The sequence below is a fragment of the Kogia breviceps genome, chromosome 8 (genome assembly GCF_026419965.1).
Source record: "Kogia breviceps isolate mKogBre1 chromosome 8, mKogBre1 haplotype 1, whole genome shotgun sequence".
Taxonomy (NCBI): domain Eukaryota; kingdom Metazoa; phylum Chordata; class Mammalia; order Artiodactyla; family Physeteridae; genus Kogia; species Kogia breviceps.
The window spans coordinates 101,133,076-101,203,916 of NC_081317.1; the positions used below are offsets into that span (position 1 = coordinate 101,133,076).

General features: G+C 49.7%; 1 protein-coding gene across 5 annotated transcripts; it reads right to left on the reverse strand.

Moving 5' to 3' along the window:
- Nucleotides 1-1,659: 1,659 nt before the first annotated feature.
- On the reverse strand, nt 1,660-51,841 carry LZTS1 (leucine zipper tumor suppressor 1). 5 transcript variants are annotated; one of them, XM_067039825.1, is made up of 5 exons: nt 51,610-51,841; nt 11,493-11,619; nt 9,080-9,542; nt 7,074-7,865; nt 1,660-5,413 (listed from the first exon to the last, which is right to left on the reverse strand). In XM_067039825.1, exons 3-5 carry the CDS (start codon nt 9,422-9,424, stop codon nt 4,760-4,762), a joined length of 1,791 nt encoding a protein of 596 aa, XP_066895926.1. In that variant the 5' UTR covers nt 9,425-9,542; nt 11,493-11,619; nt 51,610-51,841; the 3' UTR covers nt 1,660-4,759. The 5 variants fall into 5 exon arrangements, with proteins under 5 accessions (XP_066895926.1, XP_066895928.1, XP_058927279.1 ...); XM_067039827.1 differs by lacking the exon at nt 51,610-51,841 and adding an exon at nt 16,098-16,375; XM_059071296.2 differs by lacking the exon at nt 11,493-11,619.
- Between the last annotated feature and the right edge of the window lie 19,000 nt (nt 51,842-70,841).

Consider the following 70,841-nt stretch of genomic DNA (forward strand, 5'->3'; position numbering starts at 1 on the left):
AGAGCAAGTGGGGTGGGGAAAGCCTTTGCCCCCCACTTTGCTGCGCTTCCTGCAGCTGGAGCAGTCTTCCCATGACCCCATCCCTTTCCAGGCACCCCGCTTTTCTGTTACCCCAAGCCCTACGGATGGAGAGAGGTTTGTTGGTGTGGCAAGTAAGGGGATTGCCAGAGGGCATTTGGGTTATCTTTTCCTATGTCACGTAATAAATCACCCTGGGTTTATTAGGTGGCTTAAAAACACTGCCATTTAATGCGGTCTGGTCAAGATTCTGGAAGGGCCAAACCGGGGGAAGCAAATCTCTGCTCCATGGAGGTTGGCTGGATCCTGGTCACTAAGCTGGAGCCTCGGTGGGAACACAGGACCCCTCCAGCGCCCTGGGGTCACCCCAGCAGACCGGAGGGGCTTCTTACATGGCAGCTCGGGGCCCCTAAGAGTATAAAAGGGGAAGCTGCCAAACTTAGGCTGCCCTCTAAGCTTCGGCTAGAACTGGCAGAGCATCACTTCTGCTGACTTTGATTGGTTTGGGTGAGTCCCAGGGCCTGCCTGGTCTAAAGGGGAGAGGGCTGTGCCGCGTGATCCGTGGGAGGCATATTCCAGTGGGCGTCACCAATGAAGCGGCCTGCCAGACTCGGGCCAGGGCCAGGAGAAGGGGAAGTGTCACCCCAGGCCTGCTGACATGACCCCTTTGCCCCCATGCTAAGGCCTTGGGATTAAGACAGATATGTGCTCCTGTCCAGGCTTGGTCAGCTAGCTGCCTGACCTTCCTTGGCTTTGACGGCTCACTGTACCCTGATCCCGCATGTCACCGGCCTCCTGTGCTGCCCTGTCACCTGCAGACAGGCAGGGAGACCAAGGCCGTGTGAACGCCTGCTCTGGAATACATTTCTTCTTTCCTCTCCTCCCCACCCCTTTTATGTCCCACCCTTGCTGCCAAGGCCCGCCGCCTGCACACCACCTTCCTGGAGACCCTGATATTTCCCACCCAGAGGCACTGTGTCATGCACTCTTTGTGTGCTCCACAGGCTGCCCCGTGTTTTTAACTCCCTCTTTACACAACCCTTCTGTCTCCTGCCACCCGAGTAGAAAAGCCCTCTGAGCCTCGGATATGGGCCCAGAGCAGTAGGGAATGCTTGTCGGGGTGAACAAGGCAGGCTGGCACCGAGAAGCTTGGACAGATGGCCACTGTGGTGACTGCACCTTCCCAGCTGGGAGGCCCTGGGGTGGTGGTAACAATAGCCAGCCTGGTCTCCTGCCAAAGAGGCCATACGCAATAGGCCAAGGAGTTGGCTGGTAAGGTGAACAGCTGGACGAGAGAGGCAGGGGGGCCTGAGTTTGGGGCTGGGGTTAGGGGGCCTCTGTTGGAGAACTCTCGGCCTTTGCAGGGGATCACGGCCCTTGGTCTTCTTTCTCCCCCCTCCCCAGGGTCTGCCCAGGGCCTGGTCACAGATAAGGTCACAGGGTTGGTGAGGGGTAGGGACCAGCTGGAGGTCTATCTGACACCAAGGCCCCTGCCTTCCTACCAGCCAACACAGCCCCCATCAAGGCTGTCCCCCTGACCCCCCTCCTTCACTGATGGGAAGGGACATCACCTTTCTTATTCCAAGTGCAAAGGCCCCGCGGAGCTGCCGCACCACAGCCAGGGGAAGGAGGGCAGTTGGGGAGGGCATGAGAAATGGCACTCTTTATTCATAAATAAAAACATAAAATTACCAGAAATAGTTTACATGGCCAAAAGGGGGCATCAAAAATAAAATAACTCAAAGCTGTGAGAAGCAGAGCAAACCAAACAAGACCCGACCAGGAGAAAAATAACTCTATGCCTATTCTTCCAAATGCCAGTCCACCCACAGCCAGCCCGGGCCGGGGTTCCACGGAAGAGGTGAGGAGGGCAGCGCATCCAAGTGCACAGGTGCACGGCCTCCTGCCACAGCAGCTGCCCTTCCAACAGCCCAGCCTGCCTTCTCCCTGGGATCCCTCTCTCCCAAGAGATGGCCCAGCCTGGGCCGGGACCAGAGCAGGGGCAGAGGCTCAGCAGGTGCTTCTGAGGAGAGAGAGGCATCCCCCTCCCAGTCCGCAAGGGAGCTCAGTGCCCTTGGGGGTGGGGCGTGCTCAGCAGGAGTTACCCGAATACAGAGGCCAGAGGAGAAACCCGGGGTGGGCGCTGCACTGAGAGTCTGGTCACTCGGAGGCCCAGAGGCAGAGTCCCCTCTTGGTGAGGTGGTGCCAGTGTTGCTGTCTTGCTGCAGACAGCGGAGCATTTCATCATCCTGTGGGGAGCAACAGGGGTGACCCCGCGGCTCTGGCTCTGCGAGCAGGTGTGTCAGCAGCCGTGCTCAGAGGGAGGGGTGGTGAGCTCCCACTGGCCCCGGGCCAGGCCACAGGGTTGGCTTTCCCAGTCCCGGCTCAGCCCTCAGAGCCTCCTTCCAGAGAGGCTAGGTGGGGCAAGGTCCAGAAATAGCGGGGAGGTTTTTGCACAGGGAAGGGAAGGGAAACCACGCTGCAGTGAGGTCGCGATATTACGCAACACTCGCGCTCTGGCGCAACTGGTGCCACCGTGGACCATCCTGGGGTCTTGGGCTGGTGGCAGCCCAGGGAGGGCTCTGCGAGTTGGCCTGGGGCGGGGATGCGGGGTGCAGGGCACGGTCACACCGCAGTGGAGCCCCTTGGCCCCCTTCCCCGGGCTTAGCACCCACCTCCTCACAGCGTGGTCTTGAGGGCACAGCGACGGGCTTTTGGCTGCTCTTTGTGGGGCAGCGGCCCCTTTCTCTATCCCGTGGGGCAGTCTCACTGCCCTTGAAGAGGGACTCAAACAAGGCACAGGCTGGTGGAGATGGAGGGACCAAGGGCCGTGGCACAGGGGGAGGGACATCTTTGACTTGGGGGTTTGCATGTGCCCAGTGGAGGGGACTGGCCCCCAGGCAGGGAGAGGGCTCTTGGCCTGTCGATTCCAGGTTTAAATCTAGCCTAAGACTAAGAGTAACGGCTTGAGATTCCAGAAAACCTCCTCTGTTACCTGAAGGCAGGACACGCACGGCTTAACGCGGGGATTGGAAGGCAGAGCAAGCAGCAGGGAAGGTGGCCCTGCCCTCAGCCCAGACTCAGGAGAGGAATGGTGGCCCTGGAAGGATGGGGGGGGGGGGGCGGGGCGGGAGGAGAAGCAGCTTCCCACTCCCACCCCGGGGCTGGTAGGGCCAGGAGTCGGGGACAGAACTGGGGGCACAGGTCTGGGACTGCCGACTACCCAGACATTCTGGTCCCTCCTACCTCAGTGAACCCGTCTCAGCATGCTGGAGGGAGGCCCAGGAATCCAGCAACGGCCGGCTGTCCCAAGAACAGCAGCTGCGGCTAGAGGCAAAAATAGAACGTGGAACAGCCTGGCTGCCTGCGAGATCGGGCTCGCTTCCGAAAAGACAAGAAAGGAAAAAGAAGAAAAGAAAATTCCCTGAACCAAGCAACTGAGGAACCACCTTTTCTCTGCACATCTTCAGAAGAGAAGCCCAGCCTCCTGCAGGGCCTGGGGCCTTGACTACTGGGCTCAGGTAGGGGACTGCAGGTGGAGAGGGCCAGCTGGTACCCCCGGGGCTGTTCAGAGGCTGTGTTGGCACTCTGGGGCCCCTCCCTGACCTGTACAGACTGTCTGCACTTAGCCCTGGAGGTGAGAAGTGGAATGGCAAGACAGGATGGAGCTGCAGGTGAAGGAGGGAATGCCCAGCCCACACGGCCCTGCGCCATCTCAGGGCACACAGGTTATTCCGGATCCAAGCAAAGGCTTGGTTCTTGGGAAAGAAAAGCAGCTCAGGTAGCTGCTGGCCAACTTGAAGCAAGTGGGGGAGTCCCTGCCTCTGGTCCCATGATGAAAGATCTGGAGGCTCCCCTGGGAACAGCTTGAAGTCACACCCTCCCTGTGTGAGGGACAGGGACGTCCTCAATCTTTCCCTCTGAGCATCCACCCCAGGGCCTCGGGTCTACGGCTTTAAGAAGAGTGGTCACAGAGGTCAAAGGCCGCCAGCCCTCCAGAGGCTGCTCATTTCTGGTCAGCAGGGCCAACAGGATCTGGCCATTACCACCTAGCTTCTCTCTCTGACCCACTCTGGGTCTTGCTGAGTCTAGATAATCCTGGGCTGGCCCAGCTCTCCCCTCCTTTCTGTGGCCTGCCAGGGTCGGGAAGCTCTGATGTTTCTAAGTTACGTTCTCCACACCTCACTCCAACCCCTACCCCTCCGTGGCCAGAGGAAGATAGCTCAGGTTATGACCAGGTCAGATTCCCAAGCTTCTGGTCTCCGGTGCTTGTGTTCTATTCCCAAGGCATCCCAATGTGCTGGGGGCCAGGGGGCCAGGGGGGTGGTTCGGGGAGGGGGAGCGAGAAAAGCAGTTGTGGGAAGAGAGGTGGAAGGGAGCTTCCATCCTGGGGAGACCACTGGCCTTCTTGGTAGTAACCACCCTCGCTGGGAGAGGGTATCTCTAAGTTATTTTGAACAAAGGCCAAGGTTTAGGGAGCCCTTAACCAAATGATGGAGATCCGGGGACTCATCGCTTGGCAAAGCTAGAGGTCTGGCAGGCTGCAGGGATGCTAAGCACTGGAACGTGGGAAAGGCGGGGAGAGGCCGTGTAGCAGCCTCTCCCCTCCCCTCCCCTCCCATCGAGGTCTGTGCTTCTCTCAGAGGCCTGAGCAGGGGAGGTGGGGAGGGGACCCCCCACTGACGGGCTCAGCACCCCTGCCTCCCAATGCCAGGTCCCCGGCTCCCTCCCAGGAGGCCCCTCAGATCTCGGTGGCGATAATGTCCTCATAAGGGATGTCAGCCCCTTCGAGGTCAATCTCAAAGGGCTCCCCTGCACCATCCCCGCGGGCCAGCTGCTGCAGCGTCTTTTCCAGGCGCTGGTTCCGCTGGTACATGGCCAGGTAGCTCTGCTGCAGCTGCTTCTGGTACTGGATCACCTTCTCCTTCTCCTCCTTCCACACCAGCCGCTCATGATGGAAGCCCGAGGACATCTGGTCGTGGCCCTGCCGCTCCTCCCTGAGCTCGGCCCGCAGCCGTTCCAGCTCCCGCTGCAGGGCGGGCACGTCGTCGGCAGAGGAAGGCCCCAGGGCGGCCGCGTCCCGGCCCCGCGGCAGGACGGCCTGGGCCTGAAGCTGCAGCAGCTCCTGCTCCAGCAGGTTCACCTTCTCCCGCAGGAGCTCCGCCTCGTTCTTCTTGCGCTGCAGCTCGTTCTCGCAGACCTCCAGCTCCAGGCCCTTGGTGTGCAGCGCGCTCTCCAGGTCCTGCATCTTCAGCTCCAGGCCCTCCAGCCTGCCCCGCGTATCCTTCAGCTGTGCCTTCAGGTTGAGGATCTCGCTGGCCTTAGCGTTGATCTCCGTCTGGGACTCCTTCAGCTGCTGCTTCAGGAGAGAGATCTCGCCAGACTTCTGGCACACCTGCCGCGGGGCGGGGACAAGAGACAGAGCCAAGGGGTGAGAGGCGGCACCTGGCTGTGCTGTCCTTACTTGTAAACTGAGGATTAGTAATTGTACCTATTCCTTAGGGTTGTTGTAAAGATGAAATGAAAGAACCCAGGGCCTGGCATTAATAACCACTCTATGAATTATTATTATAAATATGTTTGCAATGTTTCTGTGTTACTGTGAATGTCTAATTTATCTTATTTTTTTTAATTTTTTTATTTTTTTTTGCATACGCGGGCCTCTCACTGTTGTGGCCTCTCCCGTTGAGGAGCACAGGCTCCGGACGCGCAGGCTCAGCGTGCACGGCTCACGGGCCCAGCCGCTCTGCGGCACGTGGGATCTTCCCGGACCGGGGCACGAACCCGTGTCCCCTGCATCGGCAGGCGGACTCTCAATCGCTGCGCCACCAGGGAAGCCCTATTTTATTTAATTTATTGTTTTACTATACAGCCTGACTGGATAACCTGGGAATGAGGTCACAGCAATGGCCAGCTTGGTTCCGGATTAGACAAACAAGGATGGATGCGTTGTGATGCCGGCACTGGCTTATGCCTCTGACATGCCCTGAAGTGTCCCAAGTCCTGGCTGAGAAACCGTGGCTCCGGAAGGGTCTGCTGTGCCAACACTGATGGGAAAGAGGAGAGGGAGTGGCTCCATGGCTAAGGTCCTGTCCTCTTCGGGAAACCCGGCAAACAGAAAGTGACCCTCCCTTCCGTCTGGTGCCTCCATCCGTCACTTCCACCGAAAGGATCCTTTCCCTCTACCCCCGATAACACCTGTTGCTCTAATTTCCAGGATGAGTACAGGCAACTCAGTGCAAACAGATGGCTGTTGGCCGAGGGTGTGTCACCTTGACCTGGGGCTGGTGTGGGGGGGTGATGCTGGTCTAACCAGACCCAAGGAGCCCTCAGCCCCTTCCCAGGGCAGGAGTCTTTGGGGTGAATGCCATGCACACCTCCTCCCGGTCCCCTGCACCACCTCTCAGGTGAGAACAGAGAGCAGGATGAGGGGTTAGGCTGTTCTCCAGCGAGGCCAGGCCCAGGCGCTTCACTTCCAGGTGTGCCGGAGGGGGTGCATGTGTATGTGAGCCCCTTTCTTCCTGTTCTACGTTTCCATCTCAGCCCACCGAACAGAAGCCCCACTCGCACTTCTGTGAGGAATTCTGTCCCTGAGACCTGCACAGATGCGGCCGCTGCTACCAGTGGGCGGAGTCTCTTCCCTCAAAGGTCGCACATGATAACTAAGCCCTCTCGTGGCTCTGGGGCCAGCATGAATCCAGGATGATCTGCGGTCCCCCTGAGCCTCTGTGAGCAGGTGCAGTGAGTTGGCCCTCAGACAGCCCGGCTGGGACTCGGCTCTCTCACTCCAGCTTCTCAGCCGACGACTCAGGTAGTAAGTTCAATTCTGGCCATGAGGCACTGGGGTGGGGACAGGAGGAAGCCCAGACTAAGAGTACCCCTAACTTGGTTTACCATGGAGCCCCTTATTTGGGTCACGAAACTGGTCCTTCAGCCCAGTTTTCCCGGTCAGCTGTGTTTCCCCCCCCATTGCCTAGAGCCTGGAGGAGACCTGGAGAAGGCTGGGGGTGGGGGGCGCACTGGCACTGAACCCCCGCCCCCGCCTGCATCCTCACCTCCCACTGTGTCTCCTCCAGCGCGGGGACGAAGCTGGTCTTCTCCTTCTCATAGGCCCTGAGCTTGCTCTCCAGCACGTCCTGCTCCTTCATGAGGCTCTCGAGCTCCTGCTGTAGCTGCCGCTTCTCCTGCTGGAGGTGCAGCACCTGCAGGTGCAGCACCTGCTGGGCGCGCTGGCTCTTCTGTGCCGCGGGCTTCAGCTGGCCCTGGGGCTCCAGCCCCTCTGGCTCGTCCTTGCAGCGCCGCGGTCGCTCCTCGTAGGCCTGGCCGGCAGCCAGCTCCTTCTCCTCAAAGCTGCAGTGCAGCTTCTGGAGCCCACCCTCCCTCTCCAGCAGTTTCTGCCCCAGCTCCTGGATGGTGCACTGGTCCGTGGAGATGGGGGAGCGGATGGAGCCCTTGTCCGCCTTGCTCGGGTGGGCCAGCTTGCTGCCCCCGTCGGAGAAAGACAGGGCCTTCAGGCTCATCATGTTGCTGTCCTGGAGGGTGAGGCCCTGAGTGATGTTGTGGGCTGAGCCCCCCAAGCGGCTGGCGGGCCCCACCGGTGTGACCAGCGGGTCCAGCTGGTAGCTGCTGGCGGTGCTGTGAGTCGGCAGGCTGGACATGGAGTTCCGGCCGGAGTCAGACAGCGCCCCGGAGCACAGGCCGGGCTTCAGCTCCTGTTCCTTGGGCTTGTCTGGAGGCGCGGGGTGCAGCTGGTGGCTGGCGCTCTCGGGGGACGAGTGGAGGATGGCGCCCGACCGTGGCAGCACCGGCTTGAAGGCCGTGGGTCTCACAGCACCCTTCTCCAAGTCCTGGGGAGAAAAACAGGCATATGGAGCCCGTGTCTTCCCCGGAGGCACCCCCAGCCGGGTATGCGTGCCGGCCACGTGGCACCTTCCTGGTCGGGAGCCATAGGTGACCTCACCTGTTGCTCTGAAGGAGCCAAAGGTGGTGAATCTCTCCCGAGGAGGAGAAATTCCTCTGGGCCTGGGGACGTCCTTAAGGATCCTGAGGCACTCTTGACCCAACTTCCACCCCAAGATACCAAATGACTCTTAGATTCACTGGCTGACACCCACGTGCCAGGGCTCTGGGGCTCTGTGTGGTGCAGGTAAGGACACTGGACGTGTGTCCTTGAAGAAGTCCGTCCCTGCTTCACCTCCACTGCCCCTTGCAGTCAGCCAGGAGCTGGAACACTGACCGTGGCCTGCCCCGGAGGCTGGGGGAATCGCTTGAAATAATAATCCTTTCCCTAAAGCCGTCATTTTCATTATTAGAGGGCTTCACAGTTCACAGGCTCTTTACTTTGAAAAGCTTAAAGCTCTATGCAAACATATGGGGCCATTTCCTAGCACATCAACACCACAGATTCATCTTCCCAGGTGAGGCCAGGGCACTGAATAGGAACGATGTTTTCAGTGTCCACTGGTGGGACCCATGAGAGCTTGAGCCAGCGTGAGGGCTGGACTTCTGAGTACGTGGGACTCTTCGCCCTCATCCCTGCTAGACCGTTGATGAGAACAAACTCACAGGCCTTAACCAGTCAAAGATGCTTTGGAGCCAGCTTGAACAGGAGCTGCTGCCCAACCAGAGCAGAAAAGGAGGGAAAAGCCCACCTCCATGACCCCTCTAAGGAGAGAAGCTGCCAGCTCTCTCCAAGTGCCCTCTCTCTCTACCTGTTCTTCCAAACGGTAAGCGAGCCCCCTGTCTTTCCCATGCGCTTGAAAACGCTGTCTGTCCTACCTTGGAATTCTTGAGTTACAGCCCAGCAGAGCTCAGGAAGGCTTTCATTTCCCCTTTGTTCTCCACTGAAAGCTCACCCAGGACTTCTGCATCAGAGCACTGACCAACGGGCCCATTCCTTTGTCCAATCTTGCTCTCTGCTGTGGCTGAGCACCCCTGCCCTCTCTGCATCACTCAGCCTCTTGGAGATGTATGCGTTTAGGCCTCCACCGCCACCCCTCCCGTCCCCAGGCCTCTCTCCTGCCCTTCCAACCCAGCCACCCACACCAGAGACCCCGCTTACCATTTCTAGCTGGTTGGAGAAGGGCATGAGCTTAGGTGGGGTGGATGGGCCGAAGTCCACTCCAGCCTGGCCCCCTAGGTCCCCACTGGACAGTGCAGTGTAATCGGGGCGGTGGGAGCCCCGGGCCTTCTGGCTGACCTTGATATAGAAGAAGTCTTCACTCTTGCCCATTTTGGAGCTGGACTTGCCATGACCCGAGTCCTGTGAGAAGCCAAATCTCAGCAGCCCGTCTGAATACCGATTGAGTTTCTTGAGGTGGGAGGACTTGCGCAGCTTGTACTGGGAGGCCCGGCAGTGCTTGCTGTGGAAGCCATGGCCGGAGATGAGGCTGCTGACGCTGCCCATGGTGACGCGGGGCCGGGGACAGGCAGGGCAGAGGGGGGGACCTGGCTGTGGCAGTCCTGGCTCCGCGAAGAGGCTGCGGTCATAGCAGAAGCCTCACAGAGCCCGGGAGAGCTGAGACCTGGAAGGAGACACAAGCAGGAATCAGCCTGGGATGGGGCCGGTCAGTGCACAGTCCCCGCCGGTGACTTACAGAGGAGGCAATCTGACCGTGAGATCTGGGCAACAGAGCAATGCATGTTTCTCCTAATAGAAGCTCAGCCCTGTCTCTGTTACTGGGCTCCCCTCTCATTCTTCCTTTGTCCTCTACTTCAGCAAACATCCATTGGGAGTCCACATCGGGATGGCCCTGTTCTCAGCACTGGGATGCTGGGGTGACTAGAACAGTCCCAGTCTCTGCACTCATGGGGCTTGTGTGTAGCATAGTGTGGACTGGCCACAAACAGATCAATGTGTCCGACCTCAAGTGATCTAGGTGCTACAGGGAAAATAAAGCGGAGTGAATGGGATGGCATTCTGGGAGGTGGTTATTTTATGTGGAGAGTACGAGGGAGGCCTCTCTGTTGAGTAGCATTTGGAGACACCTCAAGAAAACGAGGGAGCAAGGCACATGGAGGTCTTGGGGGGAGAAGGAAGAAGCTCAGGGGCAGCCCCAAGGGCAAAGCCCTGAGTTCCCGTGTGGAGTATGCCGGGCATTTGTGAGATCAGCAAGGAGACCAGTCTGGCTGGAGGGTGGTTAGCAAGGGGGGCGCAGGGGATGTAGACGTCAGAGAGCTAGCGGGTGTCAGGCAACAGAGAACCTGGATGGCCACAAGGGCTTTGGCTTTTAGTCCGATGAGATGAGGAGCCCCCAGATGGCTTTAAGCAGCTGACAGCCTGATCTGACTTAGGCTGTGGAGGGTCACCCTGGCTGCTGAGTGGAGAAGAGGCCATTGAAGGGACTGGGTGGGAAGTGGTGGGCCAGTTAGGGCAGATGAGGGACTCACATGGCTGGGTCAAGGGCGGTAGTCATGGATTCAATTTTAGATGTAATTTTAAGCTTGAGCTGATAGGATTAGTTCAAAGATTGGCTGCAGGGAGTGAAAGAGTGGAGTCTAGGATGACTCCAATAATTTTGTCTAAGCAACTAGAAAAAGTAAGTTGCCATTCATTGAGATGCAAAAGACCACAAAAGGAGCCAGTATGGGATGAAGTCGGGGTGGAAAATAAGAGTTTGGTTTTAAGACATTAAGTTTGCAAAGCCGATTAGACATCCAAGGAGTGATGTGGAGTAGGGAATAGGATGGCTGTGGAGCGGGGGAAGCTGCAGATTTCCACGTACAAGGTGTTTGTGCAGAGAAGCCAGGTTTGAGACTAGATGAAAAAGCAAAGGCAGGAAGACATGAGAAATGTGAGGACTGGTTCACGGAGGCCAAGAAGGTGAGGGAGAATGAGGCCTCCTTTCACGGAGGCCAGGAAAGGCAAGGATGGGGAGGATGGTGTCAAGTGCTGCTGAAGTAAGATGGTGACAAGAGAATCGGTCGATGGATTTGGCCACGTGCAGGCACCAGTGACCTTGACAAGAGCAGTTTCGGTGGAGTGGCGGGAAGAAAGGACTGACTGGAGAGCGTTCAGGAGCAAAAGAGGGGAGAAATAATTGTATCCTTGACACTGAAAGGTACATGATAGACTTGCCTTGCATTTCCAGCTATGCTCCCTGCCAGCTATGACTCAGGAGGTAAACACTTTCACATCTTTAACCTTCAGTTCCACAGACACTTAAAAAATTCTTTTAAAGTAATAGGACTGCATCTTATAGTCAATGCTGAAAACGGTAACAACGACCTTGCCAGTCACGAGACAGAGGAATGCCCTGGAAGGCAATGCGGGCACTCTCGCAGACACAGGCAAATCGCTACGCATAGGTCACGTGATTTTCAGAGCTCGGAAAGGCTGTGGTTGTCATGCATTGGGAAGGGGTAGTTCTCAGTCAGTCAAAAGACAGATGATCCAACTAAACGGGGGGACTACAAGTTTAATAAAATAGGAAATGCAGAAGGAACCCTGCATTCTTTATTACGCTCTAAATTACCCTGTCAATCCGAAAGGGGCGAGAGACAGCCCAGGTGGGTGATGAGGGTGTACGGGCACAGCTGAGGGAGCCAGAAGACTCTTCGGACTCTGAAGGTGAAGGCTCAGATTCAAACGTGCATTGTCATCTTGAAGAATAAAGTGGTAATGTTATGAATAAATACATTCTATATTCCAATCCTAAAAGTACAAGGCAACAAAACAGCATTGTGTAAGCGGAATGTGTTTTTTCCTACGAAAAGCTTTTAGTAAACCGATGGCCTCTTAGAATCAGGCAACCACGGTGATGCCTCGTGGGGTCATTATGAGCAGTTTATTGGATCCCATTAGGAGCTAATAGGTCTGGTACATTTATTGAAAGCCTAGTACATAGTTGACGCTCCATAAATGGGAGGTATTTTCATTCTATGATTTACATAACTATAATTGTTCTCTCCAGCATTCGTCATCACTGTGTTGTCTTCATTGGCCATATCTCACTTTCCAGAACTAGTTCTCTTCCTTCCAAATGCAACTTTCCTGCATTTCCTTCCCTGAGAGCACAATTTAGGAGTATGAAGTTACTCTGCTAGTATAACAGCTGACAGTGACAAAGTGGGTTTCTCATGCCTCAGGTCATCCATCTCTTGCTTCGCTGAGGCCTCCAGGTCCTATGAGGCAAATATTCTATTGCTGTCCATAGGTAGGGAATCTATTTTTGGCCAGAGGACTCACCTGCACTCTGCACATTCTACCAACTGGGCAACGGGTGACTTACTTTTTGTCCGTCCAGTGACACATCTGTGAGCATCTACATGGACAGTGTTGTAGAGATAAGGCCATTGGCTATGGCATCAGACAGATCTGGAGTTGAAAATTAACCTCTCTGGGGTTTCTTTGCTTACAAAATGGAAATAATCATTATTTCACAGGATCCGTATGAGGAAGAAGCAAACTCACGGAAGTCAAGGGCAGTGCTCGGCACATGGTAGGTGCTGTCCAGAGGAGTGTGTGATCAACACAAGCACAGGACTAGGGTGCCATCTAGAAGCATGTAACAGTTGGAACAGAACTATAACACTGGGAAGACATGTAAAATGAATCTGTTTGCAGCTCATGCAGCTCAATAACAAACAAACAACCCAGCTGAAAAATGGGCAGAAGACCTAAATGGACATTTCTCCAAAGAAGACATACAGAGGGCCAATAGGCACACGAAAAGATGCTCACCATCGCTAATTATCAGAGAAACGCAAATCAAAACTACAATGAGGTACTGCCTCACACCAGTCAGAATGGCCATGATTAAAAACTCTACAAATAACAAATGCTGGAGAGGGTGTGGAGAAAAGGGAACCCTCTTGCACTGTTGGTGGGAATGTAAATTGGTGCAGCCACTATGGAGAACAGTATGGAGGTTCCTCAAAAATCTAAAAATAGAGTTGCCATATGATCCAGCAATCCCATTCATGGGCATATATCCAGATAAAACTATAATTCCAAAAGATACATGCACCCCTATGTTCATAGCAGCACTATTTACAATAGCCAAGATTGACAGACGAATGGATAAAGAAGTTGTGGTGTGTGTGTGTATTGTGTGTGTGTGTGTGTACACACACACACAATACACACACACACTGGAATACTACTCAGCCATAAAAAGGAATGAAATAATGCCATTTGCAGCAACATGGATGGACCTAGAGATTATCATACTAAGTGAAGTAAGCCTGACAGAGAAAGACGAATACCATATAAATACCACTTATATGTGGAATCTAAAATATGATACAAATGAACATGTCTACGAAACAGACTCACAGACATAGAGGACAGACTTGTGGCTGCCAAGGTTGGGGGGAATGGGGGAGTGATGGATTGGAAGTGTGGGATTAGCAGATGCAAACTATGATATATATAGGATGGATAAACAACAAGGTCCTACTGTATAGCATAGGGAACTACATTCAATAACCTGTGATGAACCATAATGGAAAAAAATGAAAAAGAATACGTATAGGTATAACTGAATCACTTTGCTGTACAGCAGAAATTGGCACAACATTGTAAGTCAACTATACCTAAATAAAATTTAAAAAAATAAAACATATCTGTTTGCAGCTCTCCTGCTGCACCGCCAGCTCCTCTCACGTGGGCCTTGAGACGGCCTCCAAATGTGTCTTTTCCCAATCTTCTCATCCTAAGCATCTGGAGTGTCACAGTCCTCAAGCTCCCTGCTGAAAACCTTTCAAGGTTTCCTATTGTTCTTAGAGTGAAGCAGACCCTTCACAAGTCCTGCAGGCCCCGGCAGGCCCCGGTTTTGCCCACCACTCCAGCCTCCTCACTGCAATTACAGCCACACTCATTTCTTTCTGCTGGTGGAACACACCAAACCTTTTTCCAGAGAGGAGCTTTTGTGCTTGCTGTAGTCTCTGCCGACAATTCTCTTCCCCTAGCTCTTCCTCTTTGCAGATTTCCCTTTCTCACTCTTTAGTTTTCAACTCAAATATCACCTCTGCCAGGTGGTTTTCTCTGGTTACCCTTGGAAAAATCCATCTCCCTCATTCCTCTCTGTTAAGCCAACCTGTTTATTTCCTTCGTAACACTTGCTTTAACCTATAATAACCTTATTTGTAAATGTGTTTATGGTGTGTATCTCCCCCAGAATTTCAGCTCTATGAGAGCAGGGACTTTGTCTCTCGAGTCCTAGGACAAAAATGAGGAAAACGAGGCGAAAACTCAGAGATGTTAGATGACTTGACCCTTGTCATTCAACTGGCCAGTGACCAAGGTGGGATTTGAACCCAGACGCAAATTCCATGATCTCCATGTGATAGCAGATTGCTAAGGACTGTAGGTAAGGCTCAGAGATATTTGGGGTCCTGTCCTGGAAACCAGGCCAGTTTCAATGGTTGGCAGAGAAAAAGCCTAGAGGGGAAATCAAGCTGTGACCTCCAGCCATAGCTTCATTATTTCTCCTTTGGGCAGATGACAAGGTCTTAGGTACAGGTGAGCTCCTTAGCACAAGTACTGTGCTGAGCCCTAGGGGACTGAGAGGAAGAAGACAAATGATGCTCGGGAGCAAAGGTGAGGAGTGGGTGAAGGATGCTGGCTGTGATCCTGAGTGCATTCCTGTCCCTTAGCCCTGGATCCCCTGCTCTCCACGCCCCAGGTCTTAACACACAGAGGCGCTTTGAAGTCTGAGATTATCCCCAGATACACGTGAAGCTAAACTAATTACCTTTAAGTGTCTAGACTTGTTTGGTTTTCAACTTGGAGAGAGCATCACAGAAAACCTGGCTGTGATCCATCCTAGCTCCCAAACACTGGGTCTTTCCACCCGCCCCCACCGGACTTGCTGTCTCTGCCCTCAGACACAAAGGGAAAGGCACATTTTTATTCTTGGAAAAGAAATCCCCACTGGCCAGGAGGGCGTACCTGGGGTGAAAGTGAGCAACCACGCTGATCTTGGAGATTCAGGAAGGGGAAAGGGAGGAGGAAGAAGGACTGGAGAGGAAAAAGTAAAGGAGCCACCGCACCTCAAGCGAAGCACGTCTCAGTAACCTTCTGCCTGGCCTCTGACGGATATTACAGAAGAAATCCAGCAATAATTAGACTTAAGGTCTCAAGACAAGAGAGGAAAGAGAAGAACAGCCAAAAACAGCTGGTGGAGGGACTTCCCTGGAGGTCCAGTGGTTAAGGCACCGCACTTCCAATGCAGGGGGTGCGGGTTCGACCCCTGGTCGGGGAACTAAGATCCCACATGCCTCACGGTGCAGCCAAAAAAAACCCCCACCATCACCAACAAAAAAAAAAAACAGTTGGTGAAAAGGACCCCCTAGGCTACACGTCTCAGAATCTGGCCCCAAGGAAGTCAGGAGACTTGCCCCCAGAACCAGTGCCAGCCTCCCCCTTCCCCACATGACTTATCCCACTGAGTGTGGCTCCTGAACCAAGACAGGCAAGGACCACGGAAGCCTGGGGAGCCCTCGGCTGTGAGCTGCTGCCACTCCCATGGCAGCCGCCCCCTCCCCATCCATCCTGCACTCTCCTTCCCAAAGGGAACAAGGGCTCACACCAGGGTGACACATTCCTCTGATGTCCCTTTCTGGAATATGGAGATTAGAAGCATGGAGTTGAAAAGGGATCTGTCTGGACTCAGGAAGGTGAGAAATACTACTACTCACCCTCCCATCACACGCTGGAGGGGAAGCAGCTATGGCCTTGCCCACATCAAACCCCAAACCCACACTTCCGGGCTGGGGAGAGCCAGGATCCATAGCTGCCCTCCTGTCCACCCTCCCCGTCTGGAAAGGTCACCCACAAGATCAGGATGCTAGCCTCTATGGGACTTCCCTGGCAGTCCAGTGGTTAAGACCCCACGCTTTCAGTGCAGGGGGCACGGGTTCGATCCCCGGCCAGGGAACGAAGATCCCACATGCTGCATGGTGAGACCAAAAAAAAACAAAAAAGGAGGCTAGCCTCTAGCCTTCATGCCTCCCTCCCCCGCTTGGATCATTTCCCCTCCTGCACTGGCTCCCTACCTTCTCTCCTTCCTTTACGCCCTCCCCACCACCACCCAGGCCAGGCTGGGGGGCAGCTCTATGCTCTGCCTGGTACTCACCTGCCAGGGGCCTCCACCCACGGCACCCACTGGGCATGGGCGGTGGTGCTGCCAGTGGAGCAGTGGGAGGCCTTACTCGCACACTGAGGGAGCCTCCTCCAGCACCCAGGGCTAGGCGGGCTGGTGCGGCCCACCCTAGAACACACCCAGCGAGGTGCGTCCTCTAAAAGTGCTGAGTAATGTCACCTGCAGGCTGAGCAGAGCCGATGAGGCTGCAGTAGTCGGGGTTCATTTGGTCATTTATTCAACGAATATCTCTTCCGCATCTGCCAAGTACCCTGCAAAGTGCAGGTGGAGGGGCAAAGAGGAAGGAGAGGAGTTAAGTGCATAGAAGAAAAAAAAGAGAAGCCAGACATTTTAAATATGCTTAAGTGTCTCTCACTACTTATTACACACCATTGCTTTGTGTGTGTGTGTTGTACAGTAGTTAAATTTCTGTGCAGAAAAATAAATGTCCTGAATTCTTACATTGCTCTTCTTTATTGGTTAATGAATATCATGCATGTAATTTATTTAGAAATGCAGAACATTCTATTAAATGTATATGCATGTTGTTAGGGTTATACCAAGGTTTCTTTCATTAGAAGCAGATTGTTTTGGCATAACTGTAACTTATGAATGAATGTTAAATAAAATACACAGATTCATTTTCTTCATTATAAAAAAGAAAAGAAAAGCCAGAGATAAAAGGGCCAGGTGTGTGTGTGTGTGTGTGTGTGTGTGTGTGTGTGTGTGTGTGTGTGTGTGTCCCCACTACTTCAGCCACGGTGTCCAGGCAAGGCCTCTGAGAAGGCAGCTTTCAAGAAGAGCCAGCCTGATGAAGTTTTTTGGTAGAATGGTCCCCTGAGGGAGAACCACAGGTGCAGAGGACCTGAGGTAGGAATGCGCTTGGGCTCGGGGGTTTAGAGCAGGGGGTCTCCAGTGGGGTGGTCTGGCAATATCTGGAGATAAGGCATCTTTGACTGTCATGATCGGGGGGTGCCACTGTCATCTGGTAGCTGGAGCACAGGACAGCTCCCACGACAAATAATTATCTGACCTTAACTGTCAATAGTGCTGAAGTTGAGAAACCTGGCTTTAGAGGAACAGAAAGAAAACATGAGGGCTTCCCTGGTGGCGCAGTGGTTGAGAGTCCGCCTGCCGATGCAGGGGACACGGGTTCGTGCCCCGGTCCGGGAGGATCCCACATGCCGCGGAGCGGCTGGGCCCGTGAGCCATGGCCGCTGAGCCTGCGCGTCTGGAGCCTGTGCTCCGCAACGGGAGAGGCCACAACAGTGAGAGGCCCATGTACCTCAAAAAAAAAAAAAAAAGAAAAGAAAAGAAAACATGAGTTTAGAGCCTCAGTTCTGCCATTGAGTGTGGCTTTGAGTAATTGATTTGAGCTCTGTGCCTCTGTTTCCTCACTTGTGAAATGGACGTAACCACACTTGCCCTGTCACAGGACTTTATTATGAACACAAAAAGAAGTGAGAGCGTAGAATATACTGGAAAAAATTACCAACGCTGGTTATTGTATTATGTCTCATTGTTCTCCAGGACAACTCTCTGAGATATTCGATTATACAAAAGGGTTTATTTGAGAAGAGAAGCACCCCGGGGCTGCACCCCCAGAACAGACCCTGGCCTGGCCACAGAGGTCTCAGCGTGAATGCTTGTCCCCATTACACCCGTGAACTTGGGAGCGGGCACAGACCGGGCTGCAAGATGTAATCCTCCCCGCTGTTTGTGCAAAGCCGTGAGCCCTCCCTGGGCTCAGTTTCCAACCACAGCATGAGGGGCTAGATTCATTTCAGCTCCTTTTTGAGACCTCCTAAGAATTTAATGAGAGTCGTCGATCCCTTCTTCCCAAAAATGTACCCCGGCTACCCTGCTCCAACTTTTTGGCTATAACTTCTTAGCATTCCTTGACCCCCCCGAATACCCTTCGATGGACCCAGTTTAAAAAGAGATTAATACATCCTGCTCTGGGGGGTCAAATGTGAGCTTTGGGGTTCTGGGGAGGAACGAATAATTTGGCCTTAGATTACTGACTTAACTAATGACTCCCTGCTTCCCTTCAGGGACCAGGGAGGTGGAAGCAAGGGGAGGAAGTGAACTAAAGAAATTGTGTGACACCTCAGTGCAGCCCTACCTCCCACGCTCAGACCCCAGGATCCTGCAGCCTATTTCCCAAGACTTGGACAGACCTCGGACCTACTTCAAAGGGAGTCAGAAGGTGGAAGGCTGGTCAGAGGAGGCAGCTACCTACCCTGGGATGAACCAGGCTCCCTCGGGCAAGGTTTTCACCAAAGCTCACCCCAGTTCCTGACGGGCCACTATTAGAGATTTCTTCTATTTAATCCTAATTTTAATCGATTTTTAAAATACCGAAATCCTATAAAAATCACCTAAGTAACTCGTGCAGAAGTGACAACTGTTAAAATGTTGCCATATTTTTTTCGGAAATAAAACATCTCCAAGTGGAAATCCCCTTCCCTACTCCTTTTTCCTGCCCCACCTCTCCCTCCCCAAGGGGAATCCCGATCATGAATTTTGTGGGTATATTCGTTTATCATTAAATGTATTTTTAACATATAAGGATACTCTACGTATTGCTTTGGTTTTTACTTTATAGAAATGGTATCCTGTTTTGTGTATCACTCTGCGACCTTGATTGCTTTATTCAACACTGTATATTCGGGGTCTATTCATGTCCCTTCTTTGCCTGCAGGGTCAGTGATCTGCTCCTCACATTTCCTTCACCAGTCCCTACTCAGATGTTCCCATTTCATTGCAAGAACCCTCTGGTAGATGATTACTTCTCCACATACCTGTGAGTTGAGTTTTTTCTAAGATTTATTTTGAGTCTTGGAAGATGTCTAGTTTTTAGAGCACCCCCCCACCCCCTTAAGCTGAAAACCCTGAGGAGAGGAGGCATCTGAGTCCCCTATAGACCAGTACATCAGAGGGCACAGGGTGGGAGGAGAGGCCCCCAATCACACTTCACTATATCACCTGGGGGTGGGGGAGCCTTGGCCAGAGAGGTCATCCAGCTGCAGGTGATGGAGGACTTCCTTGCTCTGAGGCAGCCTGGATGCTGAGGACAGCATCTTCCATGGCCGAATCCCAAACTCTGGAGCCATGCAGGACCTCAGAGATCCTTTACCCCAATTCCTTCCCTGCACAGAGGCGACACGGAGGTCCAGAGCAAGGAAGGGACTTGACCAGGTCACGTCACAACTTCTGGACCCGAAACTAGTATCCTTTCCATTTTATCAACAGCACAGGAACAATTGGGTTCCATTTTCCAGATTGGAGGGCTGGGGGCAGTTCCTGGCTCCGTGTGGGGCATGTGTGTGAGGACGGGATGTGGGGAGCGTGTGTAAGGCTGCCTGATACAAATGGGATTCCAGCCTGTGGGCGGGCGGCACTGCTCCATTCAGAGATGCTCAGCCGTGGGTGTGGTGCCTGAGAAGACAGAAGAAGCTGCCGCAGGCTCTGAGTGGGCCCCAGCCATGGGTGGCGGAGCTGGCCGGCCTCCAGGAATGGCTGGTGGCTGCTGGGCTGGGACTGGAGCTCTGATCTGATTGCATCACTAGTCCAGGACAACTTCTAATCTTGGCCATGGCAACCACACCTTTGCGTTCTCATGTTCAGTTCCATCTGTGGGACTTGGAGAACTTGTTATTCATCCACACGGTCCTCAGGGTAGACCACGTGCAAACATCAGGTGGCAAGAAGGAGAGGGGCAAGTCCACTCACAAAGAACCTGAACGCGGACCTCAGCTTCCTTTTTTTTCTTTTTGGCTGGGCCGCACATCATGCAGGATCTTAGTTCCCTGACCAGGGATCAAACACGTGCCTCCTGCAGTGGAAGCTCGGAGTCTTAACCACTGGACGGCCAGGAAATTCCCTCAGCTTCCTTTTTTTAAAAAAAAATTTTATTGGAGTACAGTTGATATACAATATTGTGACCCTCAGCTTCCTAAAGGAAGAAAATGACCCTCTTCCAGACCTGCTCTTGTCTCCCTACTGAGGGAAGCCCCACCTACCATGGGAAACCCCTTCCTCTGGGCCCACAGTTGCTACCCAGCTCACTTGGCACTCAGCCAGCACAGTCTGCAGACAGCTCTCTTGCATTACTGAGTTTTTCAGAAGCGAAAGTGTTATCTCTCCAACGATCTTTAAACCTCCCTGAAGGCCAGGATGGGGCCAAAGCTTCCTAGTATCTGACACCGTATTGAACGTAGTGCTAAGAACATAATCGGGGCTAAATAGATGTTTTTAATAAAATCAGCTCACAGGGAGCTCAGGCGTTACTGGCCAAGCTCGTGGAAAGGAGGACATGTGACTTCAACTGGGGTCCCACACATGTGGATTGGAAGCCAAGTTTACAAAACTAGATTCCAAATCTGGTTTCAACCCAAACTTTCACCTCTTGGACTTCATTTGAGTCAACTGGTCACCTTGGGAAGAAGGAAATTTACCCTCTCCTTGACCTCCTAGTCCTTTTCAAAGTTTTGGGCCAAGACAAAGAAATATCAGGCAGGGTCTCTGTTTTCAGTGGGTTGGTTGAAAGACAAGGCAGATAGATACACTTTAAAAGAGTTTAAAAGGCAGCACCAGTATAACTAAAGATGCAAGATGAACTAGCAAGACTGTGCTGGATTAGAGCCAGCTCTCTGCCTCCAGCACGTGATAAGTTTTTAATTTTTTCTCTTGTATAAAAGTGAGGTAAAGATTCTCACTCTACTTTCTGCCTGTTATGGACTAAATGTTTGTGGCCCCCCAAAATTCATATGTTGAAGCCCTAACCCCCAATGTGATGGTGTTAGGAGGTAATTAGTTTTAGATGAAGCTGTGGGTGGGGTCCTCATCATGGGATTAGTGCCCGGTATAAGAAGAGACTGGAGAGCTCTTGTCTTCTCTCTCCCTCTCTCCCCGTGCCACTGCCCCCCCATCGTCCCCTCCTTGCTTCCTCCCTCTCCCTCTCCCCTCAGTGGGAGGACAAAGTAAAAAGACAGCCATCTACAAGCCAGGAAGAGAGGTGTCACCAGAGACAGAATCTGAAAGTACCTTGATCTTGGTCTTCCCAACCTCCAGAACTGTGAGAAGTAAATGTCTATTGTTTAAGCCCCCCAGTCTGTGGTACTTTGTTATAGCAGCAGAGCCAACGAGGACACGGGTCCCCCCCACTGCCCAGACACCTGGCAGAAGATGCTTATCTGGGCCGACAGGTCACCTGTTTCTGGCATTTTCCTTTCCTTACATTTGTCCCTCCTGCTTCTCTGTCCACATGGTGCTGATAGCCCCAGAGTGTGCAGATCTGCCATTCTTTGTGGGGAGCTCTATAATGGATGGACACTTGGTGGGAAGTCAGGGACTCAGAGCTCTAATCCTGGTTCTGGGACACCAGCAACCAGTTCTCCTTCTGGCGCCAACTGCTGTGACTTGCCTGCCCCTTCAGGTAAACTCCCTGGGGGCAGGGCCTGTGCCTGCACAGCTGGGGGTCCACAGGAGGGAACCGTCATGTACGATGCATTCATCAGGTCCCATCCATGGAGTGAGCTCTACCTGCGTTATTGCATTAGGCCCTCGACAGACAATCACAGATTGATGGATCTGTCTTGTCAGCTGGCAGAAGAGATAACCTTTCAGCGTCTCAATTTCCTTCTGTGTTAGATAAGCACAGCTGATACCCACCTCACAGAGCAACTGTCAGGATTAAATGAGATCGTGTTTATGAAAATGCTTGACCACTATAAGAAAAACAGTACGGGGGATGGATGAATTTAAACCAAAGTGCTCGTGAAATTATAAAGCAGTATGGAAAGGTGCTAGAACTAGATCCTCCTATATCATGAAGTTAAAAGAGCAGGTCTTTAGGGAAGGACTACACACCCCAGCCCCCACTATCTCCCTGTGGTGGCAGTCTGGGACTTGGCAGCTGCCAGACGGGCCTCTCAGTCTCCAGGAGGGTAGCTGGGGCTTGCAGAGATGTGGGAGCAGTCCCGTGGCATCTGCCAGCTGGGCTTGGGGTGGGGGGTGCTGGCTGCACTAGGCTGGTGGGTAGGCCCCCAGCCAGCTCCCAAGCAGAGGTCTCTCTGGGGCTAAATGGGGCGCGTGCCCAGGATTAATTGACTCCCCTTTCAAGATGCCTCTCCCCCTGCTCCTCTGCCCCTCCCCTCAGCATGTTGCCTGATTCAGCTTTCCTATCTGGAATTCCTGGGCTAGTATTCCCGTCCTTGACCTCTCCTCCCATTTGCTGTTCTAAAGGAGGGTCGGGGCAGGGGTGAGCCTGGGAGCTGGTTAATCATCTCAGCCAAGTCTGCAAACCTCCCAGCGCTTCGCTTGCTAATGCCTGGAGGGCTAGACTTGCAAAGCTCAGTACATTTTTTTTTTTTTTTTTTTTTTTTGAGTGAATGGATGAATGAAAGAGAGGCGAGGATGGAGGAGGGCGAGGGCGGGGAGCGTGGGCAGCGGTAAGGAGAGGCTGAGGGTGAGGCGGGGGAGCAGGGGCCCACGCGGCTCTCAATTAAGTGCACTTGGGTTCCGTGGCAAGGCGGAGAGTGAAAGAAAGGGAAATCGCTGGCAGGCTGAGTCATTCCACTGGGGTGAACAATCGGAAGCAATTCTGCTTCCCACTGCTGGGGAGGAATCAAAAGCCGTTCTGCCCCGCGGCCTTTTGTGTGCAGGCCGCGGTGCTCAGCTGCTGGCGGAGCCTTCCTTCGTCCCGGTGGGCAGCTTGTGCGCTCGCAGCGCTGATTGACAGTTCTCCCCAGGAACACTATTACCCGCCGATCCCAACCTGCCCTTCTCCCTTCCAAAAATAAAGCCACAGTTACATGCAAAGCTCATGCAAATTTACCCCCACAGCTGCTAGAGCAGCGGCTGCTCCCACAGGAGGCAGCAGAAGAGGAGCCTCATGCACATTCATGACTTGGGTACCACCAGGCACCAGGGCCCTGTGAGCTGGGCAGCGCCGGTGAGGGGAGCTGCTTCTCCTTCTAGCGAAGGGGGCAGCATCTAAAGAACCAGATCTTACATGGGGGAGTGGGTGAGACATCCAGGAGGGCTGGAAATCTGGCTGGACTCCTTCCCATCTCCCCTGGTCAGAGATGAGGAACCCAGGACCAGTTAGGACTTTGGAGGCCAGAATGCAGGGGACAGAGGGACCCCCTCTCTGCCAAACCCTTGCCACCCTAGAGTGCAGACTGAGTGGGTACCTTTTGGAAGGGTTAATTTGAAGATATTAGGTCTGCATCAGAACCAACAGGGTCTCGCACAGGGATTCAAACTTAGGTTCGACCTATTTACCATCTTGGTGGCTCCCTAAAGGATTCTGAGTTCAGGTTCAGGTTCAGTAGGGACGAATCTGTATTAAATTAGCCATGTGGGCCCTGGGCTTAGGAAAGGGCAGTGGCGACACACTGTTAGCTATGTGACCTCCCTGGTCCAGGTACCAAAGTTGGTACCTGGTTAGCCTTTGGCAAATCATACGACCCAGCATCTTAAATTCAGTGAGAGATGTCTCAGGTTCCCTCAGGATCTCTGACGCTGTGGAATGCCTTTGTGGCTCCACCTCTACAGAACTCTGACCCTTCCTTCCCCTGACCCAGCTGCACGCTGTGGTCCTCTTCACTCTCCAGACCAGGTTCCTTGGTCTGAGGAAAATCCAGCAGGGGAGCGACCTCACGCTCCATATCATCACAGGAGCCAGGGAGAGGGAGATGCAGGGAGCCTCTCACTAATGCAGTGCCACTTGAGCAGAAAAAGGGCTCTAGACCCCTTCCATGGCAGCACACAGATACCCACCTAATTACTCCACCATGAGGTCTATCCTAAGGGAGCGGGAGCCCCCGGGGAAACTGTAGGATGGGAAACAAGTTGGTACCAGATCACAGGTGGAAAAACAGAATGCAGAAAAGCTTTTAGAGCCCAGAGGTGCTGCTTCAGTGCTCCATGATAAGAGGCTATGAGGCCCAAAGAGGTGGGGTGACTTGTCCAAGGCCACACAGCAAGGCAAGAACAGAGATGGGGCTGGAAGCCTGGTCTCCTGGCTTCCTAGCCAGCTTTCTTCCCACTTACAACTTTCTTTAACAAGAGAGAAGGAAGGGCTGGAGTGAAAATATCATTCTATGCTGCGCGGTACTGCTTTAAAAATACTCAAATCAAAGGATCTAGACCAAAGATGAAATGAAGTCTCCCACCCCGCATCCCAGCAACCTGTGATGTGTTAGCATCAGCCATAAACAGGGGCTGAGGGCAGGTGAGAAATGGTATCTTTCCATGAAAAACCAATGGCAAACTGGAGCTCATAAGTTTGGTTGGTGCAGGGGCATGGCAAGGGACAGAGGTAGCAAAACAGAGTAGAAAGAAGCAGGTAGAGTAGAAAGCCCTCAACTACCTACACACCCCTGGGAGAGCTCTGCTTCAGGAATAGAAGAGGGGGATCTTGCAGCAGAAGGCAGAGTCTTCTAGAAGGCAGGTAGGTGTGGGGGAAGGATGGAGGGTGGGTGGAGGAGGGGAGTGCTTGTCCTAAAGAAGCTCCCTTTCCCTCCTCACTTCTCCCCTCATCCCCACCACAGACTGGCTTTTATACCCACTGAGCGTATTCAGTACGTGTGAATGTGTACATGGGGCGCAGTGGAAGGGGGTGGGCGGAGTACCTGGTAGGTTTCAGAACTCAGGAAGGGATTGGAATTGGGGAAGCCCTTGCTCTGGATGCTGGAAATGACCTAGAATAGCTTGAAGAGTTTAAACTGGTCCCTTAGGGAGTGTGGCCTTTGGTATTTGGAGCTGTCCATGTGCACCTGAGTGTGTTTTGTGTGCTCAAAGGCATGGCCTGTCTGTTGAGATCTCTGTGCACAGCAGGGGAACGCGGCCCCCTCCCCAACGCCGGCCGCCACCATTCCTGATGAGTCTCGACATGTCCCAAGTCAATCCTCTCTTGATGCATCTGATGTGTCTAGTTGGGGAATTTTGACTTCTGTGTCACCTCTGCCCTGATTTCTCAGCCTCCTGCTTCCTCCTCCAGGGCGTGCTCCTGGCGGTGAACTGGAAGCCTCACATCCAGCAAAGCAGCCTCTGGTGAGCATCAAGCAGCCCCACTACCTTCCTGGAGCCTGCGGCCCCCACTGGCCCTGACAGTGAGATAATTAACCTCTCTTCAAAGCCCAGGGATCCCACAGGGCTGGCGCATGGCTGCCCCTAAGTCCTCACCACGGTCCACTCCACACCTGTGACACTTTACCTGTTAGGGGTACTACCTGACAGAGCCACAGGTGTGTAGAGGCTCTGAAGTGCCACGTGGAGACGCTGGGCCTTGGACGTCCCTCCAGCTGCGCTCCTATCCCTCTTTGCCCTTCACGTTCCAGTGATGCTGAAGAGCTCCTGGTTCCCCAACCTAACTCTCAGTGCTTTCGATCACACACCTCCGTCTGCCAGGATGACCTCCCTGACCTTGGCTGCTTCGCGGGGAAAGATGGACAAGTACCCTTCCTCCCCCGTTGCCTTCTTCAATGTGTCTGAAGGAAGCAAGGCCAGCTCTACACCCTGCTAGCAAATCAAATCCAAGACCACAAATACCCACTCCCTGCACTCTGGGGGAGGAAGAGGGCTGGGCACATGGCAGCTGCTGCTGGAGATCTCAGAGCAGACGCTGAGATCTGGGCAGGAGGAGGGCACCTCCACCTGGGGGTTCTTAAAGAACCCTCTGCAACATCTCCCGTGCTGTCGTTTTGAGCTGGTGTACCACATTGGGCCACCCAATCTCCCGATGTCTCTATGGACAAAAACCATATCTATTTCATTGGATTTCTATGAGGATTAAATGAGCAATGTCAGTAAAACCCTACACTCAGCACCCAGTACATCGTAAGCACTCAATAGTTGTTAGCTATCGTTGTTCAGTATCTCAAACACTATTCATCTTTCAAAGCCCACCTCAGATGCCACCTCCTTCCCAGATGAATTCAAGGCGCGTCAATCTCCAGATTCTTTTGGACAATGGTTCTCAAAGTGTGGTCCCCAGACCAGTAGCAGCAGCTTCACCAAGGACCTTGTTAGAAATGCACATTCTCAGGCCCACCCAACTCAGACTGCTGAGACCCAATAAACTGCGTTTTAATGGCCCCTCCAGAGGATTTGGAGGCAGGCTAAAGTTTGAGAACCACTGTTCTGGTATTTTCTTTATTCTATCGTCATACTGATTATAGCCTGTCTTGAATACAATAAGCTCCTCGAGGGTAGGTATCATGTCTTATAGTCCAAGGAAGCTGGAGAAGTCCTTGTATTTTGAGTTCCATGAGCATTTTAATTAGATTTTACCTGAGTAATTCCTAACCTTGCATCTCCTCCCCATCTGCTCAAACTTCCTATCCACCCGAGGCCCTGGGGAAAATATTACTCCACTCAGTAAAAGACTATCTCCCTCCCTTCCTCCCTTCCTCCCTCCCTCCCTCTCTTCCATCTTCCCAGGCGACCACTTGGGGCTCATAAAATTGACAGTGAATAGAGAGTAGGGGTAGAGCACACTTCTGGAGTGTCAGGAAACTCCAGATATTTCAGAGTTTGGACCAGGGGTATGAGACGTTGTCCCTGCCCCAGGACCGTTATGAAGACTTCTTGGGCTGAGCTGTCCTCTCAAAATGCGAAACCCGGGCACAGGATTCTGGATCTCATTCCCTAGCACACAGATTCCTTCCAGGATACCCCTGAGTAGACTGAGTATTGCGACCCATTGCACTGTAGCCAGGTGGAAAAGAGCAGAGGGTACCAGGACTTCCTGATCACCATTGTATTGGCTATGGGGCTCCTTCCCGGGGCTTGTGGGCAGTGTCACTGAAAGACAGGGGTGACTACAGCCAAGGAGACATGTATGAAGCATCAACATGCCAGCCAGACTTGGTACTCTCTCTGTCCAACTAAAGCCACCGATTCGCAAGCATAAGCTTTCCCAGGGACACAGAAGCTTTGAACACAGCACAGGCGGTAGGTAGGGTGACCATATAAGCTGGACACTTGAAGAGTGAATAGGATCACTAGTATTAAATACATCAGGACAGCAGACATAAACTGGGATGTGTGGTCACCTTACGTATCAGCCATATTTCTTCCCACGAGCACCAGGCCATGGGTAAGGATGTCAAGGAGGGAGTTTGACATCTCTTGACCCCTTGTCCCCTCCCCTCAGTCACTTAGCATTTCGTTGACTACACAAGGGACAAGGAATGGGAAGCAGCTAGGAAGTAGTGAGTCCCAGCCAAATGGACCACTTACCAGGTGCTTTGTGTATAGTGGTCCTTAGGGAGCTGTGGCGCCATATACTTCAAGCGCCTTTGCACTGGGTCCTGACCTCATCTGTCCTCACAACAACCATGGGCAGGTATTGAAAGCAGAGGGGTCACAGCTAGAAGAGTTGATTCTAGAATCCAGGACTTGCTGGTCATGCGCCAGAGTTCATCCGCCACCTCACAAAGCCTAGTCACAGGGCAAGCAAGGTGAAGGCAGGATTGATACACTTGGTGGGGCAGGCCCACCTGCATGTCACCTCCCAGTACATGTGTCAGCAGATACTGCTGGGAGCACCCCTGTCTTTGTTCAACATTCCCAAGTATTTGGTGAATGTTTATTATGTGCTTATAATGATGATGATGGTGTGTCTTCATCAGGGCCCTGTAGATAAAGCAGTGAGCAGAACAGAGTCTGCCCTTACCAACATGTAAAATCATGTCAGGAAGTAACAAATCTAGCTTGCCTTCAAGGCCCTCTACAGTCTAACCTCGATCTCCCTTTTCTCTTCAGCTCCCATTATGGCACTTCCCAACTGGTCCCAATACACAGGGTCACTGACACTCAGGGGTGCATCTGACATCAAGAGTGACCTTGCCAGCATCCCTGAAGCCCTCGGGTTTTCCTGTCTCCATGCCTCTGCTCGTGGGGCTTCTTCCCATCTGAAGCACAGACCCTTTCTCTCTCTCTCTCTCTGATCCAGCCCTCTCTGGTTTCTTCTATTCAGCAGACTTTGTATTGTTGGGCAGTGCTTTTGTCAGCTAGATAGTGAACTCCTCTGAGCCCAGATTCTGAGGGACACACCAAAGGATCGAGATCTCCTAGCAAGCCTGGGCGTTGACTACTGACTTTTGCACTTCTCAAGTCATATCTATTAAACCTTCCTCACTCTAAAGCCCTGTACCCACCTTTGCATCTCACCCCCTGCAGGTGACTTCATTTCTAGGATACAGAGATAAGTAGAAGCATTGGGAGGAAACTCCCTCAATTTCTTCAACTCCTAAACTTACCTGCAATTGACATGATTCCTGCCTCTTTTTGCCTGTCACAGTGAACTGTCCTCGCATCAGGCTAAGCCTTCCAGCCGTGGTATGATTCCATCAACTCCAATCTCCCTAGAGGTCTAGCTCTAAGAATTATGTTCTTTTCCCTCTATTTCTTCAAGTTCTTGCTTTCTGTTATTCTCCCCCACGAGCACTTAAGCATGCACAAGTCCGCCAACTCCAAAGCAACATACCAGCTCTTGAACTCCATTTTCCCTCCAGGAACCATGGTCTTTCCTCCTGTGCATAGCCAAGCTTCTTGAGAGAGAAGGCTATCCTCACCTTTGCCCCTGGCTCCTTCCCACTTGGCCTCAGTCCACAAACGCCTGGCTTCTGTCCCTACCAATCCACTAGAACTTCTCTCCAGGGATGTTGCTAATACAACTGATAACTTTTCAATAATTATCAAACTTGACTTCCCAGTCACTCCGTATTTTTTTTCCCACTCCATCCTTTTGGAGACACTCTTTCCTTGGCTTACATGATATTACAATCTCTTGACTTTCCTCCTATCACCTTTGACCTCTCTCACGGTCACTTTTATTTCTTTCACCCTGAAATGTTGGTGTTCTTCAAGGGTCCATTGTGAACCCTGTTCTCTTCCCCTGGTTGGCCCATCTTTTCCCGTGACTTCAGCTGCATCTACATGGTGATGAACTTTGGATCCAGGTCTGCAGCCCAAACCTTTCTCCCAAGCTCCTGACTTGAATATCCAGCTGCCTGCTGGTCATCTGCACTGGGATGGGCTGACACATCTGAAACTAACATGTCCGAAATGGAATTCACCATTCTTTCCTCCCTGCCATTACCCGCCTTTCTCCCCCGCACGTCCCTCCTTCTGGGCTCCTAGGCTTGGAGAATGGCACAACCTAGCCAGAAATCTTGATTCTGAGAAATCTGACCGAGCCAGGAACCCTTGATTCCTTCTTCTCTCTCACTCTTATATCTGATCAGTTACTAAGTCCTGTCTTATTACTGATTTTCCTCAAAACCAGCATTTCCCTGCAAATCCACTGCCCTGTCTGAGTCTAAGTTTCTATTATATTTCCCTTGGGCTATTGATAGGCCTGTTTTTTGCTCTTTTCCAAGCTTTCCCCAGGATTCCCTATTGCCCAAAGAATTCCCTAAAGCGGCAGAGAAGGCCTTCGTGATTAGGACTATTTTTCTCGTATCTTCATATTATATGGCACCGCAGTCCTCCCTTCCCTCACCTCCACCCATTCTGACTGACTTGAGCTCTGTAATTGTATAGTATCTTCCACTGACCGTCTCCCAGGTTTTCCCACACTGCTCCCTACATCTAAGTCCCCAGGACTTTGCTGAGACAGGGGCTGGCTTCCGGTCTGAGGCCCTCCTACATGTCCTCAACATACCCTCTGCCTATTATCACGGCCTCATTCACCCCACAGTGCAAGTCCTCTTCATTCGTGTCTCTTTCTCAACAAACTATAAGACTGTGTTTTAGGGCTTTCCTGGTGGCGCGGCGGTTGAGAGTCCGCCTGCCGATGCAGGGGACACGGGTTCGTGCCCCGGTCCGGGAGGATCCCACAGGCCGCGGAGAGGCTGGGCCTGTGAGCCATGGCCCCACTGAGCCTGCGCGTTCGGAGCCTGCGCTCCGCAACGTGAGAGGCCCGCATACAGAAAAAAAAAAAAAAAGACTGTGTTTTATTCAGTGCTGTATTCCTAACTCCTAGCATCGTACACAGTCTACAGTTCCATAAACTTTTGCTGAATGAATGGAGGAGCATATGTTTAAAAATCGTATTCTGTTTCAGGGTGCATGGGTTCTGTGAGCTGCGACACCACAAAACAGTTCACAGCGGTGTTTATGAAACTTTTCATCCCTAAGCCCCACCCTGGGGGGGGGGGGGCTCCCTGGAATGCATTAGGCAACCCGGAGCACAGCTGTGACCATCCCAGCCTGGCCACGCTCTAGAGAAGGCTCCTTTGTGTGGCACTAGTGCCTCAGTGGCACCCTCGTCTGAGCGTCCGGCCCAGGGCTAGGGGCGTGTTGGAGTTTGGAGGCCTGTGTGTTAGACCTTCATCGCGCACTAAGTGAACAGCTTAATGATTTGACCTGCTAAGTGTGTGTGCGTTGCATTCAGTGCCCCTATCAGTGTTGGGTTTTTCTAAGTCATCTATACTCTGAGCTCCATTTTGTGAAAAGAATCTGGGGCTCACAGAGTGACCACCTGTCCTGTTGTGCCAGGAACTTTCCTAGGATGCGAGGCTTCAGCCCTAGAACTGGGAAAGTCCCAGAAAGACTGGGATGAGTCGGTGGTCTTATCTAGTCTGGAAGTTGGAATTAGTATAAGAGAAGATTGAATTAGTCCTGGTGATACCCTGACCTGCCCCTTGGCCTCTGAGTGGCTGCCTGGGGTGATGTGATCAGAAACCAAGGTAGCATGGCTGCCTCCATTACCTCTCAGGCCGTGATCTTGGGCTCGTGGAGGGAACTGTCTGTAGGGCTGTGTCCTGAGTTGGGGGGCAGGGGGCAAAGAAGAATATGTGTGGAGGGGATAGGTGAATCATTAAGTTGGGGGGAGAAAGAAAGGGAAGAATTGAGCATATGGGTTGGCCCCCCGTCCACATCCTTCCCACAGACGCCTGAGAGACAGGTAAGCAGCAAGTGGGGGGAGGGCCTGAAGGAGGAGGAGGAGGTCTAAGAGGATCTGGGAGGGGAAGGGTCCAAAAGGCTGAGGGGAAATCTCAGAGGAGGAGAAGAGCGTGGAAAGAAAAGAGACGGAGGGGGAGGAAGATGGAAAGTGCCATTTGGTTCAGTCTGCTCTGGAGGGACCAGACAGGGATGCTGGGGGTGGGGCTTCATTGTGATGTAAATGCAGTGATAGTGAGGAAGGGTGAGGGTTCACTGCAAAAACAGCAGTGGAGATGAATGCAGAGATTATATCAGAGCTGCTGGTTATGGAGATCTGATTTCTTTTGTGCAGATGTCACATGCCCGGTAAGCTGTTATTAACTGAAAGAAGTCAGGGCTTAGCAGAAAGGAGATGTGTGGTTGAGTGCATCTTAGCATGTCAGGAGAAATCATGTAGCCTGCAGAAATGAAGGCAGTTTTCAGGGACAGGGGCACATTTTAATAGGAAGAGACATCTGTAAAGCTAGTAGCTACTACTCTTTCCTCCATTACCAACAACAAAAAAAAATTTTTAATGGTAATACATAGATAGATAATGACAGCAAAATTAAACGAATAAAAAAACCAAAAATTAAAACAAAAAGAATTTTAATTAAAAAATAAAATAATTTAAAATAAATAATGAAATCCTGGAATATAGTTGTTTTGTTTTATTCGTTTTTTTTTTAAATTTTTGAATTTTATTTTATTTACTTCTTTATACAGTAGGCTCTTATTAGTCATCAATTTTATACACATCAGTGTATACATGTCAATCCCAATCGCCCAAACTGTCCTAAAAGCACCTACCTTCTTCTCTGTTTCTACCCACTGCAGAGCCAAGAATCTCATGCAAGGTTCCCAGTGACAGGATGTATCTGGGTCCTCTGTGTCTACTGTCAATCCTGGCTTAGCGCAGGGTTTGGGGATTCTGGGACTGGAGGGAAGGGGGCAGTAAGAGATTGTGTGTGAGAGCCCCTCCGTGCAACCAGGAGCATCCCGTGCCTCAGCAAAGAAGGGTAGAAATAGCCCCACTGACTGTAAGTCCCTTGGAATGTCTCACCACTGTATCATTGAGCACAGTGCCTGGCACACAGCTGGGCTCAATAAATATTCAATGAAGGTATATATAAAATAGATACCCAACAAGGACTACAACACAGGGAACTAGTCTCAATATTTTGTAATAACCTATAAGGGAAAAGAATCCAAAAAAGAATACATACACACACACACACACACACACACACACACACACACACACACACACATACATATATACTCATACATATATATATATGACATAACCAAATCACTTTGCTGTACACCTAAAAGTAACACAACATTGTAAATCAACTATACCTCAATAAATAAAGTTTAAAATAACATGTTTTTTAAAAGTTCAATGAATGAATGAATGAACTTCCTGACTTAGGTCTCTCTTAGCGCAAATGGATCTTCCCCATTGCAGCAGCTGGAAGTTTCATTTCTAAAACACAGACCTGATTGCTTGAGGCTGAGATCCTTTACAGCCTCTCCCTTTGGCAACCATTGTCCTAATTTCCTTCCTCAGAGACCTGCACTCCCAGGGTGCTCATGATTCCACATGACCTGGTCCCAGCCTCCTTTTCCAGCTCTGTTCCGCTCTTCACCCTCCCCTGGTTGCTCACCATTTCCTCCAAATACCACTCAGCACATCCTGCCCTCAGAGCCTTGCTCAGGCTGTTGGCTTAACCTAGAATCTCTTTTACTACTTGTCCCTGTGACCCCAGCCTTCAGCCTGTGATAACCCACTCTTTAAGGTCCCACTCAAATATCACTTCCTCCAGGAAGCCTTCCAGTCTTCCTTGTTTCTTTATGTGTCATTTCACGACAGGGAGCCTGGAGAGAGCTGATGCCCCACCCCGGTTTCACCTTCCCTTACTAAGTCCCTCGTTCTTCACCTACATCCTACACTAGTTTTTGGGTTTCTTGAAGACTAATGCTGTTTTCTGTGTCTCCACAACCCGGCCAAACGACTCTTAAAGGAAGGAGGGAGGGAAGCCAAAGAGGTTGGAAGAAGAAATGTTAATGGGTTGGTATTTAAAATAGCAGATCCCTAGCTTTTTGCCTCAGAAACTGCTGTCGTCAGCACTGAACTTCCTTCTCCTGATTCAGCTTCTATCCCAAGAAGTAGAATTGCTACTGAAAGAGTGGCGCTGAAGGAGCCCTGGACCACCCTCCTATCAGGGCGGTAGTGAAGATGCTCTCATTCCCTTAGGCCCACGCCTCCACCCCCACCCTGTTGCATCAGAGAAAAGAATTGGCCTTGACCCTCTTAGAGCATACCACAATCAGGCTGCGCCCTTCCTCCCGCCTTCATCTGCCCGGTAATAGTGCTAATTGGAGGGACTTGGGCTCCTACTGCAGCCTTGTTTTGTCAGGCGTAAAAGTCCTCTCTCATTTTCTGGATGTGGATACTGTTCAGGCTGGCACCCTTCCTCGGGAGTTCCACTGTCATTCATTCAGGCCTCATGAAAGGCCCCTTACAGCTCACTCGTTCACTGTTCCTCATTGTCCGCGACCACTCATTGACATTCATTGGGATAATTCCTCCCCGGCGGCACATGCATGGAGGCGTGTGCACATGTGTTCAGACCCCATGTCCCATTAGCAGTGAGGACACTTGAAGTAAGAGGGCAGCACTGCCTGAATGCAGAATCCCCCTCCCCCTCTAATGGCTGGGGAGTCCACCGCACTGATGTGATTTCAAGAAGGACCAGGAGAATTGGTGGCCTCTGCAGAGCAGGCAGGAAGGGTCGGGGGTGTTCCTAGTCTAAAACACTGTCAGCTACATCACTCTGGACACATGGCTTTCTCCTCCCGTCCCTCCCAGAACCAGCTGGTTCTGGAGACCCAATCTCCACCCTCCTTCTTGGCTGTTAGCCTGGCATTCAAGGCTCCTCAGAAGATGGCTCTCAAGTTCCTTCCAGGCATTTTTGCTGCCTCCTCCCTGCACTGAATTCTACTCCAACCAGCCAGGTCTGTTCCTATGATCTGTAGCTCACGCTTGCTCATACAGTCTCTCCAATCACTGCTTAGGGCCTGGGCAGCTGTAATGGCAGAACAGTTGTTCCATCTCCACAACTCAATGAAAACAGTGTCTTTCAACAGTTTGAAGGTAATAGTTAACAAGATGGTTGTTAGGACTATGGAGAAAGTCATTAGAGGCAGCAGAGCAAAAGTAAGTCCATGAAATAGGTGATATAAGAGAAAACAATCAGTGGAACGGTGGTGCTTTCAGCACGGCCTAATTCTATCACCTGCCCAGCAAACTACAGCCTCAGCCCCTTACCCACCTAGCCCCAGAATGAGGCTCAATTCTCCCTGATGTACTCTCTTGAGTAATGAAGTCCCACCACCAGGCCTTCCAGGACCTACCCTAGCCCCGCCCTTCCATGAAAGACACTCCCTGATCCCCAGCAGGGCTCAAAGCCCTTCTAATGCCCACGGGCTTCTTGGCAGTTAGAAGGCCTCTGCATGTGCACATATCATAACTACTCAGATGAGAGCCCCGATTTCTGGAGGCAAGAGGCAGGGGCTCATACCTCTGTAACTCCCCAGGGCAACCTGTGGGAAAAGTCTGCACCCCAGCAGCTGCTCCCCGGGCTTCTAGCTGGCGGTGCAGATTGGTGTTTGCTTGCCTTGTGAGAAACAATGACGTTCGTTCTGCCAGGACAGATTGGACCTGGTGGGCCATTGCTCTCGAGTGGGAGCATCTTGTAAGCAAAAAAGCAGCAAAGGCTTTCAGGTCAGACTGATGTTGACTGTACTGTCACTGGCCTTGGGGAAGCTACTCAACTGCTTTGAACCCCCAGCTTTTCCCTTTGAGTTTGTAAATTGCAGTTGAATTTCCGGGGCTAGGAAATTCTTTATTATAATCAGTGGTCCTATGTATTGCAGGAAGTTTAGCAGCATCCCTGGCCTCTATATACTAGATGCCAATTGTACCCACTCTGCCTCCCTCCCCTGCAACTGTGACAATTAAAAACGTTTTAGATGTGGATGAATGTTTCCTGGGGGCGCAAAACGGATCCCAGCTGAAAACCACCCACCCTGGCATTGTTCTGAAGATAAGATGATGAGATAGCAAATGTAAAATAAAGTATCTGCATATAATAGGTGCTCAACAAGTGCTAGTCCCATTTGAAATTTTAAGTAGAATTTGGCATTTCCCTTCCATCCTCTGGGGCTTCAGAAGTGGGTGGGGTGGGGATGGCTCTAGAGAAGAGCTCGGTAGAGGATGTCTGAGCCCAAGGACCTCTCCAGTGGCTTCACTGGTCTCAGAGGAGAACTTTCATGGATGCTCAGGGGTGTCTTGTTAGTATCTGATGAGAAAGAGGTGGTGGGAGAATTCCCTGGCGGCCCAGTGGTTAGGACTCCACGCTTCCACTGCAGGGGTCATGGGTTCAATCCTCAGTCGGGGAACTAAGGATTTTTTGGCGGTGCAGCCAAAAAAATAAAAAATTTAAAAAAATAAGGAAAGGGGTGGTGGACCTGGGGGCCTAGAGGGGGCTGAGGGTTCAGCAGTTTCCTTGAGAAGACTTTTCCAAGCAGGCAGCCCATTTCTCTTCAATTTCTCCTCCCCACCTGGTTGTTCAGGGGAGACATATGGCCCATTCCAGACAAGGGACCATGGCTCACATAGAGAAGCAGTTCATACCAGGAAGGAGTGTAGAAGTACTGCTGAGATGCTAGCTTGGCTGGGGCACAGGAGGGAAGGACTTGGAGCATCCTGGCTGTACCGCAGGCCCCCGAGGACAGACTGCTGGCCTGCTTTGTCCCCAGCACATCTGGCCTGTGTAGCTGCCAAGTTCTGTCTGCCCAGCTCCAGGCCTTTCCCCTGGGGTGGGAAGACAGAGGAAGGAGAGAGCTCTCCAGAGGCTGCACTTCCTTCTGGACTAGAATCCATGGAAATCTTCCAAGTGTACAGTTGGGCTTTCATGAGAGGTAAAACTGACCCAATATAGGGAAGCTCAGAGTTGCTCAAGCTATAGCTACCCCCTAACTCCTGCATGGGCTTTTTGGTTTGGTTTTGTTTTCTAACAGTGGAATAGTAATGACAATGGACAAGAGGCTTGAACTTGCTCCTCTGGGCCATCGACTAGTGTGGTCTTACGTGGTCTTGAGTGAGTCATTCTCTCCGGGGCTCCCCTCCGTCATCTGCTCTTGGCCAGCGCGGTAACTGTTCTCACCAATACAGACACTTTGAGAGGCTCTGGTGAGATCAGTGACCAAACATGCTTCGAGTGGAAAGAAAGGATGTTGGTGTACACCCACTGCCAAGTGGGTGAGGGAGCACAGGTCACAGCACAGCCATTTAAAGGGAGTCGCTGGATGAAAGGACCGAGCTAAAAGGGTGAGCAGAGACCAAAGTGGGCCGTCTCTGGGAGGCTGGAGGAGACTGTCCTCTGAAGATTAACGAGGTCACCGTGTTAGAAACTGGGAGCCCGCAGCCCTCAGCCGGAGAAAGGGGTCCAGCAGAGCAGATGAGGGGGACCAGCAGAGCAGTGGATGAAGGGGAAAGAGTTTATTGTGTTTTGGTTTGGTTTTAATCATGAAAAAGGGTAAAAGATATGAACGTTTCACATTTTTTTTTAATGGGCAGTTGAGATTCAGAGGTGTGTTCTTCATGTGGATGTGTCCCATGCGTATGGAGCTGTGGTCCTGACAGGGTGGGTACCTGGCCATCTGGGGTTCCTCCCTCTGTACCCCCTGCTTTGTCCTCCCTGAGTGCCTGCATCATCTCTGCTTGGCATGTGGCAATAACCTCTAAGAGGGCCTGCACCTCTCTTCCCACTAACCCTTCTTCTGCACAAAGGTCTTCTAAACACAGATTTCAACACATCGCTTGTCTTCCTGATAACCTTTTCCTGCTCCCAGGGCCTATCTCATTAAGACCCACAGCAGCATCTGATAGTGTCAGTAAACCTCTCCTTTAAGAGGGGAAATCAAAAGGCTTGTGTTTGAAACCTATCTTACCATTGACTTCCTCATGGACAGAACTTGGCCAAGACTCTTAACTCTCTGAGCCCCTTTCTTTTTATTTATTTATTTTTTTTTGCGGTACGCGGGCCTCTCACTGTTGCAGCCTCTCCCGTTGCAGAGCACAGGTTCCGGACACACAGGCTCAGCGGCCACGGCTCATGGGCCTAGTTGCTCTGTGGCATGTGGGATCTTCACGGACCGGGGCACGAACCCGTGTCCCCTGCAACAGCAGGCGGACTCTCAACCACTGCGCCACCAGGGAAGCCCTCTGAGCCCCTTTCTTACCTCTAAAAAGGTCATAAAGATCTTACATGTGACCTCATAGCTGTGCAGTGAGATCAATGACACGGTGGATGTGAAATGGCTTTACCAACTGCAAAGTGCGGTACCAACATTCCATCCTATTCAGGTCTCCGGGACCTTTCTCAAGGTCGATTCAAGGTGGTTTTCTTACGGTTCCTGTGTTGTTTCTCTCCATAGGATTCTCCCTTCTTTAATTGGCCCAGCAAATCCTGCCCTCGAGACCTCACTGACTTTCCCAACCTGATGTTCTCCTTCCTTTACTAATTGCACCCTTAGCATCGAGTCCCTGACCTGCCTCAGTTCTTCTGCACACAGGTAAGAGTTAGCAAGTCCCCAACAAGGTGCTTGGGGTTTACCCGTTATCTCAGCCCCCAGAACTGGGACAAATGAATGTTTGTTGTTTAAGCCACCCAGACGGTATTTAGTTATAGCAGCCCAAGCTGACTGAGACACTCAGCGAGAAAGAGAGGAAGTCCACAAGCTAAATCTATAAACTCGCCCACCTACTCTTTCTCTCCCTCCTTGTACTCTCCTTTCCTTCCTGGCTCTCGAGGGTTCCTGAGCTTGCCTGGTTCTTGACTTAGCCTCCCTATCTGGCAGTGATGTCACCTTTAGGACAAGCTTGCCAGTGTGGCCTCAGTAGTGCCCAGAGGTGGAATGGGAGGGAGAAGGGGGAGGAGGAATGCGGTCCTGGCTGCCTTCCTCTCCCTCAGGCTACCTGTGGCTAAGCCACCACCAGGCAGGGTAGGGTCTCCTCCACTCAGCTGCTCCTGGTGAGGTCCTCTGGGTGAGGGGGGCTGGACTATCTGGCTCAGCTCCCCTCGCCCAGCCTCCAGGGCTGGTCCTCCACCTCCAGCTCAGCTCTCTTCCTCCTTCCCAAAGAGGAGAGGGAGTGAAGCTGGCTGTGATGACAGAGCACTGAGCAGGGCTTCCTTCCCGCTGTCTCCCTCCCTCCCCCACACAGCTGGGGAATTCTTGAGCCTCTGCCTTGCTGAACAATCAGGACCTGGATGCCGTTGGGAGCCTCCTCTGAACAGGCTGGTGGCCAGCCTCCCACCACTCAGGAAGGAGGTCACCGCTGCCCAGGAAAGGCTGGGTGGGTGGGTGGGTGGGGGGACAGCTGCCCTCTCCTTTCATCTCCTCTGGCTGGAGGAGGATGCCCAAGCCGAACAGCAGAGCCCGGGGATGTCAAGCACGGGGACAGAGCTTCCTCTTAAGCTCCCATCTGCTGTTTCCTTAGGTACTGGACAGAGTACTCTATACACAAGCCTGGATGCAAGCTGCACCCCGAGGTGCCCTGAGAAGCAGCACTATTATTATATCCATCTGACATATGCCGAAAACGAGGCCTCAGGTTTTGTACCTGGCAAGTGGCAGTGCTTTGGCTTTGAACGTGGCTGCGGTCAACAGCGCACTAGTTCTTTATCTCCAGCGGGGTCAGGGTCAGGTACACAGCGCTCTGCCCCAGGCAGACCTCACCACCAGCCGGGGACACCGGCTCCCACGCAGGCTTTGCCAGCTCCTCCAGATGTCACCCTAACTCTGTTCCCTCCTTCACCAACCCTTGTGCTCTGGGTTAGGTCTGTAACCCCCTTTCTCTCCTTTCAGCCCTAGTCTTGGGCCCCTGTGGCAGCCTAAGCTTCAGTTCCTTATCTGTAAATTGGGACTGACAGTAGTACCTACTTCATAGGGTTTCTGTACATATTGAGTGAAGTTTTATTAGTAAAGGAGTGAGGATATAATTAAGAGGTCAGTAAATGGCAGCTAGTTTTTGTTTTTTGTTTTTTTAACATATGGGACTTGGTAACTCAAGACACTGCTGGGGTCTAACCCTAGGCTCACATCTCTTGATATATTTTCCTCAACTTTTCAGGTCCCTGGGCTCTATTTCTTTTCTTCCATTATCTAAAGAAATGGGGACACTCCTATTTTGGGTCTTTAGAGATTAGATTTTTAAAAAAAGATGAGTAATCACCTATCAATTGTTAGTCAGAATTGCTCTTAAAGTGCTTAGAAATCACCAATAGACAGTAAACTCCCAAGGACACTCTGATATCCCTGGGGACTAAGCCTGCCAGGCAGGAAGAACTTAGCATATTCAAGGAGAGAAGATAGTCACAAACACGGTATGTCCAGCCTCTTGTCAGGGTAGTACAGAGTTAGAGGCTGGGGTGTAGCTACAGTCACCTTCTCGTGCCCCACCCCCAGCCCCAGGTGTGGATGAGATCAGATGCCCCTGTCTTCCCTGGAGGCATTTCTGTGAGTCTCTGGCCCTCGTGTCCATGCTGGCCTCCTCTTATCTCTTGCGTCTACTGTTCAGCCCATGCTTTCTGCCACTACCTCCTTGAGGAAGACTGAACAGGACCTCCTGTGGGCATCCTTTTCATCTGAGTCCAGGGAGGAAAGAGGGGAGGACAGAGTGGGGGAATCCAGGGTACCAGCTCCACTCAGTGGCTGGGGGCAAGGAGAGCCACTGAGTGGAGGAAGGGCTCAGAGGCGAGTCCCATGTTTCCTTTGTTCTGGGCAGCTCACTCAGGTCTCTTCAAGCTCCCTGAGTCCTAGCATCTGATGCCCCATAGCTGAGCTGGCATCCCCTCTCCCAGATGATCCTAAAAGCCACGTGCCTTCTCCCCAGCAGATCCCAACATGCTAGAATGGAGAAATTGCTGGACACACACACACACACACACACACACACACACACACACACACACACACACATATATCCACAGAGGAAGAGAAGAAAAAAGGCAATATTGAGCTCTCCTGGAAGGAGCATTAAACACCAGCTTGCTTGTTTCACTTGGGAGGATTCTGGTATGTGATCCTGGAGGGGAATGTGTGTCCCAAACAGGAGCAGCTTCTCCTGGGTCCCCCCCAAGTTGCCTGTTCCCGTCTTGTTTAAATGCCATTAGGCAGAATAGATGTCCCTTTGATTTTCCAATGTAGAATTCGATCCCTCAGTCTTTTGTTTTCTCCTATAGGAGTGTCAGCTAGACCTGGGCCATCTCGCAGCTGTACATCTCCCATGAACACAATGCAGAGAGAAAAGTTGCATTTTATTCTTCTTTCTCCCCCTTTCCTGACCTTATGTGCTACATAATCCAGAAAATGATCCAGATGGGAAAGACATCGGCTTTGAAGCAAGAGGCAGGAGGAAGGAAGGAAGGGGCGCAGGATAAACCCCTTCTATCCAGCCGTTCACCCTGGGGGAGAAATCCTCCCCGCCTAAACTCTGTCCCACACGCGTGCTCAGGATGGTGTTGCGGGGTCTTCCTGAGGCAGAGGGAAACTCAGCTGACTGGCGGGATCCCTGAGCCCTCACCTCTCCCCTCCTCCTCCCCTGCACACGCATTTGGCGTAAGCCAATGTGAGCAAGAGATCCACTTTCAGTGCTTAGTCTTGACATCAGGGTGTTCGGTGATGTCTTGCTCATCTGTTCTACATAATTTCATTAAGTCAATTTTAATTTGGTCAAATTGACAACGGGGATGGAGACCCAGAGGTGTCAGGGATTCCCTCCCATATGTTTTTAGCTACAAGTAGCCCCCTTTGCCGGAGCAAACAGATAAGGGAAGCTGTCACAGGTGGCACTGCCTGACCCCTTGGATATGTGCCTGGAGTGAGGGCTCATGACCTTCCTGCACAGACAGCTCAGCCTCCTGCTGGGTTTCCTTCCATTAGAGCTGATGGAAAGGGGATGAGACTGACATAAATTGAGCTCCTCCTATGTTTCATGTGCTTTCACTTATATTGGCTCTTGTACTTTCCATAAAAATTCTATGTGGGGCACAATACATTTTACAGATGAGACAACTGAGGCTCAGAGAGGCTAAGTGACTTGCCCAATGCCGCACAGCTATTAGGTAGCAGAGCTGGGATCTGAACACTGGTCTGTCTCATTCCCAAATACACATTCTTTCTGCTGTCCCCTCGCAAACTTGCCCACAGGATTGGCAAGCATGAAAAAACCCGTGCCTCACCTTTAGGACTCACCTGCTCTCTCTACTAGGACTGTAGGTTGCATTGAGGTGAAGATGAACTGCTCTGGGAGCCTAAGGGCACATGGCATGGGCTGGAGTGTTTCCCGGAGGAAGGGCCTGTCTCCAGGTATCACCTCACTGGAGACTTCACAGGACACTGCCACGGCTTTGCCCCTCCCTTGGCTAGCTGGGTTTTCAGCAGGGACAAGGGAAGCTCCTGGGCAGGTACCTGGCTGAGGAAACTTCCAGAGGAAGTTGGGGAATGATGTTCTGAGAGGTTCAGAGCTGTGGGCAGGGGATTCCTTGTACCCTGTTCTTCTGAGACTGAAGGAGGTCCCTGCTTGATGAGAGCTGCCTCTCCTGACCCTGGGATGCACACCTGCCTCTTGTCTGGGAATCTCTCCTGATGTGGCATCAACGTGCGGGTGGTCGGTGTGGCTGGGGGGCACCTGCAGTCCTCCCGCTCTGTTTGAGTTTGCTTTAAACTGAGTACACATGAGACAGAGGCAGAGACCTTGGTTTTCATTTTTGAAAGGTGCCAACTGGTAGCAACGGCCACTGGCCTCGCAAACCTTCGCTGTCATGTTAGCCGGGAGCTCCTCAGAACACTTAGAACAAAGGAACCGGCAGAGGAACAGAAGGAACTAGAACATCCGAAGCACTCAAACAAACAAGAAGGAAGACAAGAGAGGAAAACGGAGGCCGTGGGTATCAGCTGTCACTGGAGTGCAGGGAGAAACCCACAAAGATGACTGACAGCATCCCACCACTGACAAGCTCTCATACGTCCCCTGGGGCAAACCTGCCGGACACCCCAGGTTTGAGGATCTGATGAATCCTACTGGCTCCCAGTCCTTGTCCGCAATTAGCGGTGGGTGAGTGCCAGGAGTCTGAAGTGGGGCACCAATCCTGGTCCTGCACGAACCAGCTGTGGGACCCTGAGCAAGTCCCTCCCCAACCCGGGCCTCTGTGTCCATCCATTAAAACAAAAAAAGGCCCCCACCCCCTCCCCTCCATGATTCCTTCCAGGTCCAAAGCTAGGAGGTGTTCCCTATGTCACCTGTTATAAGTAGGGCCTAGACCCAACACATCAACCTTTGGATCTTGGACTAGGAACTTCCCTCTCCTTGCAGCCTTGGCTATACCCCACATTTCCAGGTTGCATGGGATCTCTGGGAATGTGTGCTATCAGCTAGGAGATGGGAGGAGGCTAGAAAGGTGTTCTAATAACTAATGTTATTTCTAGAAAGAAGCCTCTCCACCTGAAATCCATCCTACACTCCACTGACAGATGAACTTCCGAAAACAAAGGTCTATTCCACACCACTCCGCTGCCTATGACTTCAGTGGCTGCCCACTGCCTACCAAGTCACATGCAAACTCACGAAAGGCCCTCCTCGATTTGACTCAACTTGCCTTTGTTTCCCTGCCACTTCCGGTCCCTTACCTGTGTCACCTACACCTCCCATCTCTTCAACAAATCACACCCAACCCACAGGGTCCTTCTCAAGTTCTGTATCTTCCAAGATGTTTTAGACCAACTGGACTTTGTACTGTGATTTTTTTTTTAATGTGTCTGTCTCTTGTCCCAATACCAGGCCAGTGATGCCCCCAGGATTTCAACAGAGTATTTGATGTGAACCTACCATTCTACGACTTTAAAAGAATTGAATTAAAAGAGAATGAACTGGGTTCCTGGGGGCCAAAACGACAGCTCTTAGAGGTAAGTAGAAAAAAGACTTGAGGAAGAAGAGTTTGAGGGTTATAAAATGGTGTTTATGGGGATTCCCTGGTGGTCCAATGGTTAGGACTCTGCGCTTTCACTGTCAAGGGCCCAGGTTCGATCCCTGGCTGGGGAACTAAGATCCCTGCAAGCTGCATGGTGAGGTCCCCCCAAAATGGTATTTAAGGGTCCTTTCCACCCTGAGATTTTGTGTTCTATGCAGAGCAGGGGTGCATTGCTTCAAGGCAGGCTCTTTAGTTTCCCGATAAATCTTGGAACCCTGGCCTTGGAAGTCCTGATACAGCTCTAGTATGGACATGAGTCCATCATCCGGAGAAGTTTCTAAGGCACTTAGAAACTTGGCTGAGGCACTGCTAGGAGGCCAGGGGAAGCTGAAAGCCTGGTGCTCCTGGTTATCCTGGTAGACGAGATGTCATCTTGGGAAAAGCCAGGCATCCTGCCCCTACCCGCCCACAGCCGGTGCAGATCCTTTGAGCTGGGCAGCTGCAGGCCCTCCGAGGGGAGGAGTTCAGGCAGCTGGGACTCCTTCCTGGGCCCCTTGGGTGGAGCCCTCCCTTCCCAGTGCAGGTGGAGGCTAGGGGCTCTGCCCAGTGGCTCTTGTTTTCCCCACCTGCCTGCAGTGCGGTTTGTCTACTGGCGCCGCTGAGGCGTAGGGGCTGGGGGAATTCGATCAGCAGGAAGGAGGAGGCTGTCTCCCCAAGATGTGAGCACAGCCTAATCCCTCCCTCCCTCCCTCCTTTGGGTGTACGGCTGAGATGCCCTGCCAGGCGGAAGAGCAGAAAGGAGCCGAGGTGGAAGTATCTGAAGGTTGCAATAAATCAGGGAGATGCCCCGAGTCCTTAAGTGTCCTTCTGAAACTCTGCTGTGCCCCTGACCTCGCCGCTGAGGTGGTGAGGCAGACACAACCCAGGCATCCTCCAGTCACTCGGGACAGAGCTGCCCCTCAGCGACTGGAAGAAGGTCAAGGGCGGCCTCAGGGCTCCTTCGCCCAGACTTGTGCCCCTTGACATTCTCAGTGTGGTTCCCCTGTGTCCCTGCCTCCCTAGCTGTGTGGAAGCTTCTGTTCTCAGGGTTTGCCCATTATCTTCTCTGAGAAAAGGGTGGGAGGGAAGGAACCTGGGTTGGGGGGCCCACCAGGTTTCAGGCAAGCTTGGGTTGGCACTGAGTTCCCCTTCCAACCTCTCCCTGGGAGACCAAACAAATGTTATCAGGGACTCAGAGAAGCTCCTGTCAAGGTCACACTGCTCTGCCTGACGCTGTCTCTGCTGTCGGACATGAGAAGCGACTCTGTTGTCCCCCCGCCAGCCCCAGGGCACTGCCTGGGCTCTGGACAAGCTCTCCAAGACAGCCCCATCTCCTGGCTGGAGATCACTCCAGCCTTCAGCTCCAGGACAGAAGGCCTCCAAGTTTCTGCTTCGCTCTGGTCTGTCCTTCTGTGATATTAACCTTTTCCCTCCCTGAAGTTTCCTCACGCAGATAGTAGACCAAGCCATGAAAGCTCCCTTGTGATTCCTCCTCTTCTCGTGTGCCTGGGATCCCAGACCCCATGGCCACTGGGCAGCACAGGGAGATCTGAAATGGCTGGGTGGGAAGGGCCACCATAGGCCTCACACCACCAATCTCAGCCATGTGGGGGTGCTGAGCCCTGACTGTGTCCAGGGCCTGGTGCTACACACTGGAGGCATGACACACTTTCTCTTTCAAGAAGTTTATCATCGGGAATTCCCTGGTGGTCCAGTGGTTAGGACTCCACACTCTCATTGCTGAGGGTCCGGGTTCAATCCCTGGTCGGGGAACTAAAGATCCCACAAGCCACACGGCATGGCCAAAAAAAAAAAAAAACAGAGAAGTTTATCATCTAGGCAGGGAGGAAGGATAGAAGCTAAATTTTAATACATGGGAACAGATGCTCAAGGGGCGTGACAGTACCTATTGGAGAATTAAAGGACCAGACCAGGCAGGGGCAGCTCCAGTAGTGAGTGTACCCCTCTCACCCTGAAATGCCTGGGTCTCCTCTTGGTCTCCTCCTGGCCACTGGGCCAGCACCCACTCACCTATGGCCCATGGCCCCACCACCCAGGGTGACTGGGGTCACAGGAACAGGTGTTGGCAAGCCCCAGCTTTGTTTCCCTGCCTTGTTCGATTTCTCTTACCTCCTTCCCTCTCCCCTTTCCTTGCGTGTCTATGCTCAATTCTCTCTCTCTTCAGCAGGAATATAATGTTCGGCTGCTTTCCACCCACTCTCTGAATGCTGCCAGCGAATAATGACTAAGGTGGTGGGTGGAAGTACAGCAAGTTGAGACCAATTTAGCAGTCCAGGGTGCCAGGAGGAGGGTGATTTAGCAGCAAATAGCTTTGCAAACAGCAGGGAGAGTGAAGATGCCCCCAAAACCAACATACCGGCGAGCCAAGTGCGCAGCCCTGCCCAGGTGCCCGGGGCCGGGATTGCCTCAGTCACCTGGCAGTCTGTGCATAAAGGTTAGGTCAGGCATGGAGCAGGGTTTGTCCTGAGACACTGACTGATTTTCAGAGCCATGTGCACCCCCAATCTCAGCTCTACTCTTGACACCTTTGAGAGACCCGTGTCCTTGTACACCCCTGGGGCTGGGAGTTTCACCTAGATGGACCCCTCGTCTTCTAGTGGATGCTGGGGCCTGGGAGGATACGCAGCCCTGAAGCCCAAAAGACTGCTGTGGGCATGGCAGAAATGGAGGTTCTGTGGTCTTGGGGAGGGGGGCTGCCCAATCACACTGTCCATCATGCCCCAGAGAGAGGCCAACCCAGCGGAAATAGGTGTGGAGCTTGCAGGGCCTGCCAGCCCGGAGTCTGAGGGCCGGCGTTATGGGATGTGACTGTGAGTGTGGGTATCAGAGGAGAGCTTATGTGAGATGCAGAGATGATGAGAATGCAAGGGGTGTTGCGGGAGGCGGGGGGGTGTCTGCCCACAGCCATCTTGTTGAAGGCAGTTATCTTCTCCCACAGTGAAGCAAATCTGTGGGTGATCTGGGGAGGGCAGCTCTTCGTTCCAGACACTGAAAGAAGTCTACATCATATGTGTTCAGACAACAATTGGGCCTGTCACTTAGTAAGAAAAATCACCTCTCTGTCGGATTGATTAGGACAATTAGTTTTAGTTGTTAGTGTGTGTGCGCTCTCACACACACACACACACACACACACACACTCTGTCCTCTGTCTCTTCTACCCTCCCTTCGATCCTATCCTCACTGCACCCTCTTGCCACCTTCCCTCCATCCAATTCTGTCCTCATCTGGGAGGCAGCTTCCGTGTGTGACCACCTCCCAAGTCTGGTTTCCACGCTGCTTACATTACCAGCAAACAGACTGCTAATCCCTTTTTAGTTTGGGACTTATTTGCGTATGGATAAGGTGGAAACACTGAGTTAGATTATGGAATAAAGTTTGGTAATCTAATGAAATGTCGTTAATTCAGATTCTGTGAAGACAAAATTTGCATGATTTCACTGTGGCGTGGACTAAACCTTATGAGTTGGCTAGCTATAAAGAGAATGAACCGACATAGGATACATTTCATTCCTTAAAGAAGTCTCAAGTAGAGATCCCATTATGCCAGGTACTTCCTAGTTTATCATTTACTGAGCTTAACCTGTATGCCTAACAAGTGCTTAGGGATAAGGGGGGGTGCACAGAAAAAGGGAAGAAAACTCTTTAAGACTCTCATCAAGCTTGAATTATAATAATTATGAAGGAATCAAGTTCTTGTAATTTAAAAAATCTCTTTTCTTCTGCACTTTAAACACTCGTCAACAATTCATTGAACCTAAATCCATTTAATGAGGCCTAATGGTTGGGTGGTTACAGCCCCAATGGGGAGTCAGGATGGCCTGATTCAAATTCCAGCTTTCCACTTAAAGTCTTGGGTGAAACCCCTTTACCTCTGACAGGCTCACTCAATTTTCTCATCTGTCAAATTGTTGAAGAAATCTGAGTTGTAAATAATAATATTGATAATAATAATGTTCCTTTTAAAATTAATAAGCGCTACGAAAATCACTACAATAGGAAGCCTAGGGATGCTTAGGCCGTCTTGTGGGAGTCTGTGTCCATCAGGAAGCAAGAAAGTGAGAGAAGCAGGATGGAGATCGCACATACAGAGGCAGCTTTGCCAATCAGCAGCTAGAAGCCCGCCTAACTTTGGCTGACACATCCCCGCCCACTTTTCTGGACCCTGGGAGGGGGTCATCCTTGGCAAAGCTGCACACTTGTTCGGCTGGACACAGCTATAAGAGGTGAGTGACCACCACCCTGCATTCCCCAGCTCTGTCTGGTCCGGGTGGCTGGCCAAGCCGGGCAGATGGAGGTAACAGGCTCCTTCTGGGGCTCCCCTTGGAGAGAGAGACCTCCATCTCCTTGGCTCTCAGCTTGCATCTGGGAGCTATGACCTTGCTGCTGCTATGCTTCCTCTCTAAAGGGAAGATATAGATCCCTTCCTTAGGTTCAACTTCAAGGTTCCGTTCATGGCCACCTCCATCCTGGAGAGTTCTAGCTTACCTCCCCTCCTGGGGAGCAGCTGCTGTGTTCAAAGTTAGCATGATCCAGTTTTCAATGTACTTGTCACTGATTCATGGGGGTTGGTTCCTCTTCAATCCTCATCACAAGTTTTAGTCTCAAACCATTATTTAGCCATTTTGTTTATCCCCCATCTCCCTGGCACCTTGCATGGCTAAGACCTTTAGTAAAGAGTGAAATGCGTGGGCTTCCCTGGTGGCGCAGTGGTTGAGAGTCCGCCTGCCGATGCAGGGGATACGGGTTCGTGCCCCAGTCCGGGAAGATCCCACATGCCTTGGAGCGGCTGGGCCCGTGAGCCATGGCCGCTGAGCCTGCGCGTCCGGAGCCTGTGCTCCGCAACGGGAGAGGTCACAACAGTGAGAGGCCCAAGGCCCACGTAACGCAAAAAAAAAAAAAAAAAAAGTGAAATGCGGAGCTTTTCAAACTTGACAGATGATCTTTGAAAGGAAAACGAAAATTATCATGGACCCCTGAGAAGGCATGTGAAATCCTGATATGAGAAAGAATGGCGTGGTGCAAAGGGCATGGGAAGGGAGTCACCGGACTCAGAACCGTGTGACCTTGGGCAAATCATAAGCCAGATGACCTCCCCAAACATGGTAGCAACTCACACTTCCAACAGCACCGTGAGAATGTCCATTTCAGAACAGTGGTTTTCAAACTGCAGCAGCACAAAGATCTATTCAAAAGCAAACTCAAAGACTTAACCATGTAAATCTCCTAAAGATTCCCCAGGCAGTTGGATACTTTTTTATTGGCCAAACCCCAGAAACACCTCATCATTGCCCTGGAACCACTGCCCCGTGGGATTCCAAGTGCAGGATTTTAAATCCCCAAATCTGCATCACATCTAGCACTTCCCACTTGTACAATTGTACTTCTCGGTCCATGGACCTGGAGATAGAGTGCGTAGGTTGGCAGGGTGGGTGGAGGCTGGGTTTTCTTTAGGCTCCCGAACTATTGGAGGCAGGAACCAGGATAGAGAAGCCCCGTCTAGGCAGAGGCTCTGAAAGCGCTGGCCCAATAATAGCAGCAGGAAGTCAGAGGTCACGCCAGCAAAGTGTCCCCAAGCAGAAATCTGCTGCTAGGCAAAGTGCTCTCACCAAGAGTCTCTGACAGCTCTTTTCTCTCCCATTACTCTATTAAACATGCATTTCCTAAGGGATTCCTCCTAGCAGCCAAACACCACTCTGAGCTGGGAATTCACGACAAGATCTCTGCCTCTAGGAACTTTGGAGGCTCTTCAGGGGCCCGTGGGTAAATCAGGAGAGCAAGGAATGATGGTAGGAATTCAGAGGAAGGCATGTGACCCAGACTTAAGGAGAGAAGAGGGAACAGGTTCTTGGAGGAGTCGATCTTTATGGTTAAAACCTGAAGTACAAGCAGGGGCTGGCTGGGTGGAGGTAGAAGAACAGGGTAAGAATATTTTGCACAGAAGAAACATGTTCAAAAGTAGCAGAAAAAAGTGGAAAGAGCCAGGGGCAAGGCTGAGCTGAGTTGAAACCCTTGCTCCCCCATTTCCTATCCTGGCAACATTATTTAATTCTCCTCTAATAATCATACATACCCTGTGGGGCTGTGCTGAGCATTAAAGGAGATAATGAATAAAAAGTACTGGACACACAGGGTACTTAGTGAAGGGTATTAAATGTTGCTAAATATTCCCCATTACACTAGTGTGTAAGTGGCATAACCACAGGTTTGCCATAATCACCTTCTTTGTCTTTGTAGCCTCACTTTCTGCCCCAGAGCCTTGCATTTTGTAGGCACCCAATGAATGTTTATTAAATGAATGTTGAAAAAGTGCAAAGGCATATACATACATTTTGGGGATTAGAAAGCCATTTTCCCATAGCTGGAGCCCATCCACCTCTATGCCCATACAGGCAGACACACGGTTTCTCGAAACGGCACGGCACATCTTTCCCTCACACATTCCCAATGCATTGGCTCTCCCCAGCCTTCACTGAACAGCAGCACCCCTTTGACGGCAGCCACCCCGACACACATCTACCTGGACACAGGGGCAGACCAGACGAGGGGCTCCTCCTACAGACAGACAGACGCACAAGCTGAATTATTAAAACAGATTCTACCTTGTGAATCGCAGAAGCTGCCATAAATGTTAAAAAAAAAAAACCCCACCATCTCAAATGTCCCATCCTCCTTCTGGCTCACACACGGATACCTTCAAAGAGACACCCTGCTTTCTCCACCCGAGTTTCTTCTCATTTCCGGCAGAGCGAGTGTCCCACGTTCACATCTACCCAGCTGAACCCCTGTGCCTGGGGAGTCCACTTGCTACGCCTGACTTTGCTCCCATTAGCTGTGGACCTCGGGAAAGCCCTGCTCCTCTGGGGCCTCACTTTTTTCACTGGCAGAACACAGAGAGTCAGGCGTGCTTCATGCTCACCTGGTAGTTGTGTCACGAGAGTAAAGGAGACACCAAATGCGATAACGTCTATGATGAGCAGAAAACACCTCAAGAAGAAAGGCGCTGGCTAAATACAAGGTGTAAACCCCACACCTGATTAGCGTGTACGCTTCTGTCCACAGATTTCACCCACAGACTGCGCTCTCTTCCACCCTTGAACGCAAACAGCCTTCCTCCCCATAAATGCTGTCTCAGATACCCATCTTCATGGGCGTACATATATACATATACTTCCAACACCTGTATTTTCCTCAGCCTGTCCAGGGAAAATTGTTTTTGAACTTAGAGGAAGCTCAGGTTACAAACGCTCTCTTGCCCATACCTACAGGCTCTTTTGCAGGGTCTCTGGTGCAGGAAGAAGTGCCAAGCAGACAGCTCATCTCTCTGTGGCTGGGCATCTCAGCACACATGATTAGGCTGCACTGCTGGCAGAGCAGAAGATCCTTACCTGGCACAGCTCCTCCCAAGGGCTCTGCAGAGCTTGGTACCTCCTGAAACTTGCCAGAACCCAAGACCAGAGCAGAGGGGCTGATGGCAGCGAGAGGATGTGGATGGAATGGAAGAGGCAGGACCCAGAAACTTCAGACGCTCAGCGCCCTAAGTAATCCTTGTTCCTGGGAAATTGAGGACCCTGAAGCTAACAAGCCTGGAGCACTTTCTTAGGCATGACACACCCACGGGCAAGCAGAATGCTCATGTCCTATGTCCTTCAGTTTAGTCCTTTCCACCTGGAGGAGGAAGGGGAAAGCCCTTGGTGTTTGGTCCTGTCGCTGCTGAGTTGTGTGCTCTAAAGGCTGGAGATAAGCATGTGGAAGGGTGTGTGTGTGTGTGTGTGTGTGTGTGTGTGTGTGTGTGTGTGTGTGTGTAGGGGTGGGGAGAGGGTGAGGGGCTGGCTGCCTGCGGTGGGTGAGAGAAAGAAATGAACGTGGTGTGTGTGTAGGTGTGAGACTGTGTGTGTTGCTTCGGCTGAATTGCTCCAGGGGGCCAGGTTCATCACCCCCACTCTATCCACCTCATCCCCTGTGACCTATTCCTTCAGTGAAACAATCCAAACATCTAACTGCATCCGTGTCCCCACCACCAGTGCAGACACAGCCCATCTCCAAAGTTCCAGACAGCAAAGTTCAGTGGCCAGGATCCAGCTGTCAGACCCTCACGCGCACCTCCAGCTTCCTCATCTCTGGACATCGGTGTCACCCAACACCTATGTCCCCCCAGATCAGATTCTGGGCTTGCAGTAGATAAACCCCGTCTGCAGGAGACGGAGACAAAGACTGAAGGACGGACGCACCCTTCTTTCTTCCGGGCTGGTACCAGACCCGCCGCACGCGCCCAGGCAGAGGGGAGACCCTGACAGTTACATGCGGAGACAAAGACACCTGGACAGACGCCGGCACAGATAGACAAAGACCGACGGACGCGCTGGCACGCCGCGGGGAGCGCAGTTTCCCCGGAGCTGGGGCGCCCTGTCGGGGCCGTAGACCCTCTGGAGGGAGCGAGACCCTTGTCCACCGCACCTTACCTGCCCCTGCGCCTGGGGCTGACTTCAGGTTTTGTTTTTTTTCAGTGCGTTTTGCGATGTGCTCCCGTCTTTCTTCTCCCAGAGCTGCCGGGCCGGGGAGGTACCGCGGCTGCTCGCGGCTCCGGCTCGGGGGACTAGGCGGGCAGAGAAACTTTCGGCCTCGCCGCCCTCCCGGCGCCCGCCCGCTCCCGGCGCGCCAGCCTCCGCGCGGGTCCCGGAGCCTCGGGCTGGCGGGAGGGCAGGGCGGGCCGGGCGGGCCGGGGCGGGGTCGGCGCCGCTCATTGGCCAGGGCGGGCCGGGGCTGGGCTGGGCGGGGCCCGCGCCGGCGCCGCTCATTGGCCAGGCGCTGCCGGCGGCTCGTCCTTGCGGCTCGGTGGCCTTTGTTCCCAGCTGACAGCTGGGGCTGCTCTCGACCTCCGGCTCGCCTGCACCCGCCTCCCGCGCGGGGTCCCAGATCCCCCAACTCTCCGATCTCAGCTTCAGCACATCGCTGCGGGCAGACCCGTCTGCTCAGTCTTTTTCCTCCCCCTCTTTCTCTTTCCCCATTCCTTCTTTTTGTCCTTTTCTTCTTTTTCCCCCCTTCTTTTTCACCCCCTTCTTTATCACCCCTTCTTCTTACGAGTTTCATTTTCCTAGCACCATCTCCCCACTCCAAACCCCAAACCCTGCCAAAAGGCTGGACTTCTAGGTTCAAAGACGGCACCAGCAGCCTAGTGAGGGGCATTGGTTCACCGTGCCAGGATAGCAGATTGGAGCCTAGACCACTGGCACTCCCACTCCGAAGACAATTCAAGGGCAAAGCTTTCCAGCTCCCTCCCAGGGACTGAGTTTCAGGTGAAAGTTGAGGCCTGTTTATAGATAGTAATCTTACGCAGTACCTTTCTAACACTATCATTTTCTCTACCACCCTCGCTTTCAACTTCTAGCGTTTGAGCTAGGAGGGGACCTAACCTTACAAGCTTTGGTTGGACAAAGGGCCAGTTAAGTGGGGTTCCATGTGTTGCAAGAAGTTCGTGTCCTGAGGGTGCACTAAGGCTAATCCGTTAAAACCAGGCATGGCTGTGCCCAGGGATTGTCAGATGGTGGAAGACTGAGGTGGCTGACTTCTGATTATAACTAGAATGGGAGAAGACAGCCTGAAGGGAAGTACACCATTTTGTTTCTGTCACCCCTCCACTCAAACCCTCTAGGGCAGAGGTCCCCAACCCTCAGGGCAGCACACATATGCTGTGTGGATGGATGCATCACAAGAGGCATGGATGGAGCTTTAGAGAAAGGAGCCATCATTCTACCTGGGATGATCAGAGAAGGTGTGAGTAAGGATTGCATTTTAGGTCTCAAATTTTGACAAAGAGAGAATGGCTTTTCGAATGAGGGATGAGTGTACACAAAGGTGGGGAAGAAGTGCTGTTCAGAGGAGGCTGAGTAGCCTTGGTGTTGACACATAGAAATTGTAGTATTACTTGTGATAGCTACCATGTGTATTTATTGGGTTGGCCAAAAAGTTCGCTCGGGTTTTTCCGTAAGCTTTTGGGAAAAAAATGAATGCACTCTTTAGGCCTGTTAGGAACCGGAACACACAGCAGGAGGTGAGTGGTGTGCAAAGGAGCAAAGTTTCATCTGCTTCTCCCCGTTGCTCATATTAACACCTGGACCATGCCCCCGCCACCCCCTGTCCGTGGAAATATTATCTTCCACGATACTGGTCCCTGGTGCCAAAAAGGTTGGGGACTGCTGCTCTAGGGGATCCTCACTATATCCAGTTCTTGACTGTGAAGATTCCATCTCTCAATTCCAGGCTTCCTGGGAGGCAGCAAACCATGAGGTTTAAGAGGTCAAACAGGCTCTGCTACTTAACAACTCTATGACCCCGAGCCAGTGCCTTAACTTTCTTATATGTCAGTTTTTTCCTTTACAAAATGGGGGTAACATTTCCTGAATGTAAACTCCCCGAGGGCAGGGACTTTCTCTTTTGTTCATGGCCGAGACACTTGGTTCGCGATTTGTTCACACATGTATCCCCAACACCCAGAACTTGGTTGGCACATAGTAGGCACTCAATAAATATTTGTTGAATAAATGAATTTTGTGTTTATAGATTTGTTGTGAGGATTAAACAAGAATCCCTAGTAAGTATTGGGTTGGCCAAAAAGTTCGTTCGTTTTCCCCAAACGATCTTACAAAGACCCGAACGAAATTTTTGGCCAACCCAATACATACACATGGTAGCTATCACAAGTAATACTACAATTTCTATGTGTCAACACCAAGGCTACTCAGCCTCCTCTGAACAGCACTTCTTCCCCACCTTTGTGTACACTCATCCCTCATTCGAAAAGCCATTCTCTCTTTGTCAAAATTTGAGACCTAAAATGCAATCCTTACTCACACCTTCTCTGATCATCCCAGGTAGAATGATGGCTCCTGTCTCTAAAGCTCCATCCATGCCTCTTGTGCTGCATCCATCCACACAGCATATGTGTGCTTGCTTGCATGGTGGTTGTGGCTATAGGCCTGGCATTCCCTGGAGCTTGAGGTATCTGGGGTCAGATACTGGACTCTACATCTACCTCCAGGGATAGATGTGGTGCCTCCACACATGAGAGTTTCTCAGTAATATTTGCTGAATGGGTTAATATAGATCAAATATCTCAGCACCTTCAAGAAAGGGTAGTTTCTTGGAAGACAGAGTAAGGGACCCAGGGGTCTTCAGACTTCGATCAAACTAATTTTTGTTTCTTCAGATGTGGAATTCCATGAAAGGGGCAGGATTCTGGAGGCCTGCTTCTGGTTCTGGCCTTACCACTGACTATGTAAATGCTTTTGGACAAGATATGTCCCTGGCTAGGGCTCAGTTTCCTCACCTGCAAAGTGGACAGTTTGGATGAAACTCTTTAAGGGTCCTCCTCCAGCACTTATGTACTGTGGTTCTGTCAGAGACATTCTAGGCAGACATTCTAGGGCTTGACACACAGCCCTCTTAGAAGGAATGAGTTAGGCAAAGGGTCTGGGCACAGTTTTGGTGTGTGTGTGTGAGGGGTGGAATCCAGAAACAGTATGGAAGAATAGAAACACCCTGTGCAGGGGCTGCTTCAGAGATAAAGTGGGGTGTATGGGTAGTGGGGGCGGAAGTAAGGAAGCAGAATGGGAGAGGAGAGCTGTGATGGTGCAGCGTGTGTGTGTGTGTGTGTGTGTGTGTGTGTGTGTGTGTGTGTGGTCACAAGAGCCTCAGGAATGTGGACTCCAGAAGTACAAGGCCACAATTAGCTTCCTGATTCAGCTGTTGGATATGGTAATGCAATGCCTGGGTGTGTCTGCCGCTAAAACCACTGGTGGGATTCTCACTGTGGCTCCTCTTCCTTTGTCTAGTGAAAGAGTGCTGCCCCTCTAGGCCCTGGGTATCCCATTTGGCCCTCTGCATAATGCAGGCTCTCCCTTGCCTGAGCTGAGTCCAGAAAACTGGGTCACAAAGTATGTTCTTATAAAAAATTCCCTGCCAGGAAGAGATATGGGAACACATGTATATGTATAACTGATTCACTTTGTTATAAAGCAGAAACTAGCACACGATTGTAAAGCAATTATACTCCAATAAAGATGTTAAAAAAAATAAAAATTCCCTCCCATCTTCATCTGCTCATTACCTGAGGTCCAAGTAGCTTACTGTTCTAGCTCATCATTCTGTTATGCATCTCTAGGATCTCAGATCAGCCACAGAGGACCAAGCCCATGGACCAGTTAACCCAGCAGCTTGTCTGAACTAAAAACACCTCTGCTTTTTTTACTTTTTTTTGGCTGTGTTGGGTCTTCGTTGCTGCGCTTGGGCTTTCTCTAGTTGCAGCGAGCAGGGGCTACTCTTTGTTGCAGAGCACGGGCTCTAGGGCATGCGGGCTTCAGTAGTTGTAGCACGCAGACTTAGTTGCTCCGTGGCATGTGGGATCTTCTGGACCAGGGATCGAACCTGTGTCCCCTGCATTGGCAGTCGGATTCTTAACCACTGTGCCACCAGGGAAGTCCCTCTATCACAATTTAAATAATTGCCTGGCTTCTTGTTTGTCTTCAACTCTTCTGTAAGTTTCTTGTTCAAAGACCAACATCTTTTTTGTTCAATATTGAATCCCTAGCACATTGTTGGTACACAGCAAGCACTCAAAAAGTACTTAAATAAATTCCATGGTGGAAGGCAGGATGATGTTGCAGAGAGAGGAATGAACTCATATACAACAGATTCACGTCTATTCCTACTTCTTCAAACTTGTGGTCTTGTCACAACCTTTTTGAGATTCAGTTTGCTCATCAGTGAAATGGGCATAATAACATTTGCCCTATCTGTCTTGTGGCAGGGACACAAATATGAAAAGAATTACTGATGTCAAAGTTGGTAAGAAAAGTAAAAAAATGTTAAATAATTGTTTAATATTATTTCAAGTCTAAAAATTCAGGGCCTTGGGTTGGGAGGTAAGAAAGGCTGACTATATTTAACTGAGGCTGGGTAATCTCCAAAAGTAGGCAAGAATATATTATCATGCTAGAGAATTGAGACAAGCTTTAAGGAATCAACAGGCTGCCACTACTTCTATCTTCCAGCTACCCCAGGAAAGTAGAGGAAGGCTGGTTTTCGTGTAGGCCAAGCCAGTGCCTCCTGATCTTAGAGGATGCCTAACCAGTATCTTGTCTCCCTCCAAGGTAGAAAAGAGTTGCCCTGGAGGTGAAGCTCTTATAACCAGAATTTACATTTCTTACCTGTATGTCCCTGGGCACCTTGCATCTCTTATCTCTGGATATCACTAACCTCCTTTGCTTTGGGAGGGACATCTCTTCCTGGACTTCTCGGAGTGTTAAGAAAACAAATTAGATAAAATGCAAGTAGTGTTTCTCTTTTTCTAGAAAGTACTTCACGACTTTCAGAAATTGTTTAGCCTTATCATTATCACCATCATTATCATCAGTGGCATTATTATCTATAACTTCGTTCTGAGTACTTAACCTATGTTCAGGTTCAGGAGACCACGGAAGTTGTAGACAGAGCAAACACTCCTTGATGCCCTGGGGAGAACTTGCTGACCTCAGAATTCCTATCCCGGGCTGACTCAACTCCACTAAGATGCTCAAGTTACCTTAACAAGTATGTCCACCCCACTCTTTCACTGAAAGGAAAACCGAGTCAAAGAGCAAGATAGGAAGTTGGCCCAGCCTCACTGGGACACCAAGGTCTTGAGGCATGGGTCCTGTACCTGCCTCAGCAACCATGTGACTGATACACTACGTGATGTGCTTTGGTTTGGGCAGTGTAGACCACAGGCAGGCAGCATTCCCCTGAGCAGAGAATAGTAAACCAGCCACGTTAGCTGATGCAAAGGACTCAAGTGACACTAACTAGCTTCCAGTGCTAATAAGTTTTGTTCAGCCACCAGCTGACAAGGCTCACAAGATACCTGTTTAGCAAACCTTTCAATGTAAATGCAAGGTTAAACTAGATTATGGAAAAACAAGAAGGAAATGTTCTGATTTGATTCCGTCCATCCCAATACCATTTTCAAAAGTACACCATAGGCTGTTTCTAATTCCACATCCTTGCTCTGAAAGGTTCTGGGCTATCACCTATTATGCAATCTATTTCTTTCAGGGTTTGGACAAGTTTGTCTAAAACTGTGAAGCAGGCAGATGTTTCCACTTACAAGTAATAGAAAAGCTTGAATCAAACTGGTTTAAAAAATAGGAAAAAAATCTCATGAATGAATAAATGATCGGCTCCCTGGTTAATTCATACTGTGGCTTCACAATATTATCAGAGATCATGTCTCTCCATCTCCTGGTTTGCTATCCTCAGAGTAAGGGCTTTGCCCTCAGGATGATTGCTTCAGGACTACAGGCTGGATCTATCAGTCTAGTTGTCACACCCCAAACCAGCAATGCTCTGAGGATTAAAGGACCTTTGTTTCTGCATCTCTTTCCTAGGATCAAGAAAACCTTTCCTGGAAGGCTCTCCGCTGAGGCTGGACAGGCTTAGCCACATTGGCAAGCAATTGCTGGCAAACTCAATGAGATTACATTGACTGGCTTTGACCAAAGGGTTGGAAGTGGAATAGATATTGGGGTATACCTGTATCTCTTGTCTTCAAGGGAGAAGGGGGAAGGTATGGAGAGAACTAACAATCATTGCTTGTCTGTTATGTACCTCAACTTTGCTGGACATTTTATCTACAGTATTAGATATTTAGTATTAGATATTTATCTACTTAATTGTAGAAATCATTATTTCTATTTTCCAAGTGAAAAAATTGCAGCTCAGAGTGGTTAAGTGATTTGCCCCAAATCCCACCACTAATAAGTGGAAGAAAAAGGACTGAAATGCAGTTCCATGCAAAGCCTTTGCTCTCTCTACTCTTCCTGGCCGTCTCTGTAGAGTTGATGCTTCTCAGCTCTACCAAAGGCTAGAGAACCCCCACAATGAATTGGAGCCTTCCAGGACCCCTGTAAGCACAATAGATAAAGTAGTTTGCCATCCACCATCAAGTTTAAACTTATTTCTTAGCATTTCTACAGTGTGCCTCTTCCTTACCTGTGCATCCCTTTTTCTCCCTCTTTCCAACAGGTGCATCTCCTCATTTCCACATGGCCTCCTCACCTCCATCAAGGCCACGTCCACCTCCGTGCCCTTATGTTCCTTCTAGCCAGAATGGAAGTGTCTTTCAAGGCCCTTCCCCAAGCTCTGACCCAGCCCTCCCTCATCCCCTACTCCCACCCCACCGAAGTCTTATTGAATCATGTCACATCCATGTCCTAATCTGTTTCCTTCATTGTGCACTGTGTAACTTGTGCTTTATTGTTTCAAGTGAATGCATCTCATTTTCCTACTAGATTTTTTTTTTTTTTTTTTTGCGGTATGCGGACCTCTCTCTGTTGTGGCCTCTCCCATTGCAGAGCACAGGCTCTGATGCGCAGGCTCAGCGGCCATGGCTCACGGGTCCAGCTGCTCCGCGGCATGTAGGATCCTCCCGGACCGGGGCACGAACCGGTGTCCCCTGCATCGGCAGGCGGACTCTCAACCACTGCGCCACCAGGGAAGCCCCCTACTAGATTTTTAAGTGGTCAGTTCCATGCTTGGCCTATGATAGGCCCTCCACAATTATTTAATGACTAAATAAGGGCAGGGACCACCTCTTACTTTTCTATCTCCCTCATAACACTCAGCCTGCTGCTGCACATGGGTGGTGAATAATGGACGAATTGGCTTTGGGCTAATTCCTCCCCAAGGCTGAGGAATGAAATGCAGACAAAGAAGTTGGCATGACCTTTGCCAGTTCTGAGGGAGGCCTTTGGTAAATGGGCCCTGTCTAGCCCACATTTGCTTGTAGCCCTAAACTCATTTAAGCAAATAGAGCATATGAGACCATGACTCATCTGGGAAATCATTTAGTTCCCCTATGGAGAATGTTGGCACACTCATTTCCTCCCCCCAGGGGGGGTAGAAAAAAATAGCAGAGAGGCTTTTGAGACCCTGTGTGCTGAAATGGAATTTACACATTTACTCAGTTGTTTCTGGGGAAGCAGCTCTGGGAGTCCTAGACTGAAAGGCTGATGCTGTCCCCTCAGAGTTGGTGGGATCAAGACCGGTCAGCTGGGACCTGCCCTGGGCTTGGGCTCCTGCTGGCCTGCCTGGCTTTCTAATTAAACCTACCAGGTCACTCCACTCCTCAGTTAGCACGGCCATTCTTCCCTCACATCTTCTGGTATTGACTTTGCTCCCTTCACTTTGTGTATCAGATTTTCTAGGTGTTGACCCTATATTTTGCCTTTGTTCCCAGACTGACTGTATTCGTTACACATTGACCATTTCTTTTGCTTTTGTTGCCAGACTGATTGAGAAGGCCTCCATCTACCTCACCAGCTGCAAAAATAGAAGAGGAGGGGAGGGGGACAGAGAAGGGTAGGTAGCAGGTGGTTGTACCAGGTACAACCAGGTCTGAGGTCACTTCTGGCATTTTTCCGACTTTGTTTACCTAAGTTTGCTGGGAGCAGCAAAGAAGGACGGTTGCAGCTACCAAGAGAGCACCTTGGTGGGAAGAGGCTCCCGGTAATCTTGGACTAATTGTGCCTGTGAAGGAGCCTCAGTTTGCTTGAGGTTCCCTAGTACCACACCTGCCTCACAGTGTTGCCCTGAGGGTGTAACCTGTCAACACTTGTGCTGTGCCCAGCCCAGCATCCATCCTACAGGAAAACCCTTCAGCTGCTGTTGTTCTCTGTGCCACCTCCCCTCCCCCCATCAGAAACCCAGGGCCTTTTCTACCGTATTTCTTCCAATTAGAAACGCCCTCATGATTTGGCCTGAAGCCCCATTCAGCATGGTGAAGTGGAAAAGACAACAGCATTTTGAGTCTACAGACTGGAGTTGGAGACTTGAGTTTGAGTCAGACTCTGCCCTCAGTTGCTGCGTGACCTTGGCCAAGTCTCTTGCCCCCATATCCTCTGTTTCCAACGCTTTTGAGGGATATTAACAGTATAATTCCACAGGGAGGGATGCAGAAAAAAAGTACAGATGATTAAAATAACATCTCCTACAATTCTGGGGGTACCGTGATTGTTATGGAAGAGCACTTCACACTAGGGTGAACATGACTCCTTGACAACTTAGGACTGCTTCCTTCCTGCTCCCCTTCCCTAAGGTCTGAACTGTATCACAGACGATAACCAGTCTCAATGTGTGAGTCAGAGGACACTTCCTGGCACAAGCAGTGGGCAGAGGAGGTGCTCGGTTGGACGACGGGACTCATCCCGTTCTTGAGATCCTGAGGTTAGTTTCCGAGCAGAGCTGCAACGCCGAGTGGGAAAGAAGTAGCTGGAAGTTAGGGGGTCAGCCAGGGGAACGGGTCCAAAATGGCAGCTTGAGAGGAAGTCGCCCGGCTGCCTGTTCTGGAACCTTGCAGAGCAGTGTTTAGAATGTTCTCTCTCATTAATCCTATTTAAAGTCTGGCTGCTGAGAGGGAAGTGGAGAGTCCTGTTTCAACTTGCAGTGGTGCGGTTCCCTGCCACCCCCGCACTGCAGGGCCGAGCCCGGCGCTGGGAGGGGGAAGGGGCTCTCTGGGGACACCTCTGCTGGCTCTCACAGCCTCTCAGAGGAGCTTCTCAGGCTTTCCCTCCCGTGAGACCTGTATTTCATTGGCCTGCCCCTGGCCCTAATCTGCGTCGAGGGAGGGGCTGCTTGCTAAGATGGTGGGAGGTGTGGACTTGCCGGCCCCGCTGCTCTGGTGACGAAGGGGTGCTGGAGAAGGCGAAGAACACTTCATTGAGGTGCCGGTGGGGGAGGGAGGGACAAAACAGCGGGGGCTCTTGTGCAAGAGTGCCTTCCGGGAAGGTCCCTCTCCCTCTGGGCATAGGGAGGTTTCTGACGGGTTGAAAAGCTAAGAACAAACATTCCCAAGCTTCTCTCTTTGAGATTCTCATGGAAAAGCCAGGTCCAGGCAAAAGGGGCCTCCCTGGCCTTGAGAAGGAAAAGTGTGAGTGAACCTACCACTAATAACAGGGCCAGCCTTTTGCAGAGGGAGTAGAATGGACAGTGTTTACCTCTGTGGTATTATTTCTGGGAGACCAAAAAGAGACTTCCTAAATATATCCCTGTGAATGTGAGTCAATCCTTGAGATTCATATATGGACAAAACAATTCTAGTGTTGTTGTCCAAAGACCAGAGTTCATGGGTAGCTCTTTATTAGCTGCATGACCATGGATGTCATTTAACTTCAACTGATTATCTGTAAAGTAGAGAGTCTCCCCCTCCTCCCCATCCCCCTCCCCATCTGACATACATCTAACTGGGGTGTCACCAAGACCAAATCATGTGACAGTGTGAAAGTGCTTTTACTTTTTATTTTATTATTTTTATTTGGTTGTGCCGGGTTTTAGTTGCAGCAGGCAGGCTCCTTAGTTGTGGCATGCATGTGGGATCTAGTTCCCTGACCGGGGATCGCACCTGGGCCCCCTTCCTTGGGAGCATGGAGTCTTACCCACTGTGCCACCAGGGAAGTCCCATGAAAGTGCTTTTAAATTGAAAGTCACTGTATACACGTGGTGGGTGCATCCCCTTCGCTCAGACAGACTTTCCTCCTGCCTCAGACAGACTTTAAGCCCCTAGCTTGTACTTGTTGCCCAGTATTCCAATAAACTGTAAGAGCCAAACACTGGAATTTCACAACAGAGACAAGCTTGCTCTCCTGGTTACTTCCTCTTGTTCTGAGGACCCTTTCTTCACCTGGGCCTCTCTTGGGTTGTCTGAGAAGGTGCCATGAGAAAGGTCAGAGCCTTTCCTAGCAAGACAGGCCAGGGTTGAAAGGTCTGCATGCCGTGATCCTAAAAGTGAATTGGGAGTAGAGTCAACCCATGGGAAAAGCAGAATCATCAGAAGATGTCTGAAGATGTAGGAGCAAGAGTAATGTACCAATAGGAAACCAGATTTGTAAGCTTAGGTCCAGCACTGGTGAGACCAAGGTATTTTATAAAGGCACTTAATTGTTTTGTATCTTAGTTTTCCTTCTCAGTTAAATAGGGATAATAAAACCCATCTTCTGTTCCCATTTGGCTTACATAAGGGTGACAGGCGATTGTGAATGAAAGGCTGCAAATGTAAGGTTATTTAGACCCCTGGGATTCTTAGGCTGCCCGTGATCAATGCCCATTTGGTGGTGCTCTTGCTGTCTTGAAGCACAGCCAACTTCACGATGATTTGCATTAAACTCCCATCATGCCAGGCACCATTCTCATTGCCTTGAAAGCACTAAAGCAGTCGGGTAGAATATGGAATATGTTATTTTTAGCACTTAAAACTAAAAAGCAAAAAAAAAAAAAAGTCAATGTGAGCATAAAGGGATAATTTAACAGGATTGTGTTCATGAGGGAAGGGAAGACATATATTAACTTCTACTCAAGTGGAACTTAACATTTATGTAGCAAGTGAAATCACCACAACTAAAAAAACAAGCTAACAGCCCTATTACCACCAGGCAGGGAAGCAGAGAGACGTACAAACTATCTCTAAGATGTCTAGGGGGATTTGAGGAAAAACACTCTTGTTTTAGACTGACAGAATCTTGGCTTGGGAATCAGAGATGTGGTCCTTCAAGATTCCCTTTCTCTCAACAGAGCAGAGACTTAATATATTTGTAGAGCACTTTATACTTTTGAACTGCAAACATTATCTTATTTGATCTTTGCCAACCTTTTAATGTAGAAAGGGAAGTATTATTTTTTTAATGTATTTTATTGAAGTATACTTGACTTACAATGTTGTGTTATTTCCACTGTACAGCAAAGTAATTCAGTTATACATATATATATATATATACATTCTTTTTATATTCTTTTTTTTTTTTTTTTTTTTTTTTTTTTTTTGCGGTACGCGGGCCTCTCACTGTTGTGGCCTCTCCCGTTGCGGAGCACAGGCTCCGGACACGCAGGCTCATTGGCCACGGCTCACGGGCCCAGCTGCTCTGCGGCACGTGGGATCCTCCCGGACCGGGGCACGAACCCGCGTCCCCTGCATCGGCAGGCGGATTCTCGACCGCTGCGCCACCGGGGAAGCCCCTCTTTTTATATTCTTTTCCATTATGGTTTATCACAGGATATCAAACATAGTTCCCTGTGCTATATGGTTGGACCTTATCATTTACCCATCCTATATATATAGTTTGTATCTGCTAACCCCAAATTCCCAATCCATCCCTGACCCACACCCGACTCTGGCAACCACAAGTCTGTTCTCTATGTCTGTAAGTCTGTCTGTTTCATAGATATGTTCATTTATGTCATATTTTAGATTCCACATATAAGTGATTTCATATGATATTTGTCTTTCTTTGTCTGACTTACTTCACTTAGTATGATCATCTCTATGTCCATCCATGTTGCTGCAAATGGCATTATTTCATTCTTTTTTATGTAAAATCAACCATTTCAACAAGGATCCCTGGATCCTTTTATTGAAGAATGATATTAGAAACCAGGATTTGCTCTAATCTGCTCATCATTGAAATTGGGGTGTCATCGCCTTTGGGCCCTGTCAGAAAGTAAATGTATATAAGACCCTGCGTATGCATGCATATCTGTATTATTTCTACTATTACTCATCAGTTTCTAAGTTAAGCTAAACAGGAGTTCCCACTGATGTCTCAGACGCTAGTTCAGAACTACATGGTTCATTTTCGCCTTTTCCCCTTATCTGTTACCTCCCATTCCAACAGTGAGATATCTAGCTTCTACCATTCCCCATCTTTGTACTTATTTTTTCAATCCCAGTGTACAGAACGCAGGGCTCTGACTGCCAGTCCGGCACTGTATTCCCTACCACACTGTGCTAATTCTGCTCACCTGAGCAACCCTAAAAAACCTACTCCCTCTTCCACCTGAAAATCTTGCAGACATTTGAAAACCCCAATCTGGTCCATTTGAATTTCTCGTTTCCAAATTTAATGTTCCCATGTTACTCATGCAATGTGGTTTTCCCATGTATTCAACAAACATTTCAAGAGAACCAGCCATGCTTGTCATTGTGGTGCTAAGAACAGAGCAGTGAACAAGACAGATATGTCCTTGTCTTCATGAAGCTTACAGTCTGGTAGGGAATATGGTCATTTAGTAAATAAAATAAGGTGTAATGAATGTGATGCTATCGGAGGTTCAGGGAGGTCTAGGAACTACGTTGGGAAGGCCACCTAATCTGTGCCACTGCCAGTCATTCTTGTAGCTGTGTGCCCTCATGCTGTCTAGTTAGGGGCTCCATAAAGTGTGGGGTCCTTAAGAGGTCATAGTAATTCAAATATTTGTTTAAGCCACAATGCAACCATTCTTCTCTCTCTCTCTCTCTCTCTCTCTCTCTCTCTCTCTCTCCCTCCCTCTACACACTAAACTTCTGTTAAGGCAAGCTAAGACGGAGTTTGCCTTTTCACTAGATGCATTGTATTGCTGGCTTCTCATAGATTGAGGTGCCCTGTCTAGTCAGACCTGATTAATTTGTTTTAATTTTTTAAAATTGAACTATAGTTGATGTAAAATATTATATGTTAACAGGTGTAGAATATAGTGATTCACAATTTTTAAAGGTTATATTCCATTTATAGTTATTAAAAAATATTGGCACACTTCCCTGGTGGTGCAGTGGTTGAGAGTCCGCCTGCCTATGCAGGGGACGTGGGTTCGTGCCCCGGTCTGGGAAGATGCCACATGCCGCGGAGCGGCTGGGCCCGTGAACCATGGCTGCTGAGCCTGCACGTCCGGAGCCTGTGCTCCGAACGGGAGAGGCCACAACAGTGAGAGGCCGCGTACCGTAAAAAAAAAAAAAAAATTGACTATATTCCCTGTGTTGTACAATATATCCTTGTAGTTTATTTTATACATAACAGTTTGTACCTCTTAAGCCTCTTATTGCCCCTCCCCTCTTCCCTCTCCCCATTGATAACCACTAGTCTGTTCTCTATATCTATAGGTCTGCCTCTTTTTTGCTATATTTTTGTATTTTTTTAGATTCCACATATAAGTTATATCATACACTATTTGTCATTCTCTGTCTGACTTATTTCACTTAGCTTAATGCCCTACAAGTCCATCCATGCAAAATTTCATTCTTTTTTATGGCTGAGTAGTATTTCATTGTGTGTGTGTGTGTGTGTGTGTGTGTGTGTATATGTATATATATATAAAACACATCTTTTTCCATTCATCTGTTGATGGGCACTTAGGTTGCTTCCATATTTTGGCAATTATAAATAATGCTGCTCTGAAAGTTGGGGTGCGCATGTATATTTTTGAAATAGTGTTTTTGTTTTATTTAGATATATACCCAGAAATGCAATTTCTGGGTCATATGGTAGTTCTATTTTTAGTTTTTTGAGAAACGTTCATACTGTTTTCCGCAGGGGCTACACCAATTTACATTTCCACCAACAGTGTACAAGTGTTCCCTTTTCTCCACATCCTTACCAACATTTCTTATTTGTGTTCTTTTCTTTTCTTTTTTTTTTTTTGCGGTACGCAGGCCTGTCACTGCTGTGGGCTCTCCCTTTGTGGAGCACAGGCTCCGGACGCGCAGGCTCAGTAGCCATGGCTCACGGGCCTAGCCTCTCCCATGTGAGATCTTCTTGGACCGGGGCACGAACCTGTGTCCCCTGCATTGGCAGGCGGACTCTCAACCACTGCGCCACCAGGGAAGCCTTGTGTTCTTTTCGATGATAGCCATTCTGACAGGTGTGAGGTAATATCTCATTGTGGCTTTGATTTGCATTTCCTTGATGATTTGAGATGTTGAGCATCTTTCCAAGTGCCTGTTGTTGGCCATCTGCATTTCCTCTTTGGAAAAATGTCTATTCAGTTTTCCTGCCCATTTTTAGATTGGGTCATTTTTGATGTTGAGTGATATGAGCTGTTTATATATGTTGGATATTAACCACTTATCATACCTGATTAATGTGGTTTTTTAAACAACTTTATTGGAGTATAATTGCTTTACAATGGTGTGTTAGTTTCTGCTGTATAACAAAGTGAATCGGCTATACCTACACATATATCCCCATATCTCCTCCCTCTTGTGTCTCCCTCCCACCATCCCTATTCCACCCCTCTAGGTGGTCACAAAGCACCAAGCTGATTTCCCTGTGCAATGTGGCTGGTTCCCACTAGCTATCTATTTTACATTTGGTAGTACGTATAAGTCTATGCCACTCTCTCGCTCCGTCCCAACTTACACTTCCCACTCCCCGTGTCCTCAAGTCCATTCTCTACGTCTGCATCTCTATTCCTGTCCTCTATTCCTGTCCTTCCCCTAGGTTATTCAGAACCTTTTTTTTTTTAGATTCCAAATATATGTATTAACATACGGTATTTGTTTTTCTCTTTCTGACTCACTTCACTCTGTATGACAGACTCTAAGTCCATCCACCTCACTACAAATAACTCAATTTTGTTTCTTTTTATGGCTGAGTAATATTCCATTGCGTATATTGTGCCACATCTTCTTTATCAATTTCATCTGTCTATGGACACTTAGGTTGCTTCCATGTCCTGGCTATTGTAAATAGAGCTGCAATGAACATTGTGGAGCATGACTCTTTTTGAATTATGGTTTTCTCAGGGTATATGCCCAGTAATGGGATTGCTGGGTCGTATGGTAGTATTATTTTTAGTTTTTTAAGGAACCTCCATACTGTTCTCCATAGTGGCTATATCAATTTACATTCCCACCAACAGTGCAAGAGGGTTCCCTTTTATCCACACCCTCTCCAGCATTTATTGTTTGTAGATATTTTGATGATGGCCATTTTGACTGGTGTGAGGTGAAACTTAACTGTAGTTTCGATTTGCATTTCTCTAATGATTAGTGATGTTGAGCATCATTTCATGTGTTTGTTGGCAATCTATATATTTTCTTTGGAGAAATGTCTATTTAGGTCTTCTGCCCATTTTTGGATTGGGTTGTTTGTTTTTTTGATATTGAACTGCATGAGCTGCTTGTAAATTTTAGAGATTAATCCTTTAACAGCTGCTTCATTTGAAAATATTTTCTCCCATTCTGAGGGTTGCCTTTTCATCTTGTTTGTTTTCCTTTGTTGTGCAAAAGCTTTTAACTTTCATTAGGTCCCATTTGTTTATTTTTGTTTTTATTTCCCTTTCTCTAGGAGGTGAGTCAAAAAGGATCTTGCTGTGACTTATGTCATAAAGTGTTCCTCCTAAGTTTTCCTCTAAGAGTTTTATAGAGTCTAGCCTTATATTTAGGTCAGTCTTTAATCCATTTTGAGTTAATTTTTGTGTATGGTGTTAGGGAGTGCTATAATTTCATTCTTTTACAGGTAGCTGTCCAGTTTTCCCAGCACCACTTATTGAAGAGGCTGTCTTTTCTCCACTGTATATCCTTCCCTCCTTTATCAAAGATAAGGTGACCATATGTGTGTGGGTTTATCTCTGGGCTTTCTATCCTGTTCCACTGATGTATATTTCTGTTTTTGTGCCAGTACCATACTGTCTTGATTACTGTGGCTTTGTAGTATAGTCTGAAGTTAGGGAGCCTGATTCCTCCAGCTCCGTTTTTCTTTCTCAAGATTGCTTTGGCTATTAGGTGTCTTTTGTGTTTCCATGCAAATTGTGAATTTTTTTTGTTCTAGTTCTGTGAAAAATGCCAGTGGTAGTTTGATAGGGATTGCACTGAATCTGTAGTTTGCTTTGGGTAGTAGAGTCATTTTCACAATGTTGATTCTTCCAATCCAAGAACATGGTATATCTCTCCATCTGTTTGTATCGTCTTTAATTTCTTTCATCAGTGTCATATAGTTTTCTGCATACAGGTCTTTTGTCTCCTTAGGTCGGTTTATTCCTAGGTATTTTATTCTTTTTCTTACAGTGGTATATGGGACTGTTTCCTTAATTTCCCTTTCAGCTTTTTCATTATTAGTGTATAGGAATGCAAGAGATTTCTATGCATTAATTTTGTATCCTGCTACGTTACCAAATTCATTGATTAGCTCTATTAGTTTTCTGGTAGCATCCTTAGGATTCTCTATGTATAGTATCATATAATCTGCAAACAGTGACAGCTTTATTTCTTCTTTTCTGATTTGGATTACTTTTATTTCTTTTCTTCTCTGATTGCTGTGGCTAAAACTTCCAAAACTATGTTGAATAATAGTGGTGAGAGTGGACAACCTTATCTTGTCCTGATCTTAGTGGAAATGGTTTCAATTTTTCACCATTGAGAATGATGTTTGCTGTGGGTTTGTCGTATATGGCCTTTATTATGTTGAGGTAAGTTTCCTCTGTGTCTACTTTCTGGAGGGTTTTATCATAAATGGGTGTTGAACTTTGTCAAAAGCATTTGCTTTATCTATTGAGATGATCATATGGTTTTTCTCCTTCAATTTGTTAAGATGGTTTATCACATTGTTTGATTTGCATATATTGAAGAATCCCTGCATTCCTGGGATAAACCCCACTTGATCATGGTGTATGATCCTTTTAATGTGCTGTTGGATTCTGTTTGCTAGTATTTTGTTGAGGATTTTTGCATCTAAGTCCGTCAATGATATTCGCTTGTAGTTTTCTTTCTTTGAGACATCTTTGTCTGGTTTTGGTATCTGGGTGATGCTGGCCTCATAGAATGAGTTTGGGAGTGTTCCTCCCTCTGCTATACTTTGGAAGCGTTTGAGATGGATAGGTGTTACCTCTTCTCTAAATGTTTGATAGAATTTACCTGTGAAGCCATCTGGTCCTGGGCTTTTGTTTGTTGGAAGATTTTTAATCACAGTCTCAATTTCAGTGCTTGTGATTGGTCTGTTTATATTTTCAATTTCTTCTTGGTTCAGTCTCCGAAGGTTGTGCTTTTCTAAGAATTTGTCCATTTCTTCCAGGTTGTCCATTTTATTGGCATAGAGTTGCTTGTAGTAATCTCTCATGATCCTTTGTATTTCTGTAGTGTAAGTTTTTACTTCTCCTTTTTCATTTCTAATTCTATCAATATGAGTCTTCTCCCTCTTTTTCTTGATGAGTCTGGCTAATGGTTTATCAATTTTGTTTATCTTCTCAAACAACCAGCTTTTTTTTTTTTTTTTTTTTTTTTTTTTTTTGCGGTATGCGGGCCTCTCACTGTTGTGGCCTCTCCCGTTGCGGAGCACAGGCTCCGGACGCGCAGGCTCAGCGGCCATGGCTCACGGGCTTAGTTGCTCCGCGGCATGTGGGATCTTCCCGGACTGGGGCATGAACCCGTGTCTCCTGCATCGGCAGGCGGACTCTCAACCACTGCACCACCAGGGAAGCCCTTCATTTATTTCTGATCTGATCATTATGATTTCTTTCCTTCCGCTAACTTTGTTTTTTTGTTCTTCCTTCTCTGATAGCTTTAGGTGTAAGGTTAGGTTGTTTATTTGGGATGTTTCTTGTTTCTTGAGGTAGGATTGTATTGCTATAAACTTCCCTCTTAGAACTGCTTTTGCTGCATCCCAGAGGATTTCGGTCATTATGTTTTCATTGTCATTTGTTTCTAGGTGGTTTTTGATTTCCCCTTTGATTTCTTCAGTGATCTCTTGGTTATTAAGTAGTGTATTGTTTACCCTCCCTGTGCTTGTATTTTTTACAGATTTTTTTCCTTAATTGATATCTAGTCTCATAGAGTTGTGGTCAGAAAAGATACTTGATATGATTTCAGTTTTCTTAAATGTACCAAGGCTTGATTTGTCACCCAAGGTATGATCTATCCTGGAGAATGTTCCATCAGCACTTGAGAAGAAAGTGTATTCTGTTGTTTTTGGATGGAATGTCCTAGAAATATCAATTAAGTCCATCTTGTTTCATGTATCATTTAAAGCTTGTGTTTCCTTATTTATTTTCCTTTTGGATGATCTGTCCATTGGAGAAAGTGGGGTGTTAAAGTCCCCTACTATGATTGTGTTACTGTCAGTTTCCCCTTATATGGCTGTTAGCGTTTGCCTTATGTATTGAGGTGCTCCTTTGTTGGGTGCATAAATATTTACAATTGTTATTTCTTGTTCTTGGATTGATTCCTTGATCATTATGTAGTGGCCTTCTTTGTCTTTTGTAATAGTCTTTATTTTAAAGTCTATTTTGTCTGATATGAGAATTGCTACTCCAGCTTTCTTTTGATTTACATTTGCATGGAATATCTTTTTCTATCCCCTCACATTCAGTCTGTATGTGTCCCTAGGTCTGAAGTGGGTCTCTTGTAGGCAGCATATATAAGGGTCTTATTTTTGTATGCATTCAGCCAGTCTATGTCTTTTGGTTGGAGCATTTAATCCATTTACATTTAAGGTAGTTATCAATATGTATGTTCTATTACCATTTTCTTAATTGTTTTGGGTTTGTTAATTGTAGGTCTTCTCCTTCTCTTGTGTTTCCTACCTAGAGAAGTTCCTTTAGCATTTGTTGTAAAGCTGGTTTGGTGGTGCTGAATTCTCTTAGCTTTTGCTTCTCGGTAAATGTTTTAATTTCGCTGTTGAATCTGAATGAGAATCTTGCTGGGTAGAGTAATCTTGGTTGTAGCTTTTTCCCTTTCATCACTTTAAATATGTCCAACCACTCCCTTCTGGCTTGCACAATTTCTGCTGAAAGATCAGCTATTAATCTTATGGGCATTCCCTTGTATGTTATTTGTTGTTTTTCCCTTGCTGCTTTTAATATTTTTTCTTTGTATTTAATTTTTCATAGTTTGATTAATATGTCTTGGCATGTATCTCCTTGGATTTAT

Coding starts and splice junctions, on each gene's coding strand:
- LZTS1 (XM_059071296.2), bottom strand. CDS start 9,424: ATGGGCAGCGTCAGCAGCCTCATCTCCGGCCATGGCTTCCACAGCAAG. Junction 7,866..9,079: donor TCTCCAACCAGCTAGAAATG/GTAAGCGGGGTC, acceptor TTTTCTCCCCAG/GACTTGGAGAAGGGTGCTGT. Junction 5,414..7,073: donor TGGAGGAGACACAGTGGGAG/GTGAGGATGCAG, acceptor GCCCCGCGGCAG/GTGTGCCAGAAGTCTGGCGA.